Source organism: Pongo pygmaeus, chromosome 16 (assembly GCF_028885625.2).
Source record: "Pongo pygmaeus isolate AG05252 chromosome 16, NHGRI_mPonPyg2-v2.0_pri, whole genome shotgun sequence".
Lineage (NCBI taxonomy): Eukaryota > Metazoa > Chordata > Mammalia > Primates > Hominidae > Pongo > Pongo pygmaeus.
Window position 1 is genome coordinate 79,627,673 of NC_072389.2, and position 52,197 is coordinate 79,679,869.

Here is a 52,197-nt window from a genome sequence, read left to right on the forward strand (position 1 = left end):
CCCAATTGTGCCTCCCTGTATGAAATTTTAATACCATAGATACACTATACATTCCATAGGATTTTCTAGATACAAGATCGCATCATCTGCAAATAGAGATGGTTTTACTGCTTCCTTACATGGACATATGTATGGACTGTGAGCCTTTGGAGGGTCAGAACCATGGTAATAGCTAAGATGGTCAACTGCCCTTCCTCCCCTGCCTTTTCATCCTCTGTGGGGTGATAATGCCTCTGTTGAGAATGCATGATTTAGGGTAAGGCCCCACCCCGTTATAATGTAGGTAAGAAGTGGTCACGGGAAGGAGTGGGTGGGATGCAGGCTGCACCTCTATGTGGGTGGAGACTAGGTGGGCCAGGTGGAGGGAGATGGAAGGGAATGGAGATCCAGGTTTCTGAGGACACATTCGCCTGTAGTGGCCTTGGTCCTGGTCCCAGGCACAGGCACAGGCTGAGCCTGGGGCTGGGGGAGGAATGGGGCCAGTACCATCATTTATTTTTGTCTCTGAATCCAGATGTCAGCTCCAGACCCGCTGGACCTGAATAAAGCAAATACCTGTGGAGACCCTCTGTTGAGAGAAGAGTCTAGAATTTCAACAGATTCTCCCCATACTAAAAGCAAACAAACAAAAACAAAATGAAACAACTAAACAAACAAAAACAAAAAACAGGAAGTTTGGACGTCTCTATTCACCCTTACAAAATGCATTTGCTGTCAAGTGAGGGGAAAATTCCTTCATTCTTGGCTCAAGGAACTTCCTTAAACTAAGACCAGCTGCCTGGACTGTGCTAAATTCAGTTTATAAATATTATAAATATCCCAAACTTGATAGCCAAGCAGATTACAAAAGCTAGCTAGCTAACCACAGAAATTTTCCAAAACGCTAGCCAGTCAGACAAGTATGAGATATTGTGAAATCCTGTGTTGCTTGTCTGATTTCCTGAAATCATTCATCTCAGACTGATTCAGAGGGCCTGCGGGTGGAATTTAGGAGTACTGACTATCTCCTACAGTTCTAGAGCCTTAAAGCCCTGGCTGACCCCAGGGTGGATTGAGTGCACAGTTAAGTCAGACCAACCAGCTGGGCGCAGTGGCTCATGCCTGTAATCCCAGCACTTTGGGAGGCCGAGGCAAGTGGACCTACTGTCATGAAGAAGGTGGAGGCACTGAGGCCCTGAGTAATTTTATAAAGAGCACCTTAGCAAATATCCAGCACTATGGGTTCTTACCTTCACTCAGGACCCACAAGGCCCCACGTTCTGACAGATTTTGTTTATCAGACAAATTGCACTTAGTCATGCTTCATTCATTTTCCTCGGACAGTTCCCAGGTTACACAGAACTGAGATAATCTCCCCACCTCGCCGTCACCCCCCCACGAAGACACTCCATGTTTCTGTTTGCAATACAGTCTTACACGGATCGATATTAGATTTTCATGGTGCTCTTTGCATTTTGCAACTATTGCTCAAGCTGGGGACCCAAAACGAGCACTAGCTTTAGAGTCAAAGACCCCTGGATTCCAGTTTCAGCTGAGAGACTGTGAGCACATCACTAGCCCACTCTGATCCTGTATCCTAGTTGTACAATCACCTATTTCCCATCAATTGCAAGGCTGGAGAGAAAAGTGCCCACTCTGGCCAGTACACAGTAGGTGCTTAGTAAGCTTAAGCTCTCCTGCTTCCCCACTACCCTAAAGTGTTAGGGGAAAGACAGATGTGGGGAATGGTACCTGGGAGGCTCCAGCTGTATGCTTCAGAGTCCTACTGAGAGGTGACAGCGTGCTGGCAGCCCTGGCTCGCTCTCCGGCTTCCTCTGCCTGGGCTCCCACTTTGGTGGCACTTGAGGAGCCCTTCAGCCCGCCGCTGCATGGTGGGAGCCCCTTCCTGGGCTGGCCAAGGCCGGAGCCGACTCTCGCAGCTTGTGGGGAGGTGTGGAGGGAGAGGCGCAGGCGGGAACCAGGGCTGCCCCGCGCTTGCGGGCCAGCGCGAGTTCCGGGTGGGCGGGCTCGGTGGGCCCCACACTGGGAGTGGCCAGCAGGCCCTGCCGGCCCCGGGCAGTGAGAGGCTTAGCACCTGGGCCAGCAGCTGCTGTGCTCGACTTCTCGCCAGGCCTTAGCTGCCTCCCCGCCGGGCAGGGATCGGGACCTGCGGCCCTCCATGCCTGAGCCTCCCCCCCGCCCCGCCGTGGGCTCCTGTGCGGCCCAAGCCTCCAGGACAAGCGCCGTCCCCTGCTCCATGGCGCCCAGTCCCATCAACCACCCAAGGGCTGAGGAGTGTGGGCACAGGGTGCGGGACTGGCAGGCAGCTCCACCTGCAGCCCCAGTGTGGGATCCACTGGGTGAAGCCAGCTGGTCTCCTGAGTCTGGTGGGGACTTGGAGAATCTTTATGTCTAGCTAAGGGATTGTAAATACACCAATCAGCACCCTGTCTCTAGCTCAAGGTTTGTAAACACACCAATCAGCACCCTGTGTCTAGCTCAGGGTTTGTGAATGGACCAATTGGCACTCTGTATCTAGTTACTCTGGTGGGGACTTGGAGAACCTTTATGTCTGGCTAAGGGATTGTGAATGCACCAATTGGCACTCTGTATCTAGCTCAAGATTTGTAAATGCACCAATCAGCACTCTGTGTCTAGCTCAGGGTTTGTAAATACAGCAATCCACACTCTGTATCTAGCTACTCTAGTGGGGAGGTGGAGAACTTTTGTGTCTAGCTCAGGGATTGTAAACGCACCAATGAGCACCCTGTCAAAACGGACCAATCAGCTCTCTGTAAAACAGACCAATCGGCTCTCTGTAAAAGGGACCAATCAGCAGGATGTGGGTAGGGCCAGATAAGAGAATAAAAGCAGGCTGCCTCAAAAAGCAGTGGCAACATGCTTGGGTCCATTTCCAGGTTGTGGAAGCGTTGTGTTTTGTTTTGGTTTTTTTTTTTTTTTTTTTTTTTTTTTGCTCTTTGTAGTAACTTTTGCTACTGCTCACGCTTGGGGTCCACACCGACTTTATGAACTGTAACACTCACTGCGAAGATCTGCAGCTGAACTCTTGTAAACCAGCGAGATCACGAACCCACCGGGAGGAACGAACAACTCCAGAAGCGCCACCTTAAGAGCTGTAGCACTCGCGGTAAAGGTCTGCAGCTTCACTCCCGAGTCAGGGAGACCATGAAGCCACCAGAAAGAAAAAATTCCGAACACCAGAAGGAACAAACTCTGGACAAGCCGCCTTTAAGAACTGTAACACTCACTGCCAAGCTCCGCGGCTTCATTCCAGAAGGTCAGTGAGACCAAGAACCCACCAATTCCACACGCACTACCAATGAAAATTGTATTAGGCCTCAGTTTCCCGTCTACAAAATGAGACAGGACAGGAGTGGGTAGGAAGAGGAGGAGCTTGGCTTTTAAACTGGGCTGGTCTGATTGCGTAACGCAGGCTTTAGTGTCGGGTACAGCCAACTCCCCAGTCAGGGCTTCACTTGCTCTGAATGTGTCTCTTGGCCAAGTCCAAAGCTGTTCAGAGTTGGGGTGGGGAGGCGGGGTGGAGGATAGTGGGGTGGGGGTGGAGAAGCAGTTCCCCCATATAACCTGCAGGTGGCACCAGAGCAGCGCGGGAGCCGAGGGTTCCACTCCAGCCTTCCCGAAGACCCAGGCAGGGCGGGGTAGGGCGAGGCAGAGGTGGTACAGAGCGCTCAGCTAGGCAGCAGCAGGAGCGCAACTACGGATTGGGCCACACCATTTAAAATGGACACATGGGTCTTCTGGCTAACTTCCTGGCTTTGGCAGGGTGGTCATATGCTTTATCATCCAAATCCAGACACTTGAGAGTGAAAGGGGCGCTATTAATAATTGCATCAGGACAGCAGACATAACCTTAGCTGTACCTTGCAAACCAGAACATATGGTCACCCTACCCTCCGGTCACTTTTTCTTCCTTGTTTCTATTCTTTTAATTTTTTTTTCCTTTTAAACACACAGTATTATCTTTCCATGAGCGCCATTGTCTTTGCAAATGCTCTTGCAATCGGGATATTTTCGACCTGGCAACATGCATCTTGAGTCTGAACAGTCTCTGACCCTACCCCAAAACCTGGTTTTAGCTTTCAGTTAGAAGACTCTGTTCCCTGGCTTGCAACCCCCATGACTCAAGAATTAAAGATGTCAGAGGTGGGACAGTGGCCCTTATCTCAACTTTGGTGCTTCTTTGCTAAAGGTGTTCCTGTAATTTTTTTTTTTCTTTTTTTCTTTTTTTTTTTTTGAGATGTAGTCTTGCTCTGTTGCACAGGCTGGAGTGCAATGGTGCAATCTCGGTTCACTGCAAGCTCCATCTCCCAGGTTCACGCCATTCTCCTGCCTCAGCCTCCCAAGTAGCTGGTACTATAGGCGCGCACCACCATGCCTGGTTAATTTTTGTATTTTTAGTAGAGACGGGGCTTCACCCGGTTGGCCAGGCTGGTCAGAAACTCCTGACCTTGGGTGATTTTCCCACCTCAGCTTCCCAAAGTGCTGGGATTTCAGGCATGAGCCACTGCGCCCGGCCCTATTCCTGTAATTTTGTTCTGAGTGCTCATTTCCTTTGTCTCTTTGAATTTGTGTATATTGGTTTATTGAATTGCAAGTAGACAAGTTCCATTAAGCAGGATTCTTATATTTCCAAGATCATCTCGTTACTCCATTCAACCCCAAGTTAGCATGCCATTTATCCCCTTGTTTCTGAACCCTCTTCACTCAATAGTCTTGTAAACATCCATTCATTGCAAAAAGGACTTGAACTGTTCTCACTTCCATTTTTAGTTGATTCATTGATATCCAAGTAATGATTTGTCTGGGGGAGTCATTAGTAGAGAACTGTGCCCTTAAATTTAGTTCTATAGTTGGATTCTGCTAGTTAATATCTCTCTCTCTGTCATTCTCACATTGCAGCAAATGACCATGGGTTCCTGTCTTAACCTAAAATCCAGGTTAGAAATTTGGTTTTATCTGAATAAGATATTAATAGATAATGTGAGAAAAATAATTTACTGAAACTTTTCTCAGCTAAGAATGACACTCATGGTCATTAAGCAAGTGGAAAATTGGGCTGTAAATATATAAACTCTTAAAATATTATGTTTAGAGACAAGATTTTCCTTTTTTTTTTTTTGTTTTTAGTAAAGCATATTTGCTATGGTTGGAATGATTGTGTCTCCTTTAAAATTCATACTGGAACTTAAACCCCAGTGTAATAGCATTAGGAGGTGGAGTCTTTAGGAGATGACTAAGCCGTAAGGGAGGAGCTCCCTCATGAATGGGATTAGTGACCTTATGAAAGGGCTTGAGGGAGCTACCTAGCTCGGTTTTCTTCTTTTGCTTTTCTGTCCTTTCCACCATGTTAGGACACAGTGTTCAAAGTGCCATCTTGGAAGCAGGAGCAGCCCTTGTGAGACTACAAACCTGCTGGCCCCTTGATCTTGGACTTCCCAGACACCAGAACTGTGAGAAACACATTTTTATTCTTTACCCATTACCCAGTCTCAGATATTTTGTTATAACACCACAAATGGAGTAAGACAGTATCTTATATACAGTGAGAGTCATATACCTTAAGTTACAACTTTGTACTATCGTTTTTTGGTGTGTTTTTTGTTTTTGAGATGGAGTCTTGCTCTGTTGCCCAGACTGGAGTGCAGTGGCAAGATCTTGGCTCACTGAAACCTCTGCCTCCCGGGTTGAAGCGGTTCTCCGGCCTCAGCCTCCTGAGTAGCTGGGATTATAGGCGCCTGCCACCACGCCTGGCTAATTTTTGTATGGTAGTAGAGATGGGGTTTCACCATGTTGACCAGGCTGGTCTTTGAACTCCTGACCTCAAGTGATCCACCGCCTAGGCCTCCTAAAGTGCTGGGATTACAGGTGTGAGTCACCGCGCCCAGTCAACTCCATAGTATTTACATATGTGCACACTCATGTAACCACCACTCAGCTCAAGATACAGAATGTTCCCATCAGCACAGAGGGCTCCCTCTTGCCCCTTCTCAGTTGCTGTTCCCTCAAAGTTAACCAGGATCCTGACCTCTGTCACCATGGATTAGTTTCACCTGTTCTTGAACTTCATATAAATGGAATCATTCAATATGTGCACATTTGTGGCTGGCATCTTTCATTCAACATAATCCTGTGAGATTTAGCCATATTTTGGGTACTGGTAGTTGTTTATTTTTCTGGTTGTGTAGTTTTCCATATTTCATTTATTACCCTTCTGTTTTTGTCTCTAACTCAGTGTCTTGTGGGGTCTGTTGGTCCTTTTTAGCTAGATTGATATTAATCATCTTCTTATCAATGGAGCTTAGGACATTTTTAGAAGATGAAAGCCTAATAAACCCAAGCCCCCCAATCTTAAGCCAAGTTTCCTTCTCACGCCTGCTTCAGTTGCTCTTCTTCATGTGGTATTTTTTCCCTCACAAAACTGATGGAAATTAAGAAACCCAAAAGCTCTTCATCATGTTATCAGCTTAGGGACGCTTGTCATCTGAATAACACGGTAGATATTTATAATCTGAAATGTTAAAATAACTATAGCAAACACATAGCACTGACTGCTGTTCAAAGTGCTTTACGTACATTATTTTCATCAAAACAACTCTGTGAAATAGACACTATTATTGTTATCCCCACATTTTAGATGGGGAAATGGAAGCACAAAGAGACCATGTAACTTTCCCAAGGTGGTAGAGCCAGGACTTGAACCTGTGTTTTCTGGTTTTAGAGCCTGCACCCTTCACCACCACACCATATTGTGTAGCATGATACTTCATGTGGTTAAAGCATTTTCTTCTATTTACTTGGGAGCATTTTCTGCATAATTTGAATCTTATAAATTTGCTTCAAAGAATACAAGTAAATCGAAATGGAAGATCTGATATAGAATGTGTGGCATTCATGAATAAATTATAGGACTCTGGTTTTAAATAATCATTTGCGTCCCTCGCGACTTTTGTCGGCAGGGCTGTAACGCGCTCACCTCATTTTCCTTCTCTTCAATGGGAGGAGATGGGCTCAGAGACAGGCACAATTTATCATAAAATCTCATCACACTTTCCCTCACCATCTGGAAGCTGGAGGTAGGTTTGTGAAATCTTAATTGAGAAAGAATTGAATGCTACTTGTAGCATAGCGAGTTTAAAAAAAAAGGTTTTACTCCCCAATTCTGTTGCACAGGGCCCTGTGAGTTTTGGCAATTAACATATGTGGCCAACAGTTTTCTCACAAAGATATCAGGGTTCTAGAGGAAATTATCTTCCAGTTTTAATCTGGTGCTTAAGTGCTATCTTTCTTTATAGATGAACTAATTAATTCTTGGTCACTTGTTTTTATTAGACATTTCTCTGCCTCTGTACACTGTGCTTTGTCTCTTTATGCCCAGCCCCAGGTTTTTCCTTCTAACTGCAAGAAAAAGATCATTGGAATTTTCTCTCTCAAACTCCTGGGTTCAAGTGATCTCCCCCTGTCTGCCTCCTGAGTAGCTGGCATTACAGCTGTGCACCACTGTACACACACAACACACACATGCATATAGGCACACAGACATCCACATGTATACACGCACACAGACATACACATATCCACACATACTCATTAGATATACATTTACACAAACACACATGTGCACACACACATATACACACCTTGTTTCCATCATCTTCTCAGGACTCAGGGCTCTCAGAGAGTGGAAAGAGTCTTGTACCATGAGTCCAGGATCAACTGTGCAACCTTGCCCAAGCGTCTTCCCTCTTGAGATCTTGTTTATAATAATAAACATCCTTACCCACCAATTAGGGTTATTTTGAAGATAGAAAGGATAACAGAGTGATGGCATGTTGTATAGTTTCAAATAAAAGTTAACATTGACCAAAAAGAGGTCTAGCCTTTGTCCTAGACTCCTGGGAGGTAACCGTCAACATGTAATACCTGATAGGAATATCTTTGCCAGGGGATCTTGACTCATGATGGCTGGCCTAATAATAATATTTAGGATGGGGACTAGCCAGGCCAGGAAAAGTGACTACATGATTTAGAGTCTGGGCTTTAGGTCATCCCTGGAAGGACAGGAGACTGGAAACTGAGAGCAGCCACATGGACAATCAAGCATGCCTCTGTGATGAAGTTCCAGTAAAAACCCTGAACACCAAGGCTTGAGGGAGCCTCATTGGCTGGGAATATTCCATGCGTATTGGCACATAGCAAAGCTGGGAGGGTAATGCACTCTGACTGCATGGGGAAGGGATAATGGACCCTCCATGCCTGGTGCCCTACTGGACTCAGCCCTATGCCTTTCTTCCCCTGGCTGATTTTAATCTATATCCTTTCCATGTAATCAAACCACAGCTATGAGTATAATAGATTTCTGTGAGTTGTAGCCAGTTCTTAGAGGTAACCAAGAAGAGTTGATCTACTGCCTGCTTGAAAAAGCTATTTAAAAATCCCTAAACCAAAGAAGACCAAATTTCTCATGAATCTGACCCAGCAGGTTTTGAAGCCAAAGCTGAGGGCATTTGAAGCCAAAGCCTGGCTAGACAGAGATAAGGCTCCTGAGAGGGAACAGGTGCAGTCCTGCTCAGGCTGCAGTGTCCCTGGGCTACAGTTGGACAAGGGCTCCCTCTGGGTCACAGCTTCTAGGGACAGAGTTTGGGGCAGGTCGACTGTCTGATGTGTAGGACTCTGGTGATGAACTCAGCTGGAAAACTCTGTGGTAATGGGAAGAGAATTGTTTTGCTTTTCCAAATCATCTACCCCCTGTATGCTTGGCTCCACATGGGAACTCAGTGTAGAAACTACATTTGAACAGCCTAAGCCTGAACTCTGGGCCATGTGTCCAGTTTCCTGGCCTTCAGCTTTGTTCACTCCTTACCCCTACCCATACTGATGTCAGATCCATCCTCCCAAATATCCTTTCATCATGTTACCCTCCCCACCACCTCATGGCACCTTCTACACAACAGGAAATGCCTCCCACCTCAGCCTGGCATTCAAGGTTCTTTTGATGTGGCCACCTCTCACTACCCCACCACATCTCCCTGTGGGCCCTGCCAACTTGAATCAATTTTTCCTACCCACGAGCTGAACTTTCCCACCTCCATACTGTTGCTTACACTGTGACTTTCCTGTGCGTGTTCTTTCCCTCTTCCCAAGTCCAAATGCTATAGACTGAAGTGTGTCTCCTGAAAATTCATACTTGGAGCCCTAACCCTATATGTGATTGTATTTGCAAACAGAGCTCTTAGGAGGTAAAGTGAAGTGAGGGAGGAGGGGCAGAGCAAGATGGCTGAATAGTAGTCTCTGCCAATCACTCCCCCTGTGACCTGGCTGGCTTCAGGTGAGACCCAGCACATTCCCAGCTATGGCGGCTGTGGTGAGAGACTTCTTCTGCCTGAGAAAAGCAGAGGGAAAGGTAAAAGGAACTTTGTTTTGCAGCTTAGGTACCTGCCTGGCCACAATGGGGTAGAGCACCAAATGGGCTCTTCTGGTCACTAATTTTGGGCCTTGGCTATTAAACAGAATTTCTGGGCCTTTCCTAGGCCAGAGGGGAGCCTACTGCCCTGAAGCGTGAGTCCCAGGCCTGGAAGCATTCACCAAAAGTGACTTAAGAGCCCTTGGGCCCTAAGTGAACATTGACAGTAGCCTGGCAGCACTCCCTGTGGGCCTGTGGTGGTGGCCACAGGGTGAGGCTCCTCTGCCTGTGGAAAGGGAAAGACAGAGTGGCAAGGACTTTGTCTCATGGTTTCAGTGTCTGCTCAGCCACCTTAGAATGAAGCACCAGGTAAATCTCTAAGGTTTTTGACTGCAGTCCCTGGCTCCCAGACAGCATCTCTGGACCCGCCAGGGCCTGAGGAAACTCATTGCCCTGAAGGGAAAGACACAAGCCTGGCTGGCTTTGCCACCTGCTGACTGTAGAGCCCCAGGACCTCGAGTGAACATAGGCGATAGCCAGGTAGTGTTGACAGTGGGCCTTGAGCTTACTCAAGCTTTAGGTCTGAGCCAGTGCAGTCCCAGTGGTGGTGGCCATAGGGATGTTGTAACAGTCCACCCCCAGCTCCAAGTGGCCCAGCAGAGAGAGAGAAATGGAGGGAGGGAGGGAGGTAGGAAGAGAGAGAGAGAGACAGACAGACGGATAGATAGACAGACTGTTTTTTTGGAGGAAAATTACAGGTAGAGAATAAGAGTCTCTAATGCCTGGTAGCCCAGATAATTCTTCTAAATCTTATCCAAGACCATCAGGGCAGTTCCTCTGAGTCTGCAAGAAGCTTAGCGTAACTTGGCTTGGAGTGTCCCCTAATAAAGATACAGTTTAGATCACCACACCCACATCATTTCAAATACTTGGATAGCTTTCCCAAGGGTGGGTACAAACAAGCCCAGGCTGAGAAGATGGTGGCAGCTTGAAATCAGCCATGGAATATTTGCACCACCGAAAATGGCAAACACTACAGAACAGACCTCTGTTCCCTCCCGGACAGAGAGCGCCCCTTGTGTAACAACGGCACACCACTGCCCCATCCCTGAGCAGAGCGCTGTGTGTTGCAGCAGAGTGGGGGTGGGTGTCTTCTCCCTTGGGCTACAGAATACACATTTTTTTCCTCAGCACTTGGATCATTCTCAAGGATAGACCATATCTTAGGTCACACGACACGTCTTAAAACTTTAGAAAAAAATGAAATAATATCAAACATCTTCTCTGATCACAATGCAATAAAACTAGAAGTTAGTAATGAGAAATGTTGGAAACTATATGAACACATGGAGGTTAATAATATGCTCTGGAATGACCAGTGAGTCAATGAATAAATTAAGAAGGAAATTGAAACATTTCTTAAATGATAATGGAAACACAACATGCCAGAACCTATGGGATACGACAGAAGCAGTACTAAGAGGAAACTTTATGGCTATAAACACCTACTTTAAAAAAGTAGAAAAGCATCAAATAAACAACCTAACAAGGCATCTTAAAGAAATAGAAAAGCAAGAGCAAAGCAAACCCAAAATTAGTAGAAGAAAAGAAATAAAGATCAGAGCAGAAATAAATGGAATTGAAATGAAGAAAACAATCAAAAGCATCAATGAAATGAAAAGTTGGTTTTTGGAAGAGATAAACAATGTTGACAAACTTGTAGCCTAAGTAAGACTAAGACTTAAAGAAGACACAAGTGAATAAAATCAAAGATGAAAAAGGAAAATTACGACAGATACCACAAAAATTCACAGGCTTACTAGTAGCTATTATAAGCAAAGCTTTGCATACAATACGCTATTGTATGCAAAGAAATAGGAAAACCTACTAAAAATGGATACAATTCTAGACACATCCAGCCTGCCAAGATTGAACCATGATGAAATCCAAAACCTGAACAGACCAATAAGAAATAATTAGATCGAAGTGGTAATAAAAACTCTCCCAGCAAAGAAAAGCCTAGGACCTGGTGCTTCACTGCTGAATTCTACCAAACATTTAAAGAACTAATACCAGCCTTACCCAAACTATTCCAAAACTAGAGGCTTTACCCAACTATTCCAAACTCATTCTACAAGGCTAGTATTACCCTGATACCAAAACCAAAGATACATCCAAAACAGAGAACTACAGGCCAATATCACTGATGAATACTGATGCAAAAATCCTCCCCAAAATATTAGCAAATTGAATTCATCAACACATTAAAGTTGGGATGCAGTGTCCCAGGTTCACTCAACCCTTCCCCTTTTCCTGTGTGCATCTACTTTGGCTGTGCTCCCTGGTGGCAGCGGTGGTGGCAATGTTGGTGTGTGGGTCTCCCAGGACAAGGGGAAAGTGAGTATGCCCTTCTCTTGCCTCCTGCCAGGCATCCGTAGCCTGGCACCAGCTCTGGCTAGGTCTTCAAGCAAGGGATCTGGAGATATTCTTTTCCAATTTCTGGATTGGGAAATGGAGGCAAATTCTGGGTACTAGAGTCAGAACTAAGACGAGGCTGAATCGGGAGAGTCTGGGGTCCTGAGAGGCAGAGACCTGAAATCCTCTAGATTGTGTGGGGAACTGGATGTGTGTCCTGGCCAGTTGTTTCTCCCTGTGCCTCAATGTTCCAGGTACTCTTGGAGGGACTGAGATCCTGGGGATGCCTGGAGCCTGGCTGCATGGCCTGGCCACCCTGATGCCTCTGTGTTCTCCGTGGCAGGCCAGCAAGGCCGAGGAGAATGGCTCTGACAGCTTCATGCACTCCATGGTCCCACAGCTGGAGCGGCAAATGGAGACCACCCAGAGCCTGGTGGAATCCCATGTGGCTGTTGTCAACAAGACCGTGTGGGACCTCATGGTTGGTCTCATGCCCAAGACCATCATGCACCTCATGATCAACAATGTGCATGCACCACCTCACAGGGGCAGGGGGCTCCTGTGGCACTGGGGATGCAGGTGGCTGTGTTGGCCTGACAGAGATGACAACCAGCCCTGTGGGACCAGGTCCAGAGAGGGGCACGGTCCAGACCAGAGCTGTCTCATAGAACTATAACGTGGGACTGGGCACAGTGGCCCATGCTTGTAATCCCAGCACTTTGGGAGGCCAAGGCAGAAGGATCGCTTGAGCCCAGGAGTTTGAGACCAGCCTGGGCAACATAGTGAGACTTGGTCTCTACAAAAAAATTTTAAAAATAGCTGGGCTTGGTGGTGGCACGTGCCTGTAGTCTTAGCTACTCAACAGGCTAACCTTGGAGGATCACTTTGAACCAATGAGGTTGTGGCTGCAGTGAGCAGTGATCTTGCCCACTGTACTCCAGCCTAGCAACAGAGAGAGATCCTATCTCCAAAAATTAAAAACTGAGTAGACAGGTGTCCTGGTGGCATGATAGGTCCTGGGTCCCCTCCCAGATCTGTGACCTTGGGCAGGCGGCTTTTCCTCTGGACCTCAGTGTCCCCATCTGAGTGAGAAAAGGTGGTGAAGAGTTGGGTCTTTGAGTCTAAGTGGTGTAGAAGCCGCATCTGAAAAGCCATACTTGGGGCTCCAACTGCAGCACACAGTCCCAGCAGGACCTGGTGGGGTGGCCAGGGTGGCACAGGCATCAGGTCCCAACCTCCTTCCCTCTTTGCCCACTCTCAGGCCAAGGAGTTCATCTTCTTGGAGCTGCTGGCCAACCTGTACTTGCGTGGGGACAAGAACATGCTGATGGAGGAGTCAGCAGAGCAGGCACAGCAGTCATAAACACAATCAGCATGCCCACGGGGGCCCGTGGGCAACTCCTGGCTGCAGGTTCAGAGCATCCTAGCTGGATGCAGGTACCAGGGCTGGCCCCCATGGCCCCAAAGTCCCCCAGCCTCCATGGCTGAGCCTGTAGGCTCTTGGAACAGGTTCCATGCCCAAGTTGGCAGACGTGGGTGCTCTTTAGAGTCTTCAGAGAGGGCAGAGAACTCATGGTTTATGGTGTAGGGGCTGGGAACTTGGAGGGCGTTGTGTGTGGGGCTGGACTCTGAGGCGGCCAGAGGCCTAGGAATGTCATCCTGGGCACAACATAACTCTTGTGCAGTCTTGAGTCATGCTGCCAGGGCAGGGTATCCAGTTCCCAGTCTGGGAGTGCCGAGTGCCAAATCCACTGCAGAGCAGGGGTGATAGGGTCTCACCTCTTCTGTTGGTAACCCAGTGGTGATCTAGGATAAAATCTTGAGCATCCCACAACACACCTCACAGGCCAGGCAGGAACACACAGCCCCCTTCCCTCCCTCCCAGGTACCACCATAGCTGCTAGTGTATGACTGAAGGCAGGGTCCCTGGCCCCTGCTGAAACACTACCGCCAGCCAGCAGGCTCATGCACCTCGGCCTGTTGCTCCTAGGGGTCACCTGTGCTATTCAGCCAAGGGGACAACAGTCCCTGCTGGCCCAGCTGAGCTCTACCGAGCTAGCCCACCCAACTCCCCTGCCACAGACTCTCCCTCTTCTGCTTTTCCCAGCAGGAGGGGCCCAGGCTCACCTATGCCACCTGCAGCTCCCCGCAACCAGCTAAGGCTCCCCTCTTAGACTTACAAGTCTATGACCAGTGGCGTATACCCTTTCTGCCTCCCCCAGGGTCCTTTCAGAGGGTCCTGGGCTTTCTGACCACCCAGAGTGGCCTCTGGTGCTCACTCCAGTCCAGCCATCCCTTTTAGCTTCACCATCCTGAGTCAAGCAGTGTTCCTTCTCTATCAGGCCTGGTGGCTGTTGGGTGGGGCTCCCCAAGGAGAGAGGTGGCCCTGGGCCAGTGGGTTGGAAGGGAGGGTGACCAGAGAAGAGGGAAGCCCGAGGGGGCTGAGCATTGGTCTGAACTGTGGGTGCACTGCCTGGGTGCCATGGGAGAGGCCAGTGTGTGTGGGCTGGGGAGGGCTGCTGCAGCCCCCTGGCACTACCTGTGAAGCTCTGGCTCCTCCCTTCATCTTCCTCCCCTTTTCCTTCCAGCCCCTCTTTTCCAGGAACCTTGCCACACCTGCACCTGCGTCCTCCCCTCCCCGGCCCTCCCACAGCCGCTGCAGCATGCCCATGCCTCAGCAGCTCTCTGCTTGCTTTTCTCTCTCCCGTTTTTCTTTCTGCTTTCTCTCCAACTGCCAGCTCATCAGGTCAGGCAAGTCCATCGCGTCCTGAGAGCCCCAGCCCCACTCTGACCTCTAAACAGATCCTCCTCTTCTCAGAGGCCTCCCTTTCCAAGCCTGCCTGGGTGAGTGTCCTGTGACTTAACAGTGGCTCCCCAGCCCCAAAGCCAGCCCCCTTCATCTGTGACTTACTCTGTTGTAGTGGTGAGCTGACACATCCAGATGTGACCGTTGATGAAAACTTGTGCCCCCTCTGTGGTATGCCCCTGCCCTGTTCTATAAATATCTATAAATACTCATATATATATATACACACACACACATACACCTACACATGGCCGACCGCCTCACCTCTAGCACTGGGAATCAGTCACGGTGCTGTCCTCATGGAGTCTTGTGGCCCAACAAGAGGAAGGTCTCCCCGACACTGCCCCTCCAAAGTGTGCCACCTCTAGTGAGCCTCCCTGTCATGCCCAGCCTGTGGACAGCCAGCCCCTGCCATCCCTCCCACCCCCCACCAAGCATGGGGTGCTGTGCAGGCAGCCGTGTGGCCTGACAGTCTCTACCAGTCCTGCTGTCCCTCGGCTCAGAATCAAACCCATTTCTGGATGACGGGGAATGTGTCCTCTGCTGGCTGTGTTCTCTGTGGAGCTCAGGGGGGGAAAAGGCCAAGCCATTTCTAGGGTGCTGTTGGGAGGACTGAAAGGGTCACACCCTTTCCAAGGGACACTTTTCCTGGAAAGCCCCTGGAGCTTAGCTGGCTTTTATCCTGCGAAGCCGGCTCTGGCCACTTGGGGGCAGGGCCATGAACTCAGCCTGGAGGAGCCTGCGGTGCAGCCAGCACTAACAGGCCACCAGCTGCACTACAGGGACAGACAGAACAGGCCACTGGGTGCAGACAGGCAAGGGAGGCAGGGGGATGGAACGGAAGATGCCTGGGGTGGATGGAAGTCAGTGCCCTTGGGTGCTGGTATCTGTCTTTCCGGCCACCACTAGATCAGGATTCTGAGCCTGTTGGCTGTCAGGGCCAGACTGTGCCCCATAGGTGCCATGGCAGTCCCCGTGAAATCTACCAGGTGTCACCAGGCAGCATAAAGGTAACAGGCCTGGAAGGTCCCCAACAGCCAGCTGGACATGCTCAGACACTCTAGGGCTCCTCGTTCAGTGGCACAAACTCCAGGACCCAGTGAGGGAAATGGGAACCCACCAGGCTGAGCAGTATGGCTAAATCCATTTACTCCAAAATGAAAAGCAAAATAAACAGAAGTCACATCACCAGAGAGCCACAACCCCATCCCCGCCTCCTTCTTCTGTCCTATGCTATCAATAAATAAGTTTCCCAGCCACAAATAATGAGTAGAACCTCCTCATATGCCAGCTCCAATCTCCGCTAGGTATGATCCAGGGGGTGGCCCTGCCTCCCTGGAATATACAAAATGTTACACAGATACTATATGTACACTGGGGAAGGGGGTCCACCCCAGCAGCCCGTGCCCTCTCCTGCTCTACAGTTAGCCCCACTGTCCCACCTCAGCTGCCTCTCTGAATAAAAAGATGGGAGCCCCCTTAGGGAAAAGTTGCTTTGGTGAGAGTAGGGAGGCCATCAGGCCTCCTCCAAACAAACCAGCTCTACCAGCCTCTGGCTCTTAAATAACATCATCATCCAGAAATTTAAGGACTCAGCCCTGGTCAAGGTGGCAAAGGGTCTGTTTGTCTCCCCCCATTAGACAGGGGTCTTGTCTTTCTACCCTAATGGTAAAGGGATGACTGGGAAGGGGTGGTAGGAACATGATGGGGATGGAGACTCCAGCCCCACTTCTCCAGGCTTATGCTGACAGAAGCCTGCTTTTATTTATTTTTATTTTTATCCCACGACTTATTTTTTAATCCCATAACTTCTTTTTCATAATACTTTTTTAAGCTTTTTTTTTTTTTTTTTTTTTTTTTTTTTTTTTTTTTTTTTTGAGACGGAGTCTTGCTCAGTCGCCCAGGCTGGAGTGCAGTGGCACGATCTCGGCTCACTGCAAGCTCTGCCTCCTGGGTTCACACCATTCTCCTGCCTCAGCCTCCTGAGTAGCTGGGACTACAGGCGCCCGCCACCACGCCCGGCTAATTTTTTTTTGTATTTTTAGTAGAGATGGGGTTTCACCATGTTAGCCAGGATGGTCTCGATCTGCTGACCTCGTGATCCACCTGCCTCAGCCTCCCAAAGTGCTGGGATTACAGGCGTGAGCCACTGCGCCCGGCCCTTTCTTTAAGCTTTTCATAAAACTTTTACTTTTTTTCCACAACTTTTTTTGCCACAACTTTTCCACAACATTTTTTATCCCGTAACTTTTTCATCCCACAACCTTTTTTATCCCATAACTTTGGTTTGTGCTCTTTAAATAAACACACTTGCATAGTTACATTACAATTTTATAAAAATAAAAACTGATCATCTCATGTCAAGCGTGCCCAGCATTTGCACAGTCTGAATACCTTTAACACCACAGTTTTCAAGGCACACAAAATTTTAAGGCAAAAACAGCACTTTGCAACAATTTAATAATTTATTACATTACAGTAGCATCACAGTAGCAGTCAATAATGCCACTTTAGGCAACAATGTTTCAGTATTTCCATTATACACTCTGTTTACAAGAATTCATAAATTGGTAAAAGTCATTCTAAGAAAACTTGGCAAATAAAGCTTTGCATTGGAATTGGCATTTCTTTCTCTACTTTTCCTTCCCCCAGTTTCTTTCTTTTAAACTACAGTCTTCATATTTTAAAATGTTTTAACTTATTTTAAAACTTAAGATAGCAGTTACATTTTTGAATAGTTATATTCTTTTAAAATGACTCTTTAAAGTTTTTGAGAAACTATATTATGGATAGGGCTGATTTACATTTTCACATTTTCTAAATATCAGCTTTGGTTTTAGAACTGACTTGTTTTCATTTCTGGAAAATCTATCAGGTTTAATCAAATACTTTAAAAATGATTATATATTGCAATCTTTAAATAGGTTTTTAATTCTTTACTTCCTACAGAAATTCAAATTTATTCAGTTGAACCAACACTTTAAAATTCTATGTTTCTGATTCAACTCTACCCTTCTATTGTTGCTTTCTAAGCAAATTGAAAGCTGCTTTATACTGAATGAGGAAGAGAACAAATACTTGGCTGAATGAGGTATTGCAAAGGAACTCATGCACTTTGAAGAAAGACTTCAGTTATTGTTATACAATTTACATGCTATTTAATTTTTCTTAAATATATGACAGAATACCTACACAAAGAGTGGTATTTCAGTTAATATAGTACATTTATTTTCCAGACTGACATTCAGCTTAAATATGCCAGTATGTGATTTAATCCATAGGTACCTGATGAACACATTATTGTCAGATTGGTTACAGATGCTAAACGCTATCTGAAGATCATTCCTAGTCATTTATATTTATCAGGGTAAAAGTGAAGTGATTTGAACTATAAAAATACCTTTGAAATAATTTATCAATGTATTAGGTAAACCCAGTTGCAGAATTATAAAGAAAAACTGTTAGACCAAATAAGGTGGCTAATTAACAGTGGTATGATTTCTAGCCTGAGGGTCTAAATTGGACTTAAACTGTCTTTAAACTGAACTCAAAGAATGCAAAAGTGGCAAGTTCAGAAAATAAAAGGCAAGAACAGGACTTTAAGTCCATTTTAAACCCTCAGGCTAGAAATCGTACTACTGTTAATTAGCCACATTTGTTGGTCTAACATTTTTTCTTTATAATTCTGAAACTGAGTTTATCTAATACATTGATAAATTCATACAATTTGGAAGAGTCAGTTGAAGTCACAAGGACTTAATATTTGCACTCTTTCAGTGAATGCAGGCACATCTGTTATTCCATCTGTAAAATCGTATTATTGCTGTCCTATTAATGTCATATGTATAAAAGTATCATGAAGATGCCAAATGCTAAAAATGGAGATGGTCTAGTAACTAGAAATGCGCACCCCAGGGAGCACACATACATCTCTCCCTGCATCCTAATAATGTGACGTATTTTGGAACACAGACATTAGAACTTCATGAAATTTTAGCTGTTGATTCTTTCCCAAGCATCTTAAAGTTATGATTTAGGCAATGTATGACTGAAATAATTCATTCATCATGTATAGGCACATTAACATAAATATGGCACAAAATATGCCTCTAACTGAAACTGAGAGGTATAAAAACATATTTCACTCTTTGTGAAGAACTTTGTGAGGAAACATCACTCTGTGATTGTATAGACACTTTTCCTCATAATACTTGGACATTCACAAACATTAGATTGCACTGCAGCATGTAAACATTTTAAGTTGCATAAACTTCGCCTTGATTTTCATGTGTAGTATAATACTGTCTACTAAAACTCCTTTTTGTTTCAGCTAAGTACTCTCTCATATATTGGTTTATAATAATGGTTATTATTTTTAAAGTGTTTTCCATTCAAAGAAAAGAAGTAAATTCCTATGTCAGAGTAAGCAATGTGGCTGAAGAATAGGTATTAGCCAGAGAGGTCTAGATGGTAAAAATCCATCTTCTAGCCTCAAAGAAGCTCCATGAACATAGAGGAAGGCCAAGTGTCACACAGATTTCCTTCACTCGAATTCATTCTTGACTAGAACCTGTATGCCTCTTCCATGGACACTTAAACTCTTAAAGGATTTCTTATGATCTTTACTAAACACATTAAGAAGAATGCCAACCAGTGCCCTTTTGTGTACTGGGACATATACTCATGTGATTAAAACAGGTAACATGAACTCTGACTTTAAAATGTATTGTAGATATAAATGCTCTAAGCTAGAAAAGGTTTTCCACATCCACAGTCAATGATGGGAGCCTTTCATTCCTCAGAAATAATCCCTTTTTAGGTCATCGAGAAAGGGTACAACTGCTGCAGCTCATGATGCAATATCTTCATGAGCCCAGAGCACATACAAATCATAAGGGAACTACCATAGTACAGCGCTCATTCTTGGCACCAGAACAAATGAAACACTCTATCCTGCACACACCTGCCAGAGCAGGCCACTTTCCTCTTCTGTGAGATTTAAAAAGCTCCCCAAAATATTATTACTCCCATCCCCAATACACAGAAAATAGGGGAAAGGCTGTTTCCAGTTCTCGGCCTTTAAACAACTCTAAATGTTAGTACTCACAGTGGCATGTTACAAAATAATAAACAGTGCGCACTTGAGGGCAAACCACATATTGAGCTAATGAAGAGCTCACTGTGGTTAGGATTCGATCAAACATAATAGCAGAATATAAGCAAATTTTATCTGAATTCTGTAATGAATGTACATGCTGCAATAACATTAAAAAAGCGTGGCAGCCTGTTCCAAACCAGTAAGAATAGTTTTGTGCAAATAGTGGGTCTTTGTGTGTTTGAATTCCCATCACCTAAGGGCAAACTCGATATGCGTGCTAATGACCTACAATTATCAAATTAAAAACAAAAATGCTAAAGGATGCCAGAGTGAACATCAGGGAAAGACCAACTCTCCCTTAACTTTTTACAAATAAATTTAAACGGTAAATTAGAAACATAAATAAATGTGAGTGGCTCTAACATTCAAATGGAGTAAATGAATGGTGTAGGAGATTAACCCCATAACTTTTTGTTGTTGTTGTTGTTTTAAATTTCTTGACCAGCTCTTAGATGATGATGATGTTTATCTCCCTGTTCTCGGCTGCCCGGTAAAAGAATGGCACGCAGGGTTTGCTGGGCAAGCCTGGGTGCTCCTGGGTGTCCTGCATTATAGGAGGCAGCTGCACGATCTGCTGTGCAGAACCCTCCCTGGCCGCTACTGGTGCAGGCTCCATGTTGTCGTCCAGGCTCACCTCATAAAAATCTTCGGAGAGAGGGAGGCAGGGGTCTGAGCACAGTGCAAGCCTCCCCTGCTCCTGCCTGCCCCCCCCCCCCCGCCTGAGGGCTCTACTCACCATCCGCCCCAAGTTCCTGGGGGGCTGGGGCCCCTGGAGCGGGCTCATCAGCAGGGTTCTGGGCAGCAGTGAGGAATTTGCCTTGACCCTCGTGGTTGCCCACAAGGGGCAACACCAGCTCCTGCAGCTCCAGCAGCTTCACCTGAAGGGAGGGGTGCTCAGCTCCCACCCTGGAGCCTGCGCCAGCACCCATGCCCAGCCCCACCCCCGCAGAGATGTTACATGCCCTACCTTCATCTCTTCCTCCTTCTGGGCCAGCCTGATGACATCCTCCATCTCCTGGTGCCGCGTGATTGGCACTGCCCCCTGGCTTTCATATCCGGTGAAGGACTCTTCTGTGAGAGAACATGGCTCAGACACTAGGGTCCCTCCGATGGCCCTGCAGCTCCCCTTGCCCGTGCCCTGGCCTCCCGCTCACTCATGCCATCTGTCGCTCCAGAGGGCTGGATGAATCCATGCTCCAGTGTTTCCACCTGCTCCTTCCCATCCGCTTTCTCCTTTGGGAGGTCCATAAAGCTGCTCTGGAGCCAAAATAATGGGGTCACGTCTCGGGAGCGACCTGTTCTGCCCTGCCCCCACTTTTCTTGGCCCATGCCAGGACTCACTTTCAGCTCCTCCATGGCCTCCTTCAGGGCCTGGTAGCTCTCCCAACACACACACTCATCCCCAGTCCTCCCTGGGGCTGGGGCCTCTGCCTCTGGCTCCTTCCAGGCCGAGGCCACCAGTTGAGCCAGGTGCAGGCAGCACAGCCTTCGCACCTTCCACTGCCCACATAGCCATGCCTGCTCCTCCTGGGAACTGGCTCCAGCGGAGTTGAAAAATGCCACTTGAAGGCAAGAGGTGAGTATTCTTGTAGGGGCATAGACAGAACAAATGAGGCAGGGAGGTGGAGCACAGCCCCTTCACTTGGGGCCTCAGAGAGTGCACCTGTTGGTCACAGGTGACAAGGTGTCTGACCACTGGCTCCTGGAAGGGGTGAGGAGCCAGAGAAATCAGAAGGCGGGAAAACCAAGAGCATAAGGGGGTCTGGGAGGGACCACAGAGGAAGGTGGCAAAGTGGGGTGGGGAAATTCAGGCTCACCGTGGACTCCCAGCTCTCCAGGTCCTCTGGGATGTTTGGCATGGGCTGAGGCGCCTCCTCCTCCTCACTGTCCAGATGTCCTCCTCCATCTCCTGTAGGGAGTTGGCCAGAGGGGTCCTCAGACAACCCAACAAGGGAGGTACTGTGTGTGGGCCCACCTCTGTCCCCACCCTGACTGTGTAACCCTGAGCCGGCCTCTCCCCAGAGGTGAATGAGCTGCTGTTCTTTATTTTTCCTTTTAAGAACCAAGATCTTGCTGTGTTGCCCAGGCATAGTCCCACTACTGGTGAGTGCGGGAGTCCTGACCTGCTCCCTTTCTGATCTGGGTCAGTTCATTCATCCTTAGGCAACCTGGTGGCCCCCTGCTCCCAGAAGGTCACATATTGATGCCGAACACAGTGCAGACACCTGGTTGGCATAACTACCAGCTGTTCTAAAGGTCTCTTCCAACCCCTCAATCCTATGCTGCTAACAGTCCCCCATTCTTCCTGGGGTGCTCTCCTCTTCCTCTGAGTGGTCTCCTGTACCTTCTCCAGGGAGAGCCGTGAGGCTCAACTGGGTCTCCAGCTGTTGGTTCTGCTGGCTGGCAGCTTCTAGGTGCTCCTAAGGGGGTGGAAAACAGAGTGAGAAGGCACAGAGGTTGCCAAGTCATCCCCCTCGGGGCCCCGTCCTCAGCAACTCCCCCTCCCCTGGGTCTCCTGCAACTTTTGGCGGGCCATCTCAGCCACCACGTTGTCCTGAGCTTCCTGCTGCTGCAGCTGGTCCATGTGCTGGGTCTGCAGCAGTAACTGCCTGTGCAGCGCCTCCTTCTCAGAGGTCAGCTGCTGATAGGTGGCCGTGTACTGCTGCAGGTGACCCAGGTACTAATCTCGCTGCTGCTGCAGACCTGAGACTCTTGGCTCTTCAGCTCCACCTGCAGGAAGACCCTGGGCATGAGGGCGTGTGGTGGCTGGCTTCCAGATTCTGGACCCATTAATAGGGTAGCCAGGGCACTGTGGGGCTCTGTCACCTGCCCAGGACCCTGGTCCCTTGCTCCAGGCCTAAGAGGCTTCCTCCCTTGCCTAGAACCCCATGCCTCCTTCCCCAGCCTCAAATCTCATGTTCTTCTTCCCTCAATTTAAACTGTAGGCCACAGACTGGTGGAAAAGCAGAGGGAGCCAACCATCACCTGTTAAGTGTGCTACATGCCTAATGCTTTCCATATATCCTCTCATTCAATCCTCAGCACCTCTGCAAGGAAAATGCTAACTTCCTTTTGAAGTTAAAGAAACAGAGACTTAGAGATGAACAGTAGTTGAATGGTGACCAGTGGAACCCAGGCCAGAATCCAGTTTGAATCTGAGGCTTTTTTGTTTTGTTTTGAGACAGTGTCACTCTGTGGCCCAGGCTGGAGTGCAGTGGTGTAATCTCAGCTCACTGCAACCTCCACCACGTGGGCTCAAGCGATTCTCGTGCCTCAGCCTCCTGAGTAGCTGGGATTAAAGGCATGTGCCACCATGCCTGGCTAATTTGTTGTTGTTGTTGTTGTAATTTTAGTAGAGGTGAGGTTTCGCCATGTTGGCCAGGCTGGTCTCAAACTCCTGACCTCAAGTGATTCTCCTGCCTCAGCCTCCCAAAGTGCTGGGATTACAGGTGCGAGCTACCATGCCCAGATAAGGAGCCTCTTATCACTGTCTCTTCCCCTATGATTGGGTGGCTCCATGCATCTAGCAGGGATGATGATGTCCAGATCTGGGAGGAGCCCAGGGCTACCCACCTCTAAAAGTCAGAGGGCAAGAAGCAAGAAACAGTCATAGCCCTGGAGGGTGCTGGGGTCACCTGCGCCCCAGCTGGAGCTGCCTTTGACCTGGCACCTCCCCTCCCCAGAGGCTGGTGCCCACCTCCCAGCCCTTCTTGGACAGGGTGGAGGTTACCATCTCCTTCACCTCGTCTAGCTTCTCCTGCAGCTCATTTACTTGCTGCTCCAAGTGCAGTGCACTCTTGTTCTCATTGTTCTGCACAGAGAGAAGCAATCAGTTTCCATCCACTGCAGCTGGAGATACCAGAACTTGGTGTCTGCCTCCCATGTCACCGGGAAGGGTGTAGGCAGGTTAGAAAAATCATCCCTTCTCCCCCACAGCCATCAGAGCAGGGCCTGATGAGCTGTAGCTCACAGGTGCCTTTAGAAGTACCATTTCATGTGAGGGCTACACTGCCCCATTTTACAGGTGGGGAAACAAAGGCCTGGAGGGATAGGGATGAGGGCAGGCTCCCCAGGTGGGGCAACCCACCAGATCCTTGAAGCTGCACTGTGGCTCAGCCAGCTGCTTGTCGAGCTTGTGGTTCTGGGAGAGCGCGAGCCTCTCCTGCTTTCGCAGCCTCTCCTCCTGCTTTTGTAGCCTCTCCTCCTTCTTCCACAGTCTCTCCTCCTGGTCCCACAGCCTTTTTTCCTGCTTTCGCAGCCTCTCCTCCTCCTTTCGCAGCCTCTCCTCCTGCTTGCGTAGCCTCTGCTCCTGCTTTCGCAGCCTCTCACCCTGCTCCCCTAGCATCTTCTGCTGCTCCCGAAGCATCTCATTTTGTTCACACAGTCTCTTCTGCTCCTGCACCCTCCACTCCTTCTGCTCTCGGAGCATCTCCTCCTGCTCCTGGAGTCTCTGCTTTTGTTCCTTGCTCAAGAGACTCAAGGCCTGATTGTTTTCCACCTGGGATTGGAGCTTTCCCTCCAGACCCTCCACTTCCTGCCTCAGGTGTTTGGCCTCATCTTGTAGCTGTTCCACCACAGAGGTCACTACTGGGGGTGCCAGGGATGGGGGCTCAGCTGAGAAACGAAGCAGACAATAAGGGCCTCTGGATTCCCCACCTCCCTCCAAAAAAAAATCCCTCTTCTTGATGCACAGCTCCTCTCAGGCTTCCCAAACTTGGTCTCACTGCTAATGATTCCTTGCACCTGATGGTAGCCAATTTCCAAGCCACTTTCACATAGAGAGCACTGTGAGTGGCTGACAACGGGCACTCCTCCCTCTTTGCTGATGGGGACCCCGAGGCTCATGGAGATGACAAAACTTGCCATCTCCTGGCACAGACCTCTTTCCCTCTGCCTCAAAGCCCTTCCATCCACCCACCTCCCTGGGGCATTCTAAGCCACCCCCACAGACCTCTGATGACAGTCCTGCTCCCAGGTCGCACCAGCCCCACCTTACCCATCTGGTTTTTGAATTCGGACAAGCTCCTCTCCAGCTCCTGTATCCGATGTATGTCACTCTTCTTCTCTTCCTTCAATGTGCGAGCCTGCCCAAAGCACAGGGGAAAGGGCCCTGGGGAGAGGGGCTGGTGGCTGGACAGGCTACCATCTCCCTCTCTGCCCCCATCTGCACAAAGCCCAGACCCAAGACCACCTCTGGCTGTACTAGTCCCATTTTACACAGATGCCCAGAAAGATCCAGTGACCTATCTAAGGTGGGGGCTGAGGGGTCAGGTCTCACCTCCACCGACATTTTCCGCATCCTCTCTTGCCACCGGGCCCTCTCTCCTTTTATGTGTTCAGCGTATTCGTCTTTCTGTAGCTGGACTTGTTTTAATGACTCTGTCATCTGCAAGAAATGGGCACAGAAGTTAGGAAGGGCTGTCACTGGTCCTCACCTGCTCCTGACCACCTGGGGTCATCTTCCTTCCACATCCCTCCCTCTGCAAAGCCTCACCTGTGTCACATGTGCGTTCAGCAGCGCCCGCTCCTTTATGGTCTGCTGTAACCGCCGCTGGAGGACCACTTCACTGCAGCTTGAGGACTGGATGGTGAAGAGTGAGAAGGTTTGATCTGGGGAGCCCAGGCAGTGCCACTTAAAAGGGCTAGGGCTAGGCTCAATATACAACTTGGTTAGTAAAGATCAAGGTATTTCCAAGCCTGTGGCCTGGTTATTAAAAGAACTCAGTAAAGTTGGAAGGGACAGGGAAAGAGATCGCATTTACAGCTGGCTAACAGAGGCCCAGAGAGTTCAGATAATATTGCTGTTGTTATTACTGTTATTACTACCACTGTTTGAGCCGTCATGGAGTGCTTCACCAGGTTCCATGCTACAAGCCCATTTCATCCTCACAAACACCATGTGAGACAGTTACTAGGATTACCTCTATTGTGTAGATGAAAAACATCAAGTGTTCCAGGTTAAGTGCTTGCTTAAGATCACTTAGACAGAGCTGGGATTTGAACACCCAGGTCTATCCTATTCTCTAAGCCCATTTTTCTTGTTGGGGATGGGGGCACAGATAGGAAGGGGGAAATTAATCTTTTGTTCACTTTTTGAAAGGGTAATACATTCATATAGTCCAAAACTCAGAAGGTACAGAAGGGAGGTGTCTCCCAGGCAACCTTTACTCTCTCCTGAGTTTTTTATGAATGCTTGCAGATGTGTTTTTGTATATTATCATAGTACACACACACACACACACACACACCACACACCCCTTTCCTCTCTCTACAGAAATGGTAACATACTAAAGATACTCTTCTGTACCTTCACAGAACAACTACCCAATACCCCACCTAGGACTTGGCCAAGGCCACAGCCAGGAAAAGGCAGGGCAGGCACTTGGCCTCTGAGCTCTGCATCCAGTGCTCACTCCCCACAGTGCCCCCCAACTCACCCACAGCAGCTGATTCAGCCCCAGGCTGCCTCTAACAACCATACACAAAAGCAGTGAGAAATGAGCATGCTGCCTTCTGGGCAGGACACTCCATCCTGCAGAAGGGACTTTTAGGCTCACTCCTCCATCTGGGAAGCCAGGCTGCCAGGGGATGGGGCAGCTGGTTGGACTCACCCTGTCGTCTTCCTGCTGCTGTGTAGACACAGCACAGAGAGCCCGCTCCAATTCTTGAATACGCTGTAAGGAGTATTGCAGGCGGCCAGCCAGATCCTTGGACTCTTCTGTAATGAGAGAGGTTGAGATGGGGCCCAAAGGACTCCCCCTAAAGACCTGTCAAAGTGCCAGGTTGAAGGATGACGGGATGTGCAGATTCCCACCTTCGAAGTGTCGGGCAGCACGTTTAGTATGGTAAAGGGTGGTCTTCAAGTCTGCCTTTTCCAGTGTGAGGATGTTGATTGTCTGGAATTGAATGTTTGGGAGAAAAGCCAAGCAAATGCTGAAAGACAAGGAAAGACGCATTCTCCAGAGGACAGGAGAAAGCTCCCCACCCTCCACTCACCTCTAACTGCTCCGTTTGTGCTTTGTGTATTTCATTGTTTTCTTTCTTTGCCTATAGGAAGAGGAAGACAGAGCTCTTACCACGAGGAGGCAGAGATGGCACAGCAAGGGACAGGCCCCTAGAATGCCACCAATGCCCCAGGACAGGTCCACCCACGGGACCAGGTTATCAGGGACCCTGTGGGGATGGGGCAGAATCTGAGGGGGGAGCCTTCTTCCCCAGGCTGGGAGTGGGTAAGATGAGACTGGCACCTCTACATCTGAGTGCCCCCCAAACCCAGAAGTCATGTGAGCAAAGAAATCACGTTACTTCTTCCAGCTGATGTTCCACTTGTTTCTTCTGCTCTTTCTGTGGGGAAAGTCAAATTCAGGTGACTGAGAGTGGCCCCCTCAACTCTATTCCCCAGACCAGGAAGTGGTAGGCAGGGACCAGGAATGGATTTTAAAGGCAACATTCTCAGACCCAATGGCAATACAAACTGGCCAACACTCCTCAAGCTCCCAAGGACAGAGGATTTGGGTCTTTGTTGGTTTTTGCCCACAGCCACAGAACTCAAAGTCTGAATCTGGATTCTCTTGAAAGGACAGTAACATAAACCTCTAGAGAGGGAGTCTCAGGAAGGCCCACCCTTCTGCCAGCTTGTGAGTTAGAAAGGTGCCTTCATTCAACAAACTTTTACTGAGCACATACGGGCCAGCTACAGTTCTTCACAGCAGATATAGGATGAAAAAGGACAGACAGGAGCCCTTGGCCCTCAGGTTTCCATTCTAGGGGGCTTTAAATCTCAGACTCTCAGAGCTAACAGAGACCTTTGATGCTCTACCTCCTCCAGAAACATGAGCTCAAGGAGGACAGGTGGCTTGTCCAGACTCAAAGCAAATTAGGGACTGAGTCAGGGCAGAAATACAGGGCCCCTGACAACCAGTCAGGCTAGTGCTTGCCTGAGAGGTGACAACCCCAGGGCATGTGTGGCAAGGACTGGAGCAGGGGTGTCTGGAGAAGAGAGAGTCGGCAAAGAGGGCAGCGACAGAAGAGCCATGCTGCATGTTCCTTGCTCTGGGGTCCCTCCCGGTGAGGCCTATGTGCTCCAGCTCCCCATTTGCCATTGGCACCAGGGTCCCCCAGCCCCTTTCTTCAGGGCCCCAAGGGGAAACTAAAGCCCAGGAATGGCAGTGTGGAATCAGGGGACCCCACTGGACTCTTACCAATGATTCTATGTTTTCATTGAGTTGATTGATAGTCACGGAGCTTGACTCCAGGGCTACTGCTAGTCCTTGGTACTGGCTCTGAGGCACATGCAGAGAGGAGGAGTTGGAAGAGGATTGTGGAAGAGTATTAGGGCTGGGGTGTATGTGGGCTGTCTCAGGTGGCAGAGGGTCACCCAGCCCCCATTGTGAGAGGAGGTTGGAGGGCTGGGGTGTATGTGGGCTGTCTCAGGTGGCAGAGGGTCACCCAGCCCCCATTGTGAGAGGAGGTTGGAGGGCTGGCCTGCAAAGTCACTGCACCTCGGCCCAGGGCCTCTTACTTCCAGATCCTTCAGGGTAACAGATGATGCAGGAGTAATAAAAATGAGAAATTTAAAAAAAAAAAGAACTCACATGGGAAATAGTTATGTATATAGAGAAAGTATAAAAACAGCAAGGAGCCAGGCACAGTGGCTCACACATGTAATCCCAGCAGTTCGGGAGGCTGAGGCGAGTGGATCACTTGAGGTCAGGAGTTCAAGACCAGCCTGGCTGACATGGTGAAGCCACATCTCTACTAAAAATACAAAGATTAGCCAGGCATGGTGGCAGGTGCCTGTAATCCCAGCTACTCGGGAGGCTAAGGCAAGAGAATCGCTTGAACCCCGGAGGCAGAGGTTGTAGTGAGCTGAGATCACACCACTCCACTCCAGTCTGGGTGACAGAGTGAGACTCTGTCTCAAAAAAAAAAAAAAAAAAAAAAAAGGCCCAAATCCCACATGCCTGCTCTGTACGTTATTCCCAGATTACTTTTAAACTTTTAGGTGTCACCATTTCCAAGATGATAAAAGATGCGGGGAAGGAAAAAAAACCCACCAATCAAGCAGGTGAAGAAGCAGACAGAAAAAGGCTGAAGGTTAATGGCAGCAACATAAAACAAGGCAGAGGCCAAGTATCCCCTAAGCCAGAGAAGCCTCAGGGCCATGCACAGCTGGAGACAGCAAGCCAGAGGGGGGTCTTGGCACTGCCTCACCTTCCACTTGTCCAATGGGGGAGTGCTACCCCATTGGAGTGGTTAAGGTTGGACACCAGCACCTTCAGAATGTCCTGAATCTACAGGAGGTGACAAGGGAAAAACAAGGGCAGGGGGCAAAAGACAGAAGTGGCTTAGAGAGAAGTAAGAAAGTCAGGGTAGGAGGAAGATGTGGGTTCAGGAAAAGGAAATGCTGAAGAAGAGCAGAGGAGATTAAAACCATGGCCTGTGCCATTCTTCCAAATGGCCACCTGCTGCCTTGCCAGGGGCAGGAACAAATAGATGGAAAAGTCCCCTGAGTGATGCAGTCACAGAGTGGAGTCAGCTGACCAACGCAGCTCTTAATATGCTCACTGGACCCCTCTCCTCAGGCCCAGGACATGGGTGATGAATCTGGTGGAGCTCCAGACCTCCACCTCCATTTAAAAAAGCAGACTGCTGAGTAAGAGTTCACCTGAACTAAGGGGTCTCCAGCTAAAAAACAAGTTTGAAAGACATTGATCTTATCCAGAATCATCTTACAGAGGAGGAAACTGAGGCCCAGCAGAGGAAGTGATTTTTCTGCGTTCATCCAGCAAGCTGGTGGCAAGTTAGAGCTTCTCTTACTCCTAGGGCCTGGGGCTCTCCTCACCACACCCTGGGCCCCCTTCAGTGACTCCTAAAGGGACAGCCTGATGGCAAGTGGCTGTACTCATTAGCCCAGCTTCCCCTTGAGAGTGGGGATCAGGAAAATCAAACAGCAATGACCATTTCCTGGGTATCCTGGGTGTTTACAGCAGGCCACGTACTAGGGGTTAACATGAAAGCAACAATAATAAGGAATCTCATTTAAACTTCACAAATGGAAGTCAAACAATACTACCCCTATTTTACAGATGTGAAAAGAGAGGCCCAAAGAGCTCAAGCAACTTGCCATAAATCAGATCCCTAGCAGATGGAGAAGCAGGATTCAAACCCAGAATTCTTAACCAGTACCCAGCAATCTCAACAGTTACCCTCTACTGCCCCTTGGGCCCCCTGTCCCCAGGAGCCTGGCCAGCCAAGACTCACATCTCCAGGTGAGTGGCAACCACCAGAAGTGGTTGTCTCAGGGCTACTGCCAGTTTTTTTCTTTTTTGTCTTCACTCCTTCTGGAACACCAGAGCTCTTCCTTTGCTGATATTCTTTTAGCTGTGGGAAAGAAGAGTAGTAATACACATGAGAACTACCAGCCCCTACAGCCACACCCTCCTTACAGTTTTTGCAAAATACTCTTATACACCATCTGATTTAATGCAACCAACAACTGTACAAGGTGTTGTCACAATCACTTAGTGATTGAGAGGGATGGATATTATGGCTAAAAAAAAAGTGTGGGGGGGGGCAATAATGGAACTTAAACTCAGTCTTCTGACTCCAAGCTCTGGGGTTTTGCCATGAATCAGCAGCTGCCAGGGACCAAAACCAGAGGCAGAGGTAGAAAAGTAAACATTACATAGGCAGGAACTACACGCTGTGTGGTTTAGTCATACATCCTCACATGTCTGTTAGTGTGAAGAAGTGCACCAGTATCTCTCACACTTTTACATGAATGTGTCCTCATGGCAGAAGGCAGCTTTTTTGTTAAATCTGGGAATTTATCAGAAAGAGGACAACCCAAGTCTCATTTCAGAGAGAAGTCTGGTATACTCTTAGAAACCTATGTGAGGGTCATCCCTAAGTACATTAATGTTTTTTCTCTCAAGAGAATCAAGGGAAACTGATGCTTCTGAAAGATCTCCCACATTCATCCTGTGGCATTCAATGTACCCCAAGTTGAGATGATATGAGGAAGATTCAAGCTGTCAAGTTCAGTTTCCCAAGATCTATTCCACAGAAGGTGAGCAAATCTCACTTCAGAGACCACTGACTGAAGGGCAGTCTGGTCCCAGAACCATAGAGAATTAGAATATGAGGTAGAGAACTCAGAAAAAAATGTTCAAGTCTCTCTGGAGAGTAGAATCCTGGGAGAAAACCAAACCAAACCCATTCTCCCATTACCACCCAGAGATACTGTCAACGTTTTGAGCTCACAGGGGAAGTTTAGGCTTTTCACACTGTCAATGTCTATGTAAAGGGAGTAAGGCAGCCTGAAACCCCTTGCTCCTAGGTCCCATAGTCCCCATTTCTCTTCTAGCTGGAAATTTGTGCTGTGACCAGAGGAACCAGAAATGGGGTGAGAATGCTTAGGGGACTGGGTTGTAAGATCAAAGGCCAGTCTTGCAGCAGTAATGACAGTTCCTAGGGGGGCTGTGACATCACTACATTCCACTCCTCCTGGGGGTGGGGGGAACGACATCGGTTCGATGGCTGAGTTGCCGATCCACGATGGGGGAGGGGGGCATAGGGCTGGGACCCAGGTCCTTGGAGATGCCAGTCCAGAGAGCCCAGGGAGGTTGGGCTTGGGTCGGCAGGAGGGGAGAGCAGAGTCTGCTCAGGGAACCCCAGGAGTCACCAGCCCAAAGTCACCCAGGGATGACTGGAGATGCTGGGGGGTTAGGGCTGTGGGTCCCAGGTCCTTGGAGAGGTGAGCCCAAAGGACCCAGGGAGGTTGGGCTTGGGGCAGCAGGACGTGAGGGCTGAATATGGAGCAGGGAGCCCCAGCAGTCACCCGCCCAAAGTCACCGCAGGGTGATTGGCAAGGGCAGAGGCTGGGCTGCTTGCTGAATGGGCGGGGCTGACTGACAAGACTTTGGTGGAGGAGCCCAGGGGTGCCGGGGTAGGGGGGCCCAGCCCAGTGTGTCTCAGGAGGGGATCTCCGGCTAGGTTGGGGGGCCATGACCTTTTTCTTGGCTTTTTACCTTTTTCTTGGCTGCTGCCAATTTGTTCTGTCGAGTTTCTTCTAACATCATGGGGTGGGGAGGGAGGTAGGGTTGGGGCCACATCAGCGAACACCTCCAGTCACCTGCCAGGCTGCTGTGTGACTGAGCCAGAGGAGGCGTAACCAGGACCACACTAGAATGCAGAATAGGGGTGTGGCCTTAATGCTCCAATCCCATTGGTCAATGAGAAAGATGAAAGGGAAAGGAGGCGTGGCCAGACAGCAGTGTGTCCAGAGGAACCTGTGACATCACAAGGAAAGCTACCTATGCGACTGCTGTCCCCGCCCACTTGGGGAGAGGGGCGGGGCCTGCCTACTCCAGGAGAGGAGAGGGACGGTTTTGGCTTTAAAATGTTAAAAATAAACTTTAAAAAATATATGTGTTTATACTTTATATATATGTGTGTCAGTGTGTGTGTGTCTGCATGTTCCTCCAGAGCTGTCCTCATTATCCAGCTTGTATACATGGTCTATGATTTTGGCCTACATTTTTCATCTTCAGATGGAGTACAAGAATTACCAGTATTACCCCAGTTAAGACACAAATCCTATAAAAATGGAAAATCCATAGCATGTTTGATGATTAATGAATGAAGTGGACTATATTATCCAACATTCCAATCATTCCAATAAGGTAAAATAATCACAATGATTTCTCTGTTTTGGAAAAAACATTTCTCTTATTCTCCTACATTATTAAGAATTTTTAAAAAACAAGAAACATGTCTAATATCTTTAAAAACACAAAGCTTTTGGGCTGGGTGTGGTGGCTCACACCTGTAATCCCAGCACTTTGGGAGGCATAGGTGGGTGGATCACCTTAGGTCAGGAGTTCAAGACCAGCCTGGCCAACATGGTGAAACCTGTCTCTACTGGAAACACAAAAACTAGCCAGGTGTGGTTGTGGGTACCTGTAATCTCAGCTACTCGGGAGGCTGAGGCAGGAGAATCACTTGAACCCGGGAGGCAGAAGTTGCAGTGAGCCAAGGTCACACCACTGCACTCCAGCCTGGGTGACAGACTGAGACTTCATCTCAAAAAAAAAAAAAGTCAAAAATAAATAAAAACACAAAGCTTTCCATTTAATAAGCACTCAAAGCTCTTTACTGGTTTAAAGCAAACACAAGGCCTATTTTTCTAGAATCACCTGGCCTCTCTAGGCCTTGCAAATGAAACTGAATTTCTCACTTGATACTTGGCTATGACTTGCAATCATGAAAACCAAGAATTGTGTTATGTCACTGTGTATTGCTTGTTACCCGAATTCCACACTAGGCTGGGATCAAGGGTTGAATCTTTCATGATTTGCTCCATAACCTGTGAGCTTCTTTCCCTACACCAAACTAAGCTTTGTTTTAGAGTTCTGCAATTTACAGTTAGTAGACAAGAGTGGTTCTCAAAAATGTAGTCTCTGGACTAGCAGCACCAGCAGAACCTGAGAACTTTTTATAAGTGCAAATTCTCAGGCCCCACCCTGGACATGGTGAATCAGAAACTCTGGAGCAGGGCTCAGTAATTTGTGCTGCAGTCATCCCTCCAGGTGTTCAAGAACCTCTGGCATACAGCAGGTAGAAAAATGTGTTTCCTTCTGTAGGTCAAAGCCAGGGATACCATATGTTCTGTCTTGATATGAAACAATGACACGCAATTAAAAGACATAAATCTCCTTCCTGCTCCCACCCTCCATCCAAGGTGTTTTATTTTTATGAGTTAAATAAGAAAACAAATGGCAATCAGAGATTCAGCATAAAAAGTATATTTACAAGTGTCAGTTCTCATCCAGCCTGATCTCATACAATACCATTTACACCCTCTTACCTCTCAAGTTTTTTAAAAAGTGTCTTCACAATGTAAGTCTCAGGCACACTAGCAGTTCTATAATAAAACACCAAGTAGATCGGAATGTCCAAACTTACCAAAGAAGAAAAGTGGAATCACTGGCTGTATTTTCAAATTGCATTCAACAGGAAATGTAAGTTTTGAATTCTTTTCACCTTCACACTTCCAAGTTAATAGCATTAAATCAGAATACTCCATTCTTCCAAAGCCTCTAGCCAGGCAAAGTTTTACTGTATTACTTCTTGCTTTCAATGGATATAAAGCAGAGTCCTGCTAGGCACATTTTGTATACCTGCAAAGATGCAGAAGTAAACAGTTCCATCTATTCAATATTAAAACAAAAGTCCTGCAAACCTTGGATGGTGAGTGTAATACTTCAGCACTAGCACCAAAGCCTCAAATATAAAAAGATACCAAGATCACCACTAGCAAACAAAATGAGCTCTCGGCCGGGAGCAGTAGTTCACGCCTGTAATCCCGACACTTTGGCAAGCCAAGGTGGGAGGATCACTTGAAGTCAGGAGTTCAAGACCAGCCTGGGCAGCATAGTGAATTTGCATCTCTACAAAAAATTTTAAAAATTAGCTGGGCCTGGTGGCATACACCTGTAGTCCTAGCTACTTGGGAGGCTGAGGTACGAAAATTGCCTCAGCTCAGGAGTACAAGGCTGTGGTAGCTATGATCATGCCACTGCACTCCAGCCTGGGTGACAGAGCAAGATCTCGATAATTACAGTCTGTCCTGCTCCTGTTTATGTTAAAATGCTTTCAATCAGCAGGATAAAAATTAAGTGAAATGTGACTTGGGAGCTTGGCCAGAAAATAGGCAATGGAGAAACAGGCATTTCCCACAAGAATAAAAATGGCCAATAAGCATATAAAGATTCAAGGCTGGGTGCCGTGGCTCACGCCTGTAATCCCAGCACTTTAGGAGGCCGAGGTGGCTGAATCACCTGAGGTCAGGAGTTTGAGACAGGCCTGACCAACATGGTGAAATCCCATCTCTATTAAAAAATACAAAAATTAGCCAGGCATGGTGGTGGGCACCTGTAATCCCGGCTACTCAGGAAGCTGAGGCAGGAGAATCGCTGGAACCCAGGAGGCAGAGGTTGCAGTTAGCCGAGATTGCACTGTTGCATGCCAGCCTGGGCCATACAGCAAGACTCCATCTCAAAAAAAAAAAAAGTTTCAAAAGCACTAGAAACCAAAGAAATGTAATGAAAACAATGAGATTTTCTCCTTAAATATCAGCAAAGAGGACAAACGGAAGGGGGACACTGGAGCTCTGCCCCTGTTGGGAGTATAAACTGAACCAATTTTTCTGCAGGATAATTTGAAAATGTCTATTAAAAATCTTAAAACTATTTTATGTTATTTTCCTCCAGAAATTCTCCTTCTATGAATTCAGCCCCAAAATGCTTGCTTGCATCCATTAAAATACATATATAAGAAAATTTACTTCTGGGGTGGCAATGATTAACTTAATATACATCAAACTTTTAAAAAGATGACACCAAGGATATAGTTACTGCCATAGAAATATGCCCAAAACATAGTGACAAAAGACTATATATTACGATTCTACTTTTTAAAATGTTCATATGCATAAAAAAGTGTAAAAAGCAACAAACCAGAATGCTTTCAGTGGCAAAATTAAAGACTTTTCTTCATATTTTGTCTTCCAAATTATTACTAAAAGAATGCAATTCACTTTATAATCAGGGAGAAGTATTATTTTCATTTATTTACATATAAATTTCTTTTCTTTTCCTTATTTTTTCTCATGGATGTATCACCTGTACCCTAGAGAACTGGAATCCCTACCTCTTGAGGTAAATCAGACCATTTCTGTCTCTATCAACTTGCCTTTTTTGGACATTTCAAATCAATGGAATTATACAATATGTGGTCTCATGTCTGGCTTTTTTACTTAGCTAATGTTTTTGAGGTTGGTCCATGACATATAACAGGTTTTGGTAGTTTGTTCCTTTCATTACTGAGTAGAAGTCCATTGATGGATATACCACATTTTGTCAGTAGAGAACATTTAAACTTTGCTTTCAACTTCCTATGGTCTAAATGAAACCCTTGGAACACAGGACTTACAGCAAAAGCTGCTGTGAATGTCAAAAGAACTACTTATCAGAACCAGCTTTGTCATCAGGAGCCTGAACTGCTGCAGAAATTTTTGCCATTTTGCAACTTCCTTTTTACAAGCAACTTTTGTGTTACTACACATCAGGACTTTTGAAGCATCTGATACATCCATCTAATAAGTATGAGCATGTGTCTGAGTGGACAAGTAAAACCATCTATGCTACATTGCATATTTTTTCCTCCCCCAGACTGGACCAGGGAATCTCTCAACTTTCTAGAGTATCCTGTCTCTGTTGACAAAGCTGAACAGTATTAAAGATCCTGCTGCCTTCGTTAGGCAGATTTGGAGGGGCGGCCCAACAGCAAGGGTGGAGAGGAAAAAGAGAGGGGAGTTTGTGGAACAGGAAGCCCCCCAGAGTCTGCGCATGGCTCCCAGCTGTTGAGGATGTTGTGGATGGGGAAGTGCTGATGGTGTCCCCAGGCAAGCCTAGCACCTCCATTGGGCCCAGAAGGTCTTGACTTTAGACCCTTACCCATGTTCCAGAAGTGTTTACAGCTGTTTTTGCTTTTGTTATTTTCCTAAATAATCATTACTTGGTAGTTAGTTATTAATCTTTCTTTGGGAGAGAGACAGAGCTTTAAAACTGAAGAACATAATTTTCATCAAAATATCAAAAATGGAAAAAAGTTACTTTGTAAACAATTTGCTATACAAACCAAATGGCAGCTGTTGAGAATCTCAACAAAATGTTAAATGCATTTGCTGCTGTTAGAAGAAATACAGAAAAAAATTTTAAATAAAGAAAAAAATGCATTTGCTGGCAGTGGTACCATTTGCCTAAGGTTGCGTCGCTGTGTCATCATGCTGTGGTGGGGGGTATGTGTGGTGAATATGTGTGAAACTTTTCATCTCAGGATGGGTCATAATGTGAGCTGCAGTTTTCCTTCCAAATAGGGTTACAAAGTAGTAAAACATGGGCTTGGAAGTGACAGACCTGAGTGAATCAGCCAGGCTTAAAGAAAAACCCAATAAAATTAACTTATAATAACCCTGAGGTTGGTTTTTGAAACAATAGATACAATGATTTACTCTAAGCATCTGGTTATGATTTTGAATCAGTAATGCATACTGTCTCGACCCTTTTTTTTTTTATGGAAACAGGTTTCACCCAGAAAACCCCAAAACAGTGACTTTTTTTTTTGAACAGGGTGTTACTCTGTCACCCAGGCTGCAGTGGAGTGGTGGATCTCAACTCACTGCAGCCTCGACCTCCCACCTCAGCCTCCCGAGTAGCTGGGACCACAGGCACCACCATGCCTGGCTAATTATTGTATTTTTTGTACAGATGGGGTTTTGCCATGTTGCCCAGTGTGGTCTCAAATTTCTAGGCTCAAGCCGTTCACTCACTTCAGCCTCCCAAATTGCTGTGTCTACAGATGTGAGCCACTGTGCCCAACCTGCAGTGACTTTTTGAAACATAAGTTCAAGCATCTCTTCTTAACTCCTTTAATTGGAGGTATCTCTTCTCTCATTCTCCTCATCTTTGGTGTTCCCCCAGAGTTCACTGCTGTCTGGATGTACAACATATGTTTCAAAGTCAAGCCTGGGTGTGGTGGCTCATGCCTATAATCCTAGCACTTTGGGAGACCAGGGCTGGCAGATCACTTGAGTCCAGGAATTCTAGACCAGCATGGGCCACACGGCAAAACCCTGCTTATATTAAAAATATAAAAAACTAGGCATTTCCACAAGTGCTGCATGGAGTTAGTGTTAGCCGCTTTTGGCATGGCGGCCTTTTCCAGCCTGGCTGGGCCTGTCCTGTCACTGAACCCGCAGGTAGATGCTGAGTTTCAGAAGGAGGTGGCACAGGTTTGCACGTGCATAACCCGATGAAAAAAACAAGAACAACTGGCCGGTCGCAGTGGCTCATGCCTGTAATCCCAGCACTTTGAGAGGCTGAGGCAAGCAGATCACCTGAGGTTGAGAGTTAGAGACCAGCCTGACCAACATGGAGAAAACCCGTCTCTCCTAAAAATACAAAAATTAGCAGGGTGTGGTGGCACATGCCTGTAATCTCAGCTACTCAGGAGGCTGAGGCAGGAGAATCACTTGAACCCAGAAGGCAGAGGTTGAGGTGAGTTGAGATCTTGCCGTTGCACTCCAGCCTGGGCAACAAGAGTGAAACTCTGTCTCAAAAAAAAAAAAGAACAACTTTCTCCTGGAGTAGCCTATGTGCGCCACCTACATAACCTACTGAATGAAACCTAGATCCTTTCCTATTTCTCCCAGTGTGGCACTGTTACAAGGTTCAGACTATCCAGAAAGAAAAGGACTGGAAATAGCAAAGGCTATGTGTTTGTGGAGTTTAAGTCTGAGGATGTTGCCAAGATAGTTGCTGAAACAATGAACAACTACATGTTTGGTGAAAGACTCTTGGAGAGTCATTTTATGCCACCTGAAAAAGTACAAAAAGAACTCTTTCAAGACTGGAATATTCCATTTAAGCAGCAGTCATATCCATCAGTGAAATGTATAATCAGAATTGGCACTTAAAAAAGAGTTACGGATGGAGGAGTGATTTAAAAAGAAAGGATTACTCGGGAAGAAATTAGCTTAAAAAGGAATTGATTATGATTTTCCTTCTTTGATTTTACAGAAAATGGAAAGCATTTCAAAAACAAATCATCAGACATCTACAAAAGGTCAGGGTTTATGTAAGAAGAAGAAAAAGGTTTTAGGTACTTCTGACACTCCTGAAAAGACTGCGGATACCTAGGACCCCACACCGGTTTGTACATCAACATTTTTAAAGAGACAAAAATCTGAAGTGGCTGAAATGAATGATGATGATGAAGATAATGAAATAGTTTTCAAACAGCCTGTATCCTGTGTAAAAGAAGAAATACAAGAGACTCAAACACCTACACATTCACAGAAAAGAAGATGAAGAAAAAGCAATCAGTGATTTTCAATGTATTATATATAAGATTTCTTCTGAACAATATTTTTATGAGAAAAATACAAAAAATTAGCTGGGCATGGTGGCTCATGCCTGTAGTTCCAGCTACTTGGGAGGCTGAAGTGGATCACCTGAGCCTAGGAAGTTGAGGCTACAGTGAGCAATGATCACGCCACTGCACTCCAGCCAAGTCAAGTCATTACATTTATCTTAACCTATTCTAGGCTGGCTTAAGTGGGATTTGTATTAAGAATACAATAGGCAACCTCACAGACATCTAAGTACAGAACTCAAAATACAACCACACCATGGAAGGACTGGGCTGGGAGGTGATTTTTCTCTCCTGCGTGCCTTCACTCTGGACTTCTGCTCCATGCTTGTGGTTTGCTCTGCAGATGAACATATGGCACATGCTCCAGCCTCCTCCAACCTCTGAGACTTTGGTTTACCCTGGCAGTATCCCTGGTCCCAGTGTTACTGGACCTTTCCATACAGATGCTCCTCTGCAAAAAATCTATCAAACACTCTGTATGTCATTTCCAATGAGCAGGATAGAGAATCTGATCTGCCTGGCAATGGGGGTGGGAGTTCCCTAGTTGTCCCTGGATTTGTAGTGCTGCCTTTCCAGAGACTCGAGGAGGGGCCGGATATCCAAAAAGAGGGTGTGGGTGGGAATCAGTAATACAGTCTACTTCAACAAGAAAGTATAAAGTAGGGGCAGCGGCTCATACCTGCAATCCCAGCACTTTAGGAGGCTGAGGCAGGCAGATCACTTGAGCTCAGGAGTTTGAGACCAGACTGGGCAACATGGTAAAACCCTATCTCTACTAATAATACAAAAAATTAGCTGGGCATGGTGGCACATGCCTATAGTCCCAGGTACTTAGGAGGCTGAAGTGGGCATATTGCTTGAGCCCAGGAAGTAGAGGCTGCAGTGAGCCGACATCATGATGTCACTGCACTCCAGCCTGGGCAACAGAGTGGGACCCTGTCTCGAAAAAAAAAAAAGTATAAAGTGGCAGCATCTGTGTGCATGATTTAAGTCATGCTTTCCATCTATTTTTTTCCACCTTTCTTTTTTTCTCTCTCAAACACTATATCTTAAGATTTTCTTCATGTTATCAAGTACTCATAAGCATTATTTGAATGGTTGTATCATAATCCATTATCTGGACTCATTGTCATTTATCCATCTGCAGTTGCTGGAGATACTGCCCTTTCTGCCACACTCAGTCACCCTTCTGATCTTGCACTGTGTCCAGTTATCTACTAATACACATACTGGTCCTTTAGGACTTAAAGTTAAGAATAAATAGTTATCATGGTTTCTAACACTTCAAAAAGAATGTATCTTCCTAAAAATAGAAAGGCTTTGTGGTTATGACAATTTTAAAGCAAAATAGACAAATCGATGTTGAAATTAATGTTTTGTTTTATTCTTGTATCTATTTTTCACTTCTCTGTCATTTTGATGGATAAAGTTTCAATTGGAAGGATTTTTATTTCAAAATAGAAATAGCATATGACATGAGAATGGGAACTCTGAAAGGTTTAACTTTCTAGTTTCCTAAGATTGTCACAAAAGCTACTGATAATCGATCATGATTGGCCTGTATTGAAAGTGAGTTAACATTATGTACAACTTAAGCACTATACTTTTTATCAGATATAGAAAAATAGGTGGTGTGTTTGGAAAAGTATTGGGCTAGGAGTCAGGAAGCTTGACTGTTAGTCCCAATCCTGCTTCTTCAGCTGAGCACCCCGAGGCAATAATTCAGCAGCTATTTATTAAATACCTAATGAATTTCAGGCTTTGTAGTTGGGCTGGGAATATAGACATAGATACTGCATTCGTGATTCTCCAAGGCTCCCTTCTTCACCCCAGCTCACAGTGAGCTTTCTTATGCATTGTGTAAATTTGTCTCCTAACCGGACCTAACTCTCTCTCCAACCTGCTTCCAAGGGCAGTTGTGAGGATCAAATGAGAGAGAATATGTGTGAAAACAAATTCTAAATGATTTTAAAATGTAATAGAAGTATGACCCATGGAAAATTATTTAAAGATCCTTAGAATTTTAGATAAACAGTACATTAACCTGAGTTCTCTATGGTTTTTATTTTAAATAGGTATGAAAGTTTTACAATGGACCACTGATATGGTTGAAAATCTTGGCTTGATTTTTCTCCAAGAAAATGACACAGTGTGATTAATTTTCTAAAATTGCCAGCCAAAAAAAACCAAAACCTTTTTTGAGTTGATTGACTAAATCAGTCAAAGGAACATTGACTGTATAATGGAGAAATGTTTTCTGTGTTCACTAAAGGCTTGCCTTTGTTTGATTCCAGCTGCAGCATATCGTGAGTGATGAGATCTGTGTGCAGGTGACTGACCTTTACCTGGCAGAAAATAATAATGGGTCCACCGGAGGCCAGCTGAACACACAGAACTCAAGGAGCCTCCTGGAGTCAATGTATCAGTAGAAAGCTGAGCAGCTAATGTCAGATGAGAATTGCTTTGAGGTGAGAGTTGCTCAGATAGTCGAAGACCTTGCTGGTGACAATGTCAGTTGTTAGGAGTCTCTGAACCGGAAGTTAAAGCCGGGGTACTTTGACCCATGATTCTACTCCTGGAACTTTTAATGAGTTCACCAGAGAAATACAAAGTGGAAGTAACTATCTTCCTGGACAATCTACTTTCTTTCTTGCCTTTAAAAAAAAAACTAGTTATATATGATTGTTACAATTTTGTATTCTTTTTCTCTGAACATTTTTCGTAGTATGCTTTGTAAATATTACTGTTAGAAAAATGTTGGTACATGAAATCCATGGTCATGATCATTATAGAAAAGAAGACATAGGCCCAGCATACATGGCTCACACTTGTAATCCCAGCACACTGGGAGGCTGAGGTGGGCGGATCACGTAAGACCAGCTTGGGCAACATGGCAAAACTCCATCTTTGCAAAAAATACAATAACACAAAAATTAGCCAGGTGTGGTAGCGTGCGCCTGTAGTCCCAGCTACTCAGGAGACTGAGGTGGGAGGATCGCTTAAGCCTGGGAGGTCGAGACTGCAGTTAGTTAGCTCTGATCACGTCACTGCACTCCAGTCTGGGTGACAGAGTTGACCCTATGTCAAAAAAATAAAAAAAATGCAGATAACCAAAAAAGTCACCTTAGAATTCTTTCCTGAAATCACCATTGATGACATTTCTAGACTTTTCTATGCTTGAGTATATATTTTGAAAGAGTTTATACTGTACAAACAGTCTTTAACTTTTTCAATTTTTCAGACAGGGTCATGCTTTGTTGCACAGGCTGGAGTGCAGTGGTGCGATCTTGACTCACTGCAACCTCTGCCTTCTGGGTTCAAGCGATCATCGTGCCTCAGCCACCCTAGGAGCTGGAATTACAGGCATGTGACACCACACCAGCTAATTTTTGTATTTTTGGTAGAGATGTGTGTCAGATCCCGGGGTCCAGGTCCAGCCCATGCTGAAGTCTGAGGAAAGTGGGTGGGTGAGCGGAAAGAACACTCAATGGGGCCGTAGGCAGGTGAAAGATAGTTTTATTCAGCAGCAGCTCTCATTAACAGCTTTCTTACACTAGCCCTCTGCTTAGCAGCTTACCGTTCACCCTGTCTTGGCGGCTTGAGCCAGCTGCCCCCACACACAGCTGCGCAGCCGGCTCTTCCTCACCTTCAGGGTCAGCAGCTTAACTCTTTCTCTGGGCATGAGCAAGCCCAGCTGTGTCCTGGCTCCCTCCCATCCGTCCGCAAGATGGACAGCTTTGGCGCGCTCTCTCTTTCTCTGGGTGCCAGTGCGCCCCCCATGTTGAGCCATGTTGAGCCCAGACCAGCCAAGCCCCCAAGAGCCATGTCTCTTATGCACAACGTCAACAGGGCAGTTACACATTTTACAGACAATAGTGGCATAAAGCCAAGTATGAACTTACACAAACAGGTTATATTACAAATGGAGGCGTGTGTTTGCACGCCAAACTCCCGAGTCACGCAGGCCTGGATATCCACCTCAGCCTATTCCTTGACCAAAGCACATCCACGTACCTTACAATGTGGTTTCGCCATGTTGGCCAGGCTTGTCTCAAACTCCTGACCTCAAGTGATCTGCCCGCCTTAGCCTCCCAAAGTGCTGGGATTACAGGTGTGAGCCACTGCATCTGAACTGAAATGGTCTTTAATGTATTTTTGCTCAATTAGCAACACTTCTGGGTCTTTAATGTCTTTTTTATGGCTATTTGATATTCACTTTTTAGAGAATTAATGCCTGTATTGTTGGACATTTAGGTTGTTTCCAATTTTTCACCATTATAATGGATAATTATAAAAGCAAATAGTTGGAAACAACCTAGACGTCCAACCCACTATGGCGACTGGTTAATGACATCCTGTTATGATCTGGAGACAGATTTTGCAATTCTTAAATTATAAATTGTGAAAATGCAGGGTCTGCCCCCACAACCCCGAGATCTATTTTGGAAATAACTGTATTTGTGTGTATATATTATGTTATTGTCAGGTTGTAAGCTTTACTAGCAGAGAGCAATTTTTAAACCTTTAAAAGAAAAGAACACTGAGCTAGATCTAGCTTCTGGCTCTGTGTGTTTATTGACTAGTGGTGTGCCTCAAGAAACCAGAACTCTCTGAATTTCAGTTTTGTCTCTGTGTAAATGAAGAAGGTTGAAGTAAAAAATTCTCAGGTTTCCTTCCAGGCTCTGGTCTTCTCCACGTGATTCTGATAGTTACCTTGTCTGCAGAATGCCCTTAGGGTACTGAGAATCTCAGGGTTCTGAAAATGGAGATCCACATGCCATCACCATTGATAGTTGTTTTGTGCAAAACATGGTTTGCTTGCCTCTATTGGTGTGTTGCTTTTAAGTATGGAGTTTTTTTTAATTACACAAATAATATTAGTGGAAGTCAGAATTTCAGGAACTGCATATACAATTGGTGCCATTATAGCAACACTTTTTTTGTTTTGTTTTGTTTTTGAGACAGTGTCTCACTGTGTTGCCCAGGCTGGAGTGCAGCAGTATGCATGAATGCCATCAGTTTTTAGCTAACACAACAGCTCCCTGGAGGTCAAGGCATCCTGGCTATCACTCTAGCCTTCCTACCAATTAAGTTAATTACATCCACCTTGTTGATGATGGTGAAGTGCCACCACCTGGCATCCGCTGTTCTCACCTTCCACCATTCCCACTGACACCACAAAGCCTGGTCTCATGGCAGCATCTCCTCTTGTCAATCCTGGCCTACCAAGGATAGTGCCACTGAGTCTCTCAAAGATTCAGGTGCCCTTCTCACTAGTGCCTTCCTTGTTTGCCTAGAGAGGGGAGTTCCTGTGAACCCTCCAAGGGCACATAGTCAAGCCCTTGGATTCTGAATCTGCTGGCATATAACGAACCATTCCAACATTCCTACCTCCCTGTACTTTCCGGCTTCTTTGATGCTTTGCGAATGCAGTTCTATAATCTCCACCTAAGTCACTGCAGCAACTGTTCCATCCACATTTCAAGGAGCCACTCCAGCAGTGTGTTGGAGCCCCAGGTGTCCTTGCCAAGCCATTAAATTCTGAGAATGCTCCCATGTTAGTGTATTCTTGTGTATACAGCCTTTAGTCTCCTCCTGATGTAACACCCTTATGTCCACTCCTTCACCTCCTCTCCCGATTCTGCCAGTACACACTCCGCAGCTCCTGCAACATTTTTGGCAAAAAAAAAAAAATCATTCTCCCAGAGCAGACTGTGCTTGTGACCTTGGGCCATGATGAGGAATGACCATGGCCTGGTGTCAATGTTGGGCAGCAATGATGACACACCTCATCCTGCTGTAAGGCCTTGTTGGAGGCTCTTTGCCCAGTCTCCGGGCAAGGGGCAGCTGCCCTTCTCTTAGCAAGGAAAGGAGGCTACTTCTTTTAGACCAGAGCATTTAGTGGAAACTGGAGGTTCAAAGTTCTCAGATGTATCCACTTAAGTTTCTCCATATCAGATATCAGGATCCCTTTTCTTTTCTTTTCATTTCATTTCATTTAGTTTCATTTCTTTTCTTTTCTTTATTTTGAGATGGAATCTCACTCTGTCACCCAGGCTGGAGTGCAGTGGCATGTTCTCAACTGACTGCAACCTCCACCTCCCAGGCTCAAGCAATCCTCCCACCTCAGCCTCTTGAATAGCTGGGACCACAGGTGCACAACACCATGCCTGCCTAACTTTTTGTATTTTTGATAAAGATGGGGTTTTGCCATGTTGCTCAGTCTGGTCTCAAACTCCTGAACTCAAGAGATCCACCCACCCTGGCCTCCCAAATTGTTGGGTTACAGGTGTGAGCCACTGTGCCCAGCCCTTTCTTTGTCTTCTTCTTTTTTTTTTTTTTTGACATGAGGTCTTGCTCTGTTACCCCGGCTGGAGTGTAGTGGCGTGATCATGGCTTGCTGCAGCCTCAACCTCCTGGGCTCAAGCAATCCTCCCACCTCAGCCTCCTGAGTAGCTGGAACCACAGGCATGTGCCACCACACCTAGCTAATTTTTAAATATTTTGTGGACAGGGTCTACCTATGTTGCCCAGGCAGGTCTCCAACACCAGGTCTCAAGCATGCAGCAGTGCTGCTGCTGATGATCCAGGAACCAGATTTGGAGAACTTCGTTCTAGTGCTACTGCATCAGCAATGCCTGCCCTTCCACCTGCACCATATCCCAATCCACAGTAGGTGAGTTTCCTAGTGATGGTATTGCTATAGCACACCAGCACATCACTACCCTACTTACCAGCAGCAATGGATCCTGTTGCCACCTGATTAGTGAGTTCCAGAATCCTGTCCTAAAAGTCCACTCTCTAGGGCTACTTTTTAAATTTTTTAAACATTTTTATTTTATTTTTATTATCATTTTTGAGATGGAGTCTCGCTCTGTCACCCAGGCTGGAGTACAGTGGCATGATCTCAGCTCACTGCAACATCCACCTCCCAGGTTCAAGTGATTCCCCTGCCTCAGCCTCCTGAGTAGCTGGGACTACAACCACATGCCACCATGGCTGGCTAATTTTTGTATTTTTAGTAGAGATAGGGTTTCACCATATTGGTCAGGCCGGTCTCGAACTCCTGACATCAGGTGATTCACCCACCTCAGCCTCCCAAAGTGCTGGGATTACAGGCATGAGCCACCACACCTAGCCCAAATATCTTTATTTTGTCCTCTTATCTAACAGATATTTTCAGTAAGAATGGAACTTGAGGCTGGCAGTTATTTTCTTTTGGTACAGTGAAGGAAGGTGTCATTGCATGGTCTTCTGGTTCCTGAGGTTTCTGTTGACTATCAGCCTAATTGTTGCTCCTTTGAAGGCAATCTGAATTTTTTCTCAGATACTTTTTTTTGGTAGGAGACCAAAAAAAGGGGTCATACACTCCCAAAGTGCTGGATTACAGGGTCTCACTCTGTCATCCAGGCTGAAGTGCAGTGGTGCAATCTCAGCTCACTGCAGCCCAGACCTCCTGGGCTGAAGCAATCCTTCGACCTCAGCATTTCAAGTAGCTGGGACTCCAGGCATACACCACCATACCTGACTAATTTTTTGTATTTTTTGTAGAGACAGGGTTTCACCATGTTGCCTAGGCCAGCCTTTAACTCCTGAGCTCAAGCAAACCACCCACCTCAGCCTCTCAAAGTGCTGGCATTACAGGCATGAGCCACCATGCCTGGCTCAGATACTTTTAAGATTAAAAAAAGTTTTTGCCTTTGGTTTTCTGCAATTTTACCATAATGTGTCTAGTTGTACTATTATTTTTATTTGTCCTGCTTGGGGTTCATGAGGCTTCTTAAATCTGTGAACTATTGTTTTTCATAATTTAAAAAGTATTCTCTGTCATTATTTTTAAAAAATATTGCTTCTGCCTCATTATCTCTTTCCATTCCTTTATTTTATTTATTTATTTATTTTGAGACAGGGTCTTGCTCTGTTGCCCAGGCTGGAGTGCTCACTGCAGCCTAGAGCTCCCAGGCCCAAGAGATGCTCCCAGATCAGCCTCTCTAGTAGCTGGAACCACAGGCATGCACTACCACACCTGGCTAATTTTTGTATTTTTTGTAGAGTCGGGGTTACACCATGTTGCCCAGGCTAGTATTGAACTCTTGGGCTCAGGCAATCTGCCTGCTTTGGCCTCCCAAAGTGCTGGGATTGTGTGAACCACTGTGCCTGGCCTCTCTTTCCTTTTTTTCTGGGATGCTGATTAAAGGTATATTTGGCCTAGTCAAATATGTGGTGGTGTGCACCTGTAGTCCCAGCTATTTGAAGGGCTAAGGTGGAAGCATTGCTTGAGCCCAGGAAGTCCAGGCTGCAGTGAGCCAAGATCGCACCACTACATTCCAGCCTGGGTGACAAAGTGAGACCCTGTAATCCAGCACTCTGGGAGTGTATGATCCCTTTTTTGTCCCTCACCCCCCACCCCAGAAGTATCTGAGAAAAAATTCAGGTTGCCTTCAAACGAGCAATAATTAGGCTGACAGTCAATTTCTCAACAGAAACCTCAGGAACCAGAAGACCGTGGAATGATACCTTCACTGTACCCAAAGAAAATAACTGCCAGCCTCAAGTTCCATTCTTAGCGAAAATATTGTCAGATAAAAAGACAAAATAAAGATATTTGGGCCAGGTATGATGGCTCACGCCTGTAATCGTAGCACTATTTTTTTTAAAAATGACAGAATATTTTTAAATTATGAAAATATACCTATAGAGGATCCCTAGTGTATCCTCTGTATCACTTACTTTCTCTTCTGTGTGTTTTATTTTCTTTTTTTTGTCTCTTCATGTTTCATTCTGAATATTTTCTTCTGAATTACTAGGTTGGTGAAAAAGTAATTGCAGTTTTTGCCATTTTATTTTATTTTATTTTATTTTATTTTATTTTATTTTATTGAGATGGAGTTTCACTGTCGCCCAGGCTGGAGTGCAGTGGCACAATCTCGGCTCACTGCAACCTCCACCTCCTGGGTTTGAGCGATTCTCCTGCCTCAGCCTCCTGAGTAGCTGTGAGTACAGGCTACTGCCACCACTCCTGGCTAATTTTTGTATTTTTAGTAGAGATGGGGTTTCACCATGTTGGCCAGGCTGGTCTTGAACTCCTGACCTCAGGTGATCTGCCTGCCTCTGTCTCCCAAAGTGCTGGGATTACAGGCATGAGCCACCGTGCCTGGCCAGCCATTGTTTTTAATATCTTCCAGTTCACTAATTCTCTCTCAACTGTGTCTAATTGGCTCTGGAAACCATGAATGGAATTATTAATTTTAGTTATTGGATTTTGTCTTTCTTTCTTTTTCTAAGAGAGAGTCTTCTTCTACCACCCAGGATGGAGTGTAGTGGTGCGATCATAGCTCAATGTAACCTCAAACTTCTGGGCTTAGGTGATCCTCCCGCCTCACCCTCCTGAGTAGCCAGACCTATAGGCACAGACCACCACACCTGACTAAGTCTTTGACTTTTGTAGAGATGGGTCTCGCTATGTTGCCCAGGCTGGTCTCAAATTCCTGGGCCTCAAGCAGTACCCCTGCCTCGGCCTCCCAAAGTATTGGGATTATAGGCATGAGCCACTGCGCCCCAAGTTAATGCTATTGTACTTTTCAATTTAGAATTTACTTTTTAAATACCTGTGGTGCTATTTTTTTTTGTAGTTTTCTAAACTCTTGCATCTTATATTTTACTTCCTTGAACATATTAAGTATAGTTATTTTGTAGCCTGTGTCTGATTCCAATATCTGGAATCTCCGAGTATGTTTCTATCGTTGCTTCTTTCTGATAGTTCTTGGTTCATGTTGTGTTGTGTCCTACTGAGTCTAGCTACCTTAGTTGTGTGCCAAACATTTTTTTAAAATCAGTTTGTAATGTTTTGAGGATTACAATAATGTTGTCTTCCTCCAGAGACAATTCTGTTTTCCCATTCCACATACCTGAATGCACTAGCAATCCAAAAATTTTAAATTCAATTTTGGGGATTGAGGCCAGGTGCGGTGGCTCACACCTGTAATCTCAGCACTTTGAGAGGCCAAGGCAGGTGGATCACCTGAGGTCAGGAGTTCGAGACCAGCCTGGCCAATATGGTGAAACCTCATCTCTACTAAAAATACAAAAAAATTAGATGGGCATGGTGAAAGGTGCCTGTAATCCCAGCTACTTGGGAGGCTGAGGCAAGAGAATCACTTGAACTTGGGAGGTGAAGGTTGCAGTGAGCTGAGATTGTGTCACTACACTCCAGCCTGGGCAATAGAGTGAGACTGTCTCAAAAATAATAATAATAAAATAAACATAAAAAATTGGGGGAATTGAGACTCAAAGCTGGACTGCAGTCTCTGTGAGGTTTAGTTTACTTTCAGAATACCCTAACTCTCAAGGTACAGCCTTTGATTGTCCCCACCTTATGGTCTGTGGGTTTATGAGAGCTACACACAATACCCTGCCCCAGGCTTTGGCAGTCCCTGGACTCGAACTTTTGTCCCCGTTGCACCTAGAGGCTGTTCAACGTGTACTGCCCAGCTTCTCAGCCACCTTTTTAGAGGTGGGAAACATCCACATGTGAAAAGTAGCTCCGAGTGCTGAGTTACCTGTCTGGATTGCTGTCTCTTCCTGTGTCTTAGTCTAGACATTCTTCACTATTGTGTTAACTCTTTGATGCCTTCAAACAGATTTTGGGGGGTTTTTTGTAGCCAGTTTTTATTAAAGGTAAAAATTGCACAGTTTTCCCATTTTTTTCCTTGGTTAAGTCTATTCATACTGTCTGCTCCTTGAGTCAGAAGCAAAAGCATGGAGGTAGGAATGAGCCTGGGAAGAATGAGGGGTCCCCTCATCTAGAGTGAAGGGTGTTCACTCCAGACACGGAGAAAGGTAAAGAAAAGAAAATTATGAAAGGCCAAAAAGGCTTGGAAGGGTAGGCTGACTGGAAGGGAATGCCTGCCCACTGACTGCCCTCCGCCTCCACTGACTGAGTCCTACTTGTGTCGGCTGAGTTGGGTGCTGCCAAGGTGGGGCAGGGATGTGCGTCAGGCATGACTTCTGCCCTGCATGGATGTATAAATCAGGCGAGGACAGGGAAGAACAGAAAGCCCCAAATAATAGTGGCTCAAATGAGAGAAGTTTATTTCTGTCTCACACCAACACAAGTCTGAAGGTGGCAGTTCACAATTGGTAAGGTGACTTAACAAGGATGTCTAGTGCACTTACAGCCTCATGACACTTTATCCTATTGGCCAGAACTGCATCACACAGGCACACCCACCTACAAGGGAGGCTGGGGAATATAGTCTTTATTCTGGAGCACCATGTGCGCAGTTAAAAAGCAGGAACACTGTTACTAATTTAGGATGTGTTAAAAGATAAACCTGGCCAGGCGCGGTGGCTCATGCCTATAATCCCAGAACTTTGGGAGGCTGAGGCAGGCAGATCGCTTTGAGGTCAGGAGTTCGAGACCAGCCTGGCCAACATGGAGAAACCCCGCCTCTACTGAAAATATAAAAATTAGCTGGGCATGGTGGCACATGCATGTAATCTCAGCTACTTGGGAGGCTGAGACAGGAGAATCACTTGAATCCGGGAGGCGGAGGTTGCAGTGAGCCAAGATCGTGCCATTGCACTCCAGCCTGGGGGACAAGAGCGAAATTCCGTCTCAAAAAAAAAAAAAAAAAAAAGAAAGAAAGAAAGAAAGATAAATCTAAGCACTTAGAATTTTAGGAGTTTGAGCAGACAGTGATTCAAGAATCAGGCAGTGCCAGACAGCGAGTGGTTTGGAGCTCAAGGGGAAAGCTTGTATAAGGTGCACACAAAAGCAAGGCAAAGAAAACATTTGATTGGTTAAAGCGGAGCAGTGGCCTTAATGTCCTTAGAAGTCAGTTGGTGGTTTCTGATTGGTGAAGTCCCTAGTTAGTGATTAGCAGGTGATTTCTGATTGGTGAAGTCCCTAGTTAGAGGTTAGTTGGTGGTTTATGATTGGTAAAATCCCTAGAGGACAGTTGGTGTTTTCTGATTGGTGAAGTCCCTAGTGAGAGGTTAGTTGGTAGTTTCTGGTTGGTGAAGTCCCTAGTTAGAGGTTACTTGGTGGTTTCTGATTGGTGAAGTCCCTAGATAGAGGTTAGTTGGCAGTTTCTGATTTTGTAAAATTTTGTTTCCTAGGATATGGCTGTTCATGATGAGTGGGGTTTCAGTTTGCTTACAAAAGAACCTAGGGTATGGCCAGGCATGGTGGCTCATACCTGTAATCCTAGCATTTTGGAAAGCTGAGGCAGGAGGATCACTTGAGGCCAGGAGTTCAAGACCAGCCTGGGCAACAGAGCGAGACCCTGTTTCAATTTTTTTTTTATAATAAAAGAAAGAATTCAGAGTACTATAGCCACCTCAGTCACGCTCCCAATTAATTATTTTAATAAACAAGAGGATTACTTGGGGACAACTAGTGATCTCTGCTAGTCCCTCTCCTCTCCTTCCTTGTCTTCTCTTCCTCGAGGAAGCCTGCCCTGACATCTCCAATACTTCTTAAGTCCCTCTTCCTCTGCCCCACAGCTCAGAGAGACAGACCACTGTAAGAAAATTTGGAATAAGAAAAAAACATTATTGGATGTCTCCAATGGAAGACTGCATTGTTTTGATTAGAGCACACCCTTCTGACTAATGATTCTAGCCCTTCATTGCCTTCTAGCTGTTTTAAAACTCTGTACCTTGCAGATGACAGATCGCAATGCAAAATCATTCATCTCTATACACCAAGGCCTTGGAGGACAAAACCAGCCCTGAGTTCTGGGCACTTCAGGGGCAGCTGACGAGATGGGTGAAGTGGCGGGATGAAGTCGGGGGTCGGGAAAGAGGCCTCGGGAAGATGGGGGATGACTGGACAAGACTCTGGTAGAGCTGTGACCCTCTTCATCCTCTCCTGAACCCAGCTGACCCTCGTCCTCAGACCTCTGCAGAACTTTGATCAAGTGGTGGTGGGGGAATTCCGGTGGGTCCAGGGTGGCCCTGGGTGACCCAGGGCTCAGACCAGCATTCTGGGATTGAGAGCAGAAGGCTAGAAGAGATGACCTCCCCTAGTCCCGCAAGGCTGCACAGCCCCCTGAAGTCTGTGATGATTCTCCCACCAGGCCAGACCCACTGACCGCCAGAATGGGTGCCACCTTCAGGGTGGCACCACCCGGGCCCTCACATGGGACTGTGTGCACCAGTGTCTGCACACCCTAGGGGAGGCAGAAGGCCTGTTGGTGGATACGGTCATCCTAGACCTCGGTCAGTACCTCCCTCCCTCTGCAGGCCCCCTCCCTCTGTCCATCTGCCACCTCCACATGCCCTGATCGGAAGTCTGCCTCCCCTGCTCATGGAGCCCTCCAAGGTGCTCCCAGCCCCAGCTCTCTGGTCCCGCAGCACCTACTGGGCACAGATTCTGCCTTCTTAGAAGTCTGG

General features: G+C 46.5%; 2 protein-coding genes and 1 pseudogene across 3 annotated transcripts; 2 read left to right on the top strand and 1 right to left on the bottom strand.

Annotated features, from left to right (window-relative positions):
- Positions 1–12,155: 12,155 nt before the first annotated feature.
- Positions 12,156–13,285, top strand: LOC129013828 (putative GED domain-containing protein DNM1P34). The gene is made up of 2 exons (XM_054450579.1): positions 12,156–12,362; positions 13,098–13,285. The coding sequence occupies exons 1-2, from the start codon at positions 12,156–12,158 to the stop codon at positions 13,197–13,199; spliced, it is 309 nt and encodes a 102-aa protein (XP_054306554.1). The 3' UTR covers positions 13,200–13,285.
- Positions 13,286–16,679: 3,394 nt separating this feature from the next.
- Positions 16,680–32,215, bottom strand: LOC129013827 (golgin subfamily A member 6C). 2 transcript variants are annotated; one of them, XM_054450577.2, is made up of 18 exons: positions 31,833–32,215; positions 30,064–30,183; positions 28,002–28,082; positions 27,106–27,144; positions 26,797–26,847; positions 26,615–26,696; positions 26,412–26,518; positions 25,295–25,381; positions 25,079–25,186; positions 24,797–24,884; positions 23,888–24,414; positions 23,543–23,611; positions 22,145–22,220; positions 21,618–21,709; positions 20,955–21,057; positions 20,768–20,871; positions 20,537–20,678; positions 16,680–20,445 (listed from the first exon to the last, which is right to left on the bottom strand). In XM_054450577.2, exons 1-18 carry the CDS (start codon positions 31,914–31,916, stop codon positions 20,249–20,251), a joined length of 2,157 nt encoding a protein of 718 aa, XP_054306552.1. In that variant the 5' UTR covers positions 31,917–32,215; the 3' UTR covers positions 16,680–20,248. The 2 variants fall into 2 exon arrangements, with proteins under 2 accessions (XP_054306552.1, XP_054306553.1); XM_054450578.2 differs by lacking the exon at positions 23,543–23,611.
- A 5,358-nt stretch (positions 32,216–37,573) lies between these two features.
- On the top strand, positions 37,574–38,753 carry LOC129014559 (MKI67 FHA domain-interacting nucleolar phosphoprotein-like; annotated as a pseudogene).
- The last annotated feature ends 13,444 nt before the right edge of the window (positions 38,754–52,197 follow it).

Excerpts from the sequence above, each read along its gene's own strand:
- LOC129013828 (XM_054450579.1), top strand. The coding sequence starts at position 12,156 with ATGCCTCTGTGTTCTCCGTGGCAGGCCAGCAAGGCCGAGGAGAATGGC. Across the intron at positions 12,363-13,097 it reads TGCACCTCATGATCAACAAT|GCCAAGGAGTTCATCTTCTT; the intron begins GTGCATGCACCA and ends GCCCACTCTCAG.
- LOC129013827 (XM_054450577.2), bottom strand. The coding sequence starts at position 31,916 with ATGTGGCCCCAACCCTACCTCCCTCCCCACCCCATGATGTTAGAAGAA. Across the intron at positions 27,145-28,001 it reads ATGAAAACATAGAATCATTG|AAAGAGCAGAAGAAACAAGT; the intron begins GTAAGAGTCCAG and ends CTTTCCCCACAG. Across the intron at positions 23,612-23,887 it reads AGTGCAGCTTCAAGGATCTG|AACAATGAGAACAAGAGTGC; the intron begins GTGGGTTGCCCC and ends CTCTCTGTGCAG.